At 43.2% G+C, this 72,089-nt stretch overlaps 2 protein-coding genes across 2 annotated transcripts; one reads left to right on the top strand and one right to left on the bottom strand.

Annotated features, from left to right (window-relative positions):
• Positions 1 to 32,795: 32,795 nt before the first annotated feature.
• On the bottom strand, positions 32,796 to 36,642 carry MED10 (mediator complex subunit 10). The gene is made up of 4 exons (XM_039549895.1): positions 36,419 to 36,642; positions 36,151 to 36,234; positions 34,688 to 34,790; positions 32,796 to 33,600 (listed from the first exon to the last, which is right to left on the bottom strand). Exons 1-4 carry the CDS (start codon positions 36,538 to 36,540, stop codon positions 33,505 to 33,507), a joined length of 405 nt encoding a protein of 134 aa, XP_039405829.1. The 5' UTR covers positions 36,541 to 36,642; the 3' UTR covers positions 32,796 to 33,504.
• Positions 36,643 to 53,302: 16,660 nt separating this feature from the next.
• On the top strand, positions 53,303 to 71,433 carry UBE2QL1 (ubiquitin conjugating enzyme E2 Q family like 1). The gene is made up of 2 exons (XM_039549056.1): positions 53,303 to 54,767; positions 70,102 to 71,433. Exons 1-2 carry the CDS (start codon positions 53,976 to 53,978, stop codon positions 70,231 to 70,233), a joined length of 924 nt encoding a protein of 307 aa, XP_039404990.1. The 5' UTR covers positions 53,303 to 53,975; the 3' UTR covers positions 70,234 to 71,433.
• The last annotated feature ends 656 nt before the right edge of the window (positions 71,434 to 72,089 follow it).

Below are 72,089 nucleotides of genomic sequence, written 5' to 3'. Positions count from 1 at the left end.
AAGAACTGGGTGTGCTTATGGTGTGGCATGCAGGAGAAATAAGTGACAGCATGGAGGCAGAATTCTACAGCCAAAGAGAAACCTGAACAGCTTTGGAGTCAGTTTGTGCTTTTCTTAATAGATCTGAGGGAGCCTGTGCTTGACTTGTATGCAGGGCATAGTCTGAGGTTTTCTTTCACATTTGGTATAAAAAAGGTCTGACTTTTCATGTGCATTTAAATATTTACTTTGCTGCTTGTCTCTATACATTAACCATTGAAAGACTCTTTGTCAAAAATGACAACTTCACTGAGGTAAATGTGCTACCCATTGTTCAAATACACTGTGTTAAATAGACTTGCTCTATCAGCAAAGTTATCAACCGCTTTCACGGTGTTTCAGGAATTTCTTTTGTCCCCGGACCCAAATCTCTGATCCAGTGTATGTTGAATCTTGACTCTAGATAATCCAAAATATTCTCTGGGAACATCTGTCCAATCAAGTGTCTCGGTTTTGAAAGACAGGTGTCTGCTAAGGAAGGCAGAGGCCCCCCTTGAAGTGGCAGATGTAACCCCTTTTCCCTCCAAGTTATTATATTTTGAAATCAAGAGCCTTTAGGCGAGGATGTGGGAAATAGGAATAACAGTTCTTTACTCTATATATATGTATGTATATAACCAGTCAAACAAAAAACAACAACAACTATGGCAGTAACAGCAATCACAAACCCAGTGCCAGCCTTCTCGGCTGTCAGGCCCTTTCCCCTCGGGTGCAGTTCCGCTCGCAGCCGGCAGGGGCGCTGGCGGCTCCCGGTGAGCAGGGCAGGTGCGATGGTTCCCCCGCGGCTGCAGGGGGCGCTCCGGAGCGAGCTCGGGAAACCCGCGGCTCTGGTGCTCTGGGATCCCGGGAAGGATGGAACAAAGGCTTCACAAACCGCTGGGCAGCTGATCCCGGGCTCTCAGGAACAGCAGGCTGGAACGGCAGGGACGGACGCAAATCCCGGATGGCAGGCGAGATGTATCCAGATGGGAGAACCCCACGGAGGCCCAGGCAGGCAGGGCGAGCAGGGCTACAGCGTAGCGAAAGCTCGAAGCAGCAGCAGGGCAGGGCAGCCACAGCCCGGTCTCCAGCAGGGCAGGGAAAACGGCTTTTGGGGGTCCCGGCGTTGTTTCCAGCAGGCAGAAAGAACGGCCAAAAAGAAAGAAGCAGCAGCTCCTTTCTCTGCAGCTTCTCTCTCCGGACGCTCCGAGCGAACTCACCCCACACCCAGGTGTAGACAAAAGAGTAGCCAGGCCCGCCCCACTCCCCTTTTTGTCTTTCTTAAGTACGGCTATTTGTCCCCTAGCAACATGCATATGGGAGAAAATTCCTTTAACAGGAAAAAAAAACTAAGACTAAACTAAAACCCCAACATCAAGTAACTTAGGGGTTTCCCCCATGCCAGTTCCCTGGTTGTTCAAAATACATACACACATGTAGGTTTATTTGTTTCCAAGCACTATCTCAGAGTAAGTCCAACTAGTCTTCTCTGAGAAAAATTCAAATGCAATTCCCATCACCACTTGAAACAGGAAATATGGGTAAGTGCAGGGCAGAACTGGCTCTTTCTGCCAAACTCAACCATCTTGACACAAGGATGTAGGGCACAGAGCACATGGGCACACATGATACCAATGTTACAGAAATACCCATTCTGGTGGGCTGTGACAGATTTCTTCATGGGGCCCCAAAGACTTTGAATGAAAAGCCCACAACACTTAATAGCTGTATCCTGGGGCCATGGGCTTGGCCTGAGTCTCCTTTGGTCTACAAAGGCTGTGTGGAGTTCATCCAACCAGTTCTTTTTGCTCTCAGCTGCATGGAGCCTTGCTCAGCCTTGCTCAGTTCCACTTACACAAGCCAGGTCAGGCAGGGAGGTGAAATGAATGGGCATTTGAAGGACACGTGAAGGACAATGTCATGGATGAAGGCAAAGCCATTTAATCAGTTCCAGCTACTGGGAGGCTGCTATAAGGACTCCCCAGAGCCTTCTCGTCTTCAGCATGAACAGCCCCAGCTCTCTCACCCTTCCCTCATGCTGAAGACGTTTCATCATCTCTGTGATCTCGTGCTGGACTTGCTCCAATAAGCCCACATCTTTTTTTATCCTCAGGAGCCTGGAGCTGAACACAGCAGTCCAGATATGTCTCACCAATGCCAAACAGAGACGAAGGTCATCTCTCTTGACTGCTGATGACGCTGCTCCTAAAGCAGCCCAAGATGCTTTTGGACTTAGCAGGCCCCAGCTCCTCGCTCCTCTCCCAGCTCCACCAGATTTGAACTCTCCTAAAGTGTGTGTGTTTATCAAGCTTTCACATTGTTTAATGCTTTGAAGGCAGAGATTTATCCATTCACAGCAATGCTCCTTCTGCCGCCTGCCTTAGTCATTGAAAATTCCTTACAAGTTTCAGTTAACATGAGGAAGAGTATTTTTTTTTAAAAGGGCTGTAAACTACATATAATGTGAATATTTTCACTGCAACACATCCCACCTCCCAAGACAGCATTTTAGCTGGCAGCTAAGTTTACTTTACATTTCTAGCTCCTAAAGGTAGCAGTTGTTAATCTGTATGTTATTAATTGTTATGGCATATAAAGCAGTCAACATACCAATTTGGTAAAAGCAGTCTCATAAAGTATGCAGAATACACATATCGTTTGTGGACTATTAATAAAGAGGTCCCCTGCTCGTGAACAAGATTTTTCTTAGTATCATTATTATTGTGATAATAACATTACCTTGATCAATGCTCTATTACTGGTGCATTTCTCTTGAGTGCTCCTAATAGTACAATCAGATGTGTGCAGGTCAACCGCTGAATTTTTTTACATAACATTTTTATATAACATTTCTTACGATGAGGAGTAGAATCATCATTTTGGAGATAAATTGTTATCCTCATTGGGAAAAAAAAAGAAAATGGAATGAATGCAAGAATTGACTGGTTTACACAGAGGCGTATCGACCTGCAAAAGTTTCTGTGTACATCCTGTTCCTGAGTCACAGAAACAAATTTAAGAGTGTACTAGTGCCCAAGAGGCAAAAGCAAAGTAAAGTGAAAACTGGGGAGAATCAAAAGATGCCAGAAGCAAACACTGCTTACTGATTATTTCCCTCTTTTCTTGCCCTTAGTGCTTCAGTCCATTTAAGCTGGTTAGAGCTTCACCTGAACAATGAGTACTTAAAAGTACTCAAATGGCTTTGTCCTTTTGGGTACATCTGCTCTACTGCCAAGAAATACTGACATATCCCTGTTAGCTGTAAACAAGACAAACTTGTCAGCTACAAACCAGAGTCAGATAGCTGGAGAAATTGGTACCAGAGAACTTCTGAAGCTTCTGCAGGGACCAGATTCAGGGACCTGCTGCAGGGGACCAGATTCATCATGTTTATATTTGCGCTTGTTCTGAATGTAGAGACGAACTGGGAGAAGGAGAGGCAGGTCTATATTAGGTTATAATATAAGATCATTTGGACATAGTAAACACAGTTCTGACTCAATGCATCCTCATAGAGAAAAAAAAGGTCATATTTTTTTGGTTTTTTCTGGGATCAAAAACCTGCATTGCATGCTGTTCAGAGAGACAAATATTTTCAGGATAGACAAACCCCTGTGCCATGCCTCCTCATGGGGCTCAGCTCTTCTGTTGGTGAGGTTTTTCTCTGTATTCTATCTACTGTTCCTTTGAAGCTTTCATGGTCATTATTTTATTTCTTCAGGTTGTCATAAGTTGTCTCTTAAGTTCTTTTTTTCAGGCTAAAGGATGGTGTGGATTCATTTTTACATTTGCCAGCATTGGTAAAGCCTTCAAGTTTCATTTTTACTTGATCACTAAATGGGAGCTTGATCTGACTGTCAGATCACTTTATGAGAATGGCTGTAGTAGATTGCAGTCCTTTCTGCTGTCAAGCTTAGTGAGACTCTTTCACAGAGGAAATGCCTTTGCAGCTGGTAAGATAAAAAAAATTGTACCTTTTTTTTTTTTTTTTAAATGTGCTGTGCTCCTGTGTAAATGTACTAGGATTCTTCTGTGAAAATAAACCAAGAAAAAAAATCCTGGAAAGCTATTTGAAGGTCTTACACAGTTTCAGCCGTATGTGAATTATTATAGGTATGCTATAAATCCCTGAAATCACACAGGTTATAATGAAGATGCTGGCTCATCCCCAAAAATACAGACAGAGTGTTATACTGTGTCCTTTTCTGATTTTGATCTAGTACACTGATGCACTTCATTTGATGCAGATTGATCAAAATCAATGTCTAGCTCACAGATTCTTCATTTCATTTGGTTGTTCCAGAATACCTGTCCTCAACTGAATCACTATGCAAGCTAATATATGAAAAAGAAATAAATGAACTGTGATCTAGATATTGCTTCAAGTGGCAAAATCTACGTTATTCCCTTTGTCTGAAGAAACTCACTGTGTATTGGGTGATTACCTCTTTCCTTCTGCTTTAGTCAGCTGCTTAATTGAGGTCCTGTTTTACAATACTGAATAATGCATATCGATTCATAGCTTTCACAAAAACTGCAAGAGTAAGATTGGCATCTGGTGGACTTGACAGATGCACGAGGCGCTCACAATGCTTTTCTGTCAGGCAATTCAGTCCCCAGAAAAGGAGACTGCATGACTAATGAGTTTTGCACCTCCTCTTCATGTGCTCATCTGCTTTCCCATTGATGTAATTTATGAGGCACTTCTGTGAGTCACGGTTAGCACACTGAAGTGGCAGCGCTTGGTGGCAGCCATTATAATAACCATAAAGCAAATAAAACAGGATTCAGGAAAGTGGGAAATGAAGTCTAGGCAGCAGAGAACACCTGTTTTCTGTTTATGCCTTCACTAAATATTTGCAATTCATTAAATAGTCACAATCAGAGTTTGATAACGTATTTACATTCACAACTGCTTTTACAAACCAGAATTCTTGCATAATTGCTGGACTTCTGGAGAGCAGGTTTAGTTCATCTCTACTAAATGAAAACTTTCATACCAGTTTGCTATGATGAAGTGAGTAGTTTATGTGCCATCACTTCAAGAAAACTTTTGACACTCATATGACCATCTGCTAAACAGAACAGAGCAGATATTTCTAAATTGTCACAGGGAGCCACTTCTGTGGCCCCTATAGACACATCTAGGCAAGTAGCAGATGGGGCTCGAAATAAATTTAATGTGTTTGAAATGCAGTTGTGTCACGAAGACACACTTGGAGCTGAGGACAGAAAGTCTTTGGTAACCATCAGAAAATTTCTGCTGTCTACAAGGGTCAGCAGGGAGCTGTTTAGTTGGTCCTTTGGAAGTGTATCAGTACAGGTACAGTACATCACAGTTTTTTTCTGCGTAGTCCACTGGTATTTGAGATGAACAGAAACACTCTGTTTCATGATAATAAAATAAAGTAGGGAAGACTGTGTTCAGTCAGGAACACAGATTTGAAGTAGACAAAGACAAATAGTGATGTTATTGTATATAGGATTTATTCTGACAGAATATAAAAGTAGGGTTGGCCAGGGTCTTTTAGGTAGAAGCCAATACGAAAAGTCATGAATTTCTATTAGCATCCCCAAAGCTGTATTGCTAGAAGTCCGGAAAGCTGAGCCATGCTTGTATGCATGTCATAAAAGAGGGCATAATAAAGTGTTCAGCAAGTCATTAGATATTTTTATGAAAGCAGACTTTTGCTGACTGTGACAAATGTCTAGCAATCCAACACTGAGCTAATCATTAGGGAGAACAAAGACATGAAGTTCAATAAGAAGTGCAAAATACTGAATCAGCATTGAAACTGACTGCATGAACAGCAGTCCTGCTGGAGAGAACCCAGAGAGAGCAGGGAATGCCAGGCTGAGTACAAGCTGACAGTGTGGTACTACTGTAAACAAGGCAGGTTATGGACTCTCCCATGTTAGGATCATGGTGAGCAAACTGAGGGAAGTTCTCAGCTTCCTTCTCTCAGTATTATTGATGAATCCCCATGGATGTGCAGATAGGGGTCCTTAAGTTAGATAGGGCCATGGATAAACTGGAGAGGGTCCAGCAGAGTGTCATAGGTTAGCAAGCATAGTCCCGGAAGTGATGTCCTTGCAAAGGGGTGCTTACAGCTTCTTCTGGGACCTCACAGAACCTATCAGTGGCCAGTTTGAATATGGACAATTCTTTAAGCCACTTAAAGTTGTGACCGCCTCTGTGATCCACACTTAAGAATAGAAACCCTGAGGCAGAGTTTCTCTCTCTCGTTTCCGGTGCTGGGACAGGTGGCTGCGGGCCCTGTGCGGGGGCCAGTGGGCCCGGCCCAGGCCCTGCTTGGGCCAGGCCAGGCCACACCTCGGCCATCCTGGAGCCGATGGGCCCTGTTCCATCCATGGAACCCCCCCACAGCCCTGCTGTGGGCAGCAGAGTTGCCCCTCCCCTCCACTTCAATAAGCAACATTCCAGCTGCAAGGCCAAGGTGAGATTAACCCTTTTAGTGCTGTGAAGAGCTGAAAACCTGAGGGAAGAGAAAGAGGAGATGCTTAAAGCTGAAATTCTCTTGTGAAGCTATGATATATCAGAGTATCCTGTTGTAATTTCATGAAGATGTTGGGGGTGGAGTGTTCAACTCGTAAGCAAAAGCACCTGTGCTGAGATAGGCAGATGCTGACGCAGCTGTAATTTCATGAGAAGTTTGAACAGGGAGAGATGGAAGCGATGAGGACTTTGGCTCCAAATGGGAAAGGAGAAACCTCAATTCCTAGAGATGCTCCCAGAGATAGTCCTAAAGATGAAGATGAGGAAGACCCTTTGCTCCCAGGGAAGGAGAAGGGCCTCTGTTCTTAGAGATGAAATGCTCCCAGAGATGGGTGAAGAGAACTTTTGTTTCTGAACGGCTCTACCTTAAAATTGTACCCCAAAAACCTTAAAGAGTGGACCCTCGAAAGCAGTTGTGGGAAAAGCTGGGGGAAGGGACTCACATGCGAGCAGAGAGACTCCTCTTCCTAAATGGACTGAACAAAGTTATTTGGAAGTGGGCGGCTGTCTCATTGTGATAATGTGTTCATGGCATGAGCAGAGATACTCCTCTTCCTAAATGGACTGAACAAGGTTATTATGGAAGTGGTAAACAGACTGAACATCTTGAGGGTTGTCTTTTTACATTGTCAGTGGGAGAAGGGAGGAAGGTGGGGGGAGGAGAAGAGTTCTGAAGGTGTGGTATGATTTTTTTCCCCCTCTTCTTTTAGGTTTGTTAATAAACTTCTTTCTATTCTTTCAAGTTTGGTGCCTGCTTTGCATTTCTCCTAATTCTTATCTCACAGAAGATAAACAGTAATGAGTATTTTGGACCAAACCACTACACTAAATTGGTGTTTCTGCCTGGTTACAAACCCAACCCGCTACACAGAGAAAAGCTAAGATGCTTTGGGACACAGAACATATGTGAGGAGCTGGACTGTGGTCTTGTGAAGAGATTATCAGAGGGGCCGGGCTTGCAGAGGGGTGATCAGCTCACACCTGTGCAAATGGCAGCTAAAAACTGATGGGTGTCACTCATCTTTGCAGAAGCTCGAGATGGACTTGAGTAGCAGCTTGGGAGGCTTAAGGTGGACGTTAGGAAAAGATACATTCCCCAGGAAGGTAGTGCAGCACTGAAACAGGTTATTCATGGGGCAGCCAGAATCTACGATTTTGGAAGTTTTCAAGGTTTCTTAAACATAAACATGACTGACCTAATTTGCTGAAGCTACAGCCCTGTTTCAACCAGAAGGTTGGAGTAGAGACCCCAAGAATTCCCTTCCAAACAACATTTTTTTACGGTTTTAGGATGGTCTCAGGATTTAAAACCAACTAGCAATAAAGTACCACACATCCACTTGCTCACTTCCCCACAGCGAGATCAGAGAGAGAATTGGAAGGGCAAAAGTGAGAAAACACGTAGGTTGAGATAGAGACAGTTTAAAAGGTAAAGCAAAAGTCACACACACAAGTAAAGCAAAACAAGTAATTCACTCACCCCTTCCGTGGTCAGAGAGGTGTTCAGCGATCCCCAGGAAAGCAGGGGACGCTTATACAGTGATTTGGGAAGACAAACACCATCACTCCAAATATATGTCCATTTTTTCTTCTTCCCACAGCTTTATGTACTGAGCATGATGTCATATGGTCTGCAATATCCCTTTCATCAGCTGCAGTCAGCTGTCCTGGCTGTGTCTCCTTCCACCTTCCCATGTATCCCCACCCCTCTCACCATCGTAGCAGTATAAAAAGCAGCAAAGACCTTGGCTCTGAGCAAGCCCTGCTCAGCAATAACAAAAACATCTCTATATTATCAACCCTGTGTTCAGCACAAATCCAAAACACAGCCCCATATCATCCACTGTGAAGAAAATTAACTCAACCCCAGCCCAAACCAGCACAGATGGTTTTCTTATCCAAGCTGCCCCACACAATCTAGTTGTAAGCAGTCTGAAAGCAGGTGGGAAGACTGAAGCCATGTCAGCAACACACAAGTTAAAAGGTTGCCTTAAAACTGAAGTCAAAGATTCACAGAGATTGCTTGCAAAGGCATCCAGAGAGAGAGAGTGGAAAACAAAACTCTGAGACAAGGCAATCTGAGATGAACAGAACTCAAGCAGAAGAGAAGTGTTGAGAGGTAAGAGTACTCTAAGCCCATTTTTTTAAGGTTAAGGAGGTGAGCTGGTATACTGCAGCATTGAAATAAAAAGTTACATTTCTAATACCATTTGCACAGAGGTGTCACTCCTTTATGAAAATAAACACTGGCACTCAAAGAAGAAACAAAGATTCTGCAGATGAGAAGTAGCTTTCTTCCTCTTCTGCACAGACCTATGAAGCCCCAAATCTTTCCCTGCCTGTGAAAGTCTGGAGAAGAAAGATGAGAAGAAAGATTCGATTTATTGGAGTGACCCACTTCAACAGACAGAAGCTCAACAGGCCAGAGCACCCTGATACCCTTACAGGCTGTGGTGAAGTACTTTCCACTTGCTGAAGGTAATGAATGAAAAGTAAAGGAATGGCACAGAGTTTAGCAATTTTCTAAAGGTAAGTCTAAAGCTGTTTAAAAAGTCAGTGATTCAAAAGTAGTTCTATTTGAAAGCTGTTCCAGTAGATTATGCCTAGGTTATGCGTGCAGAAACTAATCATTTCTTGAAGGTTAGTGCTAAACGTGCAGGGCCATGATGATAAGGACATGAAGAAGATTAGAGGGCTGGAGCGCTCTCCTAGGAGGGCAGGCTGAGAGAGATGGGGTTGTTCAGCCTGGAGAACAGAAGGCTCCAGCAAGAACTTAGAGCAGCTTTTCAGTACTTAAAGGGGGCCTATAAGAAAGATGGGGACAGACTTTATACAAGCACATGAAGCAATAGAACAAGGGTGAATGGCTTTAAACTAGTAGATTCAGACTAGCTGTAAGGGTGACATTTTTTGGGATGAGGATAGTGACACACAGGAACAGATTGCCCAGAGAGATGTAGATGTCCCATCCCTGAAAACAGCTAAGGCCAGTTGGATGGAGCTTTGAGAAATGTGTTGTAATGGAAGGCATCCCTGCTCATTGCAGAAGTGTTGAACTGGATGAGCTCAAAAGGTCCCTTCCAACCTAAACCATTCCGTGATGCTGCTCTGCGATTAAACTCTACACATACCATTATTTCAGAGGTGAGCCACACACGTTTGACACAGCACAACTGTTTACTGACATAAATCAAACAAGACCATGTGTCTAGGTACTGAAAGAAATCTATCTACAGTTACCCAAGACAAGTCTGCACACTGCAATCTCTGTGGTTCAGAGGTTGAGTTTGCTGCATTTGTATGGTGTTGGATTAACTGAAACTGCTGATTTATGGATTACATTTAAATTTTAACCTGAACTTGGTTATTGTGCTTACTAATGCCTTGCCAGTTTAGTAAAATCATAGTAACTCAGCTTAGTGTATTCTCAGTTAAGCAAATATTGATCTGTCCAATACAGGCAAGTTGTGTGGAATGAACATTGAGACCTTAAGTAACCTTAGACAAGAAATTTACGACTCAGCTGTCTCTCTGCAGGTTCATTTCCTCTCAGCAGCAATTCAAAAAAGAATTAATCCACTGCAGAATTAGCTTTCTCCAGAAATGCAAATCTGCTTCAGCAGAGCAGCATTATTTAAGCACTTTTATTGCTCAAGCAATTGGGGGTGACGTCTTCTTGGAAGAGCTGACAGAATTTGTAGAGTGTGAAAGTTACAGCAATGTGCAGCCTCAGTATGGAGACGGAGATAGACGCAAGAAGACAGGAACCTGAACTGTATGGAAAGAAGCCAATTTTATACTTCATTACGATTTTAGATATAACCTTCTCAGCCACTGCCTCTGTTCCACATCTGTTATTAAAAATTTGAAGCTGTTCATATTCTTTGTATTTACATTTTCTTCATACTTCTGAATCATTACATTCTCTTGAAACACAAGGTTAAAGATACAGGGTCTCACAGTCCAGTAACATGCCCTGTTTCAAACAATCTTATGGCATAATATTTTGAAACCTTCGTTTTAAAAAAAAAGTTTTCTTGCTTTCCAATGTAGAAGCAGATAACTTGTAAAAACAAGGACATTTCTAAAGGAGCAGCAGAACAGCTGCTTCCACAGCTACATATATATACCAGAAAACTACACAGACATTTGTAGATTTGATTCATTCACCTCCTTCAACACTGAAAAGCATTTGCAGTTACAAGCTGAATTATTTTGAATTATTTTGGGGGTGGGCAGGAGGAGGAGGCAATAGGGAAAGAGGAGATGGAAGAGAAATGACTACAGCAGCACAATACTATGTTTTTCTAGCTGTTAGACAAGAATTACTTGAGTTTTACAAGCCAAAGAGTGATTCTCTAGTCTGCTATTTAAAACACAACTGCAACATTTGTTCCTCACAGCCTTGAATATTTTCACACATTCCACCTTCCCAAAGAGACCACAAGTGACACCAGCCTGATTTCAGAACACAAAAGCATGGGTAAATTCCCCAAAGTAGTTGAGCAAGTCAAGTAAAACTATCTAACTTCCAACACAGAACTGAGAGGAGCATGTTTTGAGCTGTCTGAGCTCCCTATGGAGAACAAGAGGAGAGTTAAGTTGCATCCAAATGTGACTCTAAAGAGCCAGCTCAGACAGACAACCTGCTGTGAATATTTGCTTCCAGCTAACATGAACCCATCTCTCTGCTGGTTAGACATGGAGCCTGATGTGATTGGCTTGGATGTAAACATGTAAACATTTTCTTTTAGTCAGATGAAGGTTACCTGGAACGGCTACAGTCTGCCTAAAGTAAGCTGATAGAGAATATTCAGTACACGTATGACTCTTAAGTGTGACTCTTCTCTGGAGGCTTCCAGGGCAGATCTTCAGCCACTGAAAAGTGTTCCATCATTCTTCTGTAACAGTGGGTAGAAAACTCCCCTCATAATTCAGCACTCTGGCTCATTCTTTCTTCTGTCTTAGAGTGCAAGAATGGGGACTGTATCTTCTTGTCTCCTCAACACATTTCGCAGTCATCAGGCCACAGGCTGTTTGGGACATAGCAGCTGGGAGACAGGGACAAAGAGAAAAGGTTTGGATTAGAAGCGCCACATCCCCTCTTTACCTTTTGGCACCATTAGCTGTTTGAATGGGAAGCAGCCGGAAGGAAGAACACCGACATGTGCTCTCACTTGCTGTGGCTGCTGCCACAAGCACGCAGGGGCCCCTGTGACCCACGGCTGTTCCCCAGCTGCTGCACGCAGAACCCCACAAACACACATGGAACAGGGAGCCCCACAACCAGGAAAACAGAAATGGAATTTCAGGGGAAGACAGGATGGACTGTGCTGGTGAGGCACTGGTCATGGCTTTTCACAAAACCCTTGTTTGCTATCTCAGGTCTCTTAAAAAAAATAAGAAAAAGGAATTTTAATGCTAGCTGCTGCATCTGTAGGTTTTCAGGAGCAGAGCTGGATGTGGCTGCTGTGCACGGGGCATGACTGCACCAGCCCCACTCCCTCCATAAAAAAGACTGCCTGCTCCCGTGGGAGGAGACTGTTTGGGGTTTCATATGCTTCGTTTTCACCATCAGGCATTAGTTATGATTGAGGTCCATGAATCTGGTCTTGTGGTTTTAAAAATAGTAAAACACTCTGTATAATCTATGCAGCATGGGGTTGGGGTTTTTATTCATGTGTGTCTTGTTCATGTGAGTCATGTGAGACAAAGCGGAAAATGGCGATAGGGGATACACATCATAAAGTCACCCCAAGACATTGTGGTATTACGAAATGGGAAGATAAGACTTGTGTAACAAGCAAGGAAATTTCAAGAACAAATCTATTTGCTATAAAATTCTCTCTTGTTTTTCCAGTTTCAAAAGATTCTCTTGCAAGACTTATTTATGGCCAGTCCCACATCCTGGGATCCAAATTAAAATCTTCCCATCTTATTCATTTAGTGAAGAACATAAATGTATGAAAAGCCCCTAAAAGCAGGTATAACATGGAAAATGAATGCAATAATTCACAAATATCTCAATGTGGACAATATGGTGCAGTTAGCATATAGCAACTAAATTAGAACCAGGTAAACAACAAAAATAATCTCCAAACTTCACAAACTCATTTTAATGGAAAAGTACAGTAGCAAGAGCATCGAAATTTGAAACATGCTCTTCAGTATCTTTAGCGCTTTGGGTTTACTAAGCTTGCATTCTGACAAGTATTCAGAGCCTTCTTACTGCAGGAGAAAACAAACCATCAGGTTTAGACCCTGTATTATCTGGAATAATCTTCCTGCTCCACCATTCTAATGCTAGAGACAGCAAAACATTCAGGTATTCAAGGATTTGCATGCATTTCTGGAAAATGTAGACAGATTTCCATGTTATTATTTGACTGAAGAATCGAGACTGGCCACTAGTAGCAGTGAGGCATTAATGCATGAGTTAGTCTTTGTAATATGAAACATCGAAGGGAAAGATAATTAGGAAATAATTTTTACTGAATTAAATACAATTGATTTGCCTAAGCTGACTTCTGGCACATGGAAGGTGGCTCCTTCTCCACTTGCAGGACAGTTGCAGAACAGGTTTGGTGACCTGGTAGCAGGAGAGAAGCAGAATGTTGCACCTGAGGAAGCATCCGAGCTGTCCATGCATAAACCACATACAATTGACAGGAGGCAATGGCAGGGGACAGTAGTGGTAGGTTTCCATTTGTGGTGGACAGAAGCCCCCATCTGCCTCCTTGGCTTGCTATCTAGATTGATTCATGGCTTGCCAGGGGCTCAGATCCAAGATGTAGCAGAGGAACTACCAAGGATCTCAGCCTATCACTCCCTGCTGCTTATCCACATGGGCACCAATGACATTGCCAGAGGAGATCAGTGGGGTCAAGAGTGCCTGCAAGGACCAGGACCAGGAATTATAGGCTGGCCAGCCTGCAAAAATCCTGGACCAAGGCCCCTTGGACCACATTTCTGGGTCCATGCATGAGGAGGTGATTAGGAAGAATCAACATGGGTTTACCAAGGGTCAGTCACACCTGAACAATCTGATTGCTGTCTATGATAAAATGACTGGACTTGTGGACAAAGGGAGAATAGTGGATGACTTTGACCTTGCCTTTAGCACTTGTCAGCTCTTTTTCAAACACTCTTCCTCCTCTTGACTTAAAAAAATACAAATTACAACTGATAAATTTCTGTAGAATCTCTACCAGTTAACGCATGGGTTCGTAGCACCTTCTGACCACAGTGACTTGAAGTGGAAGAAGAACTCACACAAACAGTTATGTGAGTCTATTATGGCTTTGCCATGCTGCAGATATGGGGAAGATATGCTCATATTTATTTCCATGAAAAAAACAATACAGATTTCCATTCTATTTACAGATACAGAGAAGCAATGGTGCACACCCGGATCTCTTGGTGGAGGTCTGCATTCCAGCTGAGTGGATATGGGCTGGCACAGCACCTGGGGTAACACTGCAAATGAGGACAGGAAAACCAAATGAAGTGTCAACAACAGGACATGAAACTGAAGATATCAGAGCAATAGTTGTAGAATAAACTTTCTGAGCCTCTTTTCACCCTGAAAATAACTGGTCACATCTCTGGAATCACCAACAATATTGCATCTGCAGGTTTAAAGCATTTGTCTGGAGACTACAGACTGTCCTTGCTCTTCAGCCGAGAGCAGGTTCCTCTTCCCTTTGTCTTTCCTTTACCTTTCCCATCTGGGTAACTAAAGCCATTGCATGGAGATGTGCTGACATCTTGAGAACCTGCTCTGTCACATGCCATCAACACTCACCATTCTTCTTGGCCTTCACCACTGCTTTTAAGGTCTTCTCTTTCTAGGCAAACTCATCCGAAGTCTTCTGCTGCAGATCTCTATAGGTGACGCAACACGCTCATCCCAGAAGGGCACCAAAGCCACTCCACTCTGCCCTCAGGCACCCTCACACGGGCCTGAACAGACCATTCCTGTTTCTGTGAAGTAGTTTCTTCCAGAAACAGCCCCCAACTTCAGCGTGCTTTTTGACAGCAGTGAGATGCTGGATGTGGAAATAGGGCACAGGTACATGCTTTCTGAGTGGCAAGACCTACATGGTCATCAGCATATGGAAAATATTCCCTCATCTGGAGCAAAAGCTCCCCAGCTATCCAATTCCTGAAGAAAACAGCAAGAAATGCAACCACAGAACAGCCCTCTCCCCATGCTGGTAGACCATCACACCTTTGCCTTTCAACTCTATCACCTCTGCATGCTGATGCTGACCTATTTCTCTACCAGCTCTCTGCCATGATGTTCTCCATCACTACTTCCACCCATTTCTGAAGAAAAGTGTCCTTAGCAGCGCATCATAAGTCAATTTCTGCCCTTAGAAACACCCCCCACAAACCTAAGAAAAAGGATAAATTCTTCTCAGAGTCTAAGCACACCAGACAGTCATTTCCTACAAACAAGAGTGTCATTAAGCCAGGAACAAGAACGGCTGCAAAGGAGTAGAAGTGAAAGACCTGAGAAGGAGATGTCACTGGTAAGAAGGAAAACTACCACCCACTGGGCCTGGGTGCTGCAAAGCTGTTCTGATCGAACAAGGCACTGTTCCTGCCTGTGAGGTGGTCATCCTAAGCTCCTGAGTCATCTCTTGTGGAGAAGCCTTCTCCTTGTTGCTGTCTCACACTTCTTGCCCCTGTGGCACAAGGCCGTCCTCCTGCCACAGGTGTGAAGCTTCACAACTGTGATAAGAGTTCAGGTAGTGCCTTGCTGTTGCTTTTGCCTACTTGCTTTTTCCTTTGGGCACCATGCCAGTGTAACTGTAGCCCTGTGATGTGATGTTGTCATTGCTAGTAACATGCCACAAGCCTGGTATTGAGTCTGCAAGGGCTCAGAACTGAGGCTTGTCTGGTCTTGTGACCTGCCTGCAGCTTTGTTTTATGTGGTTTGGATGTGGCAGCAATTTTTTTAACTGATGTATCTACATGTTTCGTTTATCTTTGTGTGATAGAAGCGTTGTTTGCTATAGGTGACAGTAACAAGCAGTTGTTCCAGGCAGATTGAGAATTTTTACAACTTTAATAAAATGCTATTGAGTAGAGAAATACAGGTCTGCAATGACAACCACAAGATGTGGCAGACAGGATTACATCTATGGGATGAGAAGAGGTGGGGCACAGGATTGGCACTGAAGACCCCATGTTATAAAAAGATCAGTAATGATCAATTAACCTGCAGACCTGGAGCTGGACAAAACTGTGGTTAGGGCCAGGAAGAAGAGCAAAGAAGTAGTATATAATATACATAAATCTAAATTTAATATAAATGGTGCTGTGTAACCTGGAGATGCAGACCAAGGATGAAAGAGGAAGGTGTGCAGGCATGTTAGCAAACATACAATTTGTGTGTACACAGTATTATGTATATATCATACTGTCAAAATGAACATCATATTTCTCCTGGTAAAGGATTCCATATGTTGTCCACTTTACAGTTGTATTACTGCTATTACTGTGGCTTTTTATCTGTACATAAATATTCTACCTGCATTATTTTTCTTTTTTTTTTCTGTAATAATTAGATCTAGACCAATAATGATTTTGAATTAGATTTAAGATTTTACCTTTGCTAACAATAACTTCTTGGCCTTTGCACACAAAGTGTGCTTCCTCTTTGCACATAGACTTGAATGCAACATCACATGAGTGGATTTGAACCTGTCTGTATTGAGAGCCTCCACTGACACCTTTTGATCTGGGATCTTTACCCAGTTTCCATTAGAATCACTGATATTTTTCCATGTGTTGCTTTTTACATGTTTACTTTTTTCTTGTGCATTTGCTTGTCCATACATAATACTCCTTGCTTGGATTGTTTTACTGTTTCTGTACACATTTGATTACAAGGCTTATGATTATAATCCACATTTGGCTTCTATCACAAAGCAGACACATGCTCCCAGCAAATTATTATTTACAACAAAACTGGTGAGTGTCACAAAGGTGAGCTAGGGATTCATGAAATTATAAATATTTAGCAGTAGAATAAGTTACTGTGTTCCATTCAGTGATTTCTACAGCTACAGCCTCTGGTGCTCCCTTTGCATGCTTACTTACATAGGGAAAGTGTAATGAACAAGGTGACCACTGGAGCTAGAGCTGCTGTTTCAGACTCTTTGTGTTCAAGTAAAAGTAAGAATAAATTATTTCATTAGAAGGACGGAATCAAATAATTTCCACCTGTATTCTGATTTGCAGGGTTAGTAGCACTGCATTCACATTAAGCATGAACATATGTATCACCTTGGCTTCTCTTTGTTTCAAGAGTGGAACTGGTCTGGCAATAACCAGATGACCTTCCGAGAAGGTCAAAGTGCAGCAAGGAAGAAGTGGTGTTGACAATTCTAACAAGGCAAGATTTACAGGAGTTCTGCACTCAAGTGTTGTCTTGTTATCCCTCCTGGTTCGTAGATTCAAATTTTAGATTCTCAAAAGTTTCTTGCTGCCTAAGCCCTAAAAAAATTAGCTAGAAGTGTCAATGTTTATATGTTAGCAATTCCCATTCTGTAAAGTCCTGCAGAGGATGGTCTCACCTAGCACACAGACAGGAGCTAGTTCTCTTAGGAAAGAGAACATGGTGAGTAGAGAAAGCAGTGCTGTCATCTCTTTTCTAAAAGAACCCTGAGGTGGGCATCAGAGACAATGCCGCAGAGACGGTGTTTCTCTGCCCGGGGAGATCAGGATCTAAAGCTCTTTTTGAACACTCTCACCATGAAACTGTATTGCAGTTTCTCAAGTGGCACCTCACAGGCTAATTTGAACTGCAAGCAACCAACAAGTATCCTGCTGATAGCAGGAGACTTTCTCTGCACCAAACTCCACAGGATGAGGTAAATGTGTGTGAATGAGAGAAGCGCCAGAGATCACTTTTAGGCTTTTGCAGTAAGAGTAGAGTAAGTAGAACTGGAGTACCACTTCTCAATCCTTGCTCCCTCAATCCAACCCTTTGCATGTGCATATTCACCTTCCTTTAATTTGTCAGACCTTACCCCCACAAATAAAAGGGTGGAATATTCTTGATACCAGGAAGTCTTAGATGAAAAGCCCTCAACATCCCAAGCTGTCCTACTTTGTATGGAATAATTAATGATTATTGAGTCAGAAATTTATGGCAAGTATAGCTTAAATTTTAGAACACTTGCCTAGAAGCTGCTGAATACCCAATATGACAGTGATATATTCAAAAAACAAGGACTGGAATCCTTTCAAATTAAAGTAATGAAAATCAATATGAGACCCTATGAGAAGGGAAGGTGATATTAATTTTAAACAAAACCCATTCTCCACCCATCCTATCATTCTTTCCTCAGTTTTACTCATATAAGCATGTACACTGGTAGTATGAGATGGATCATTTCTGCATAACATGGAGAATGAGAGGTGCCAGATGCTGAATCCTTGCTATGTATTCTGAAATCTCCTTGCTGGTAGCTGCTTTGGGCCAGTTATTTAGTACCCCTCAGGAGTCCCCAGTTATTGAAGCATAATCTTTTGCCTCAGGAGTTGACTTACAACAGCCTCCAAAGATGTTAGGGAAGGTGGCTGACCATTTTCTGTTACTTCCTCATTTTGTGTGTCTTGTGGCTGCAGTCTGTCTTCCCATTGGAATTGCAGGATGAGAGTGGCACAACCCACGTGATACAGCTGTGCAGCCACTCTCTTGCTGTCAGAGTGCCAGTCGAGGCAGTTGTCCTGCTGCCTTGGTGCAAGCAGCACCTTCCTTAGTTGCTACTGATTTTATTTCTGTCACATACGTCAGGGGCCATTGATGCGGGCCATTCTTCCAACCTGTGCTCTAGTGCTTCTTGGGGTGCCTTCATGTAGATCCATTTCTCTTTGTTCTGTCATCTCAGTCTGTGTAGTTCTGTTCTTTGACTGTGGGTTAGATGTTTTCCTCCAGCCTGGGTGAAGGCATGACAGACTTCGAGAGCAATGCTTAAAGCTGGTGCCTTGCCTCAATCTTTCTTATGAGCTGGAGAGGCTCTCAAGGTGCTGGGCTTTCTTATCTGTAGGCATCTGAATGCATGGAGGGGACGAGTATATTCCCATCAAACCTTCCAGAGGCACTAACTTAAACAAGAACAGCAGTCTGTACATGTAGATATACTCCTCCCAGCTGTGGAACCAGACCAGTGATGTCAACTGCAGAAATCCTCCTTCTGGAAGAGTCCCCTATGGAAAGAGAAATCAAATATCAAATAAAATGTCAATAGTTTGCCACCATCTCCCCATTTTTGCTCAACTGATTAAGCCTTACTGAAATACAAGAAAAAAAAACACAGAACAAAGCTCATAGAGCTAAATAAATTACTGTAATAACTCACAGACAAAATTCCTGTTCTTCAAAACTCATTTCAAAACCTGACGCAGCTCGCAGGTGAAGGTGGTAGGAACTGTGCTGCGCCTTCCCCAAGCACCCCGTGTGAGGTCTGGCACTCCTGGAGCAGCCGATCTCCCGTTGGGAGCTCCCAGTGGGGACACAAAGCCAACACACAAGCACTCTAACCACCTGTGGGTGGAGGCACACACACCCACAAGCACCAAGGATCCAAAAGCGTCAGCCAAGGACAAAGGAGACAAGAGGGGTCTTCCACGTAGGTTTCCAAGGATTTATTGTGGGAAGCGCCCAGGGACAAAAGACAAGGGTACTGGAGGGTCCAGGGGCCTGACAGCGGGGAGGAGAGGCGGTACAGACTGACAACCCGCAAACCAATGGAGAAGGAGAGGGGAGGGAGGAGGGGATAGGGGACCAATGGGGCGTCAAACAGCGAAGAACATTCTAGAAAGCATACATATTAAAGAGGGAACATATATATTCAAAGAGAAAGGGGCAGAGGGCCAACGGGCCAACCAAAACCCAACAATCTACATAAGGCTGCACAGGCTTGTGGGTGCTGGCCGTGGGCTAAGAGGAGATGTTAAACCTCAGAGCTGGCCCACCAGGAGTCAGCAGCTGTTCTGGGGCCTCGCGGCTCCCCAGTCACTCTGGCGGCAGCTATCAACCACCGCAACAAAAACCTCAGATATGGAGAGACAGCCCTTAGTCTCAAGTCTTTGAGAGACCATGGAAAGACAATAGTTTGTAGGTATGAGGTTCAGAATTCCTAAATTCAATCTCTCCTGAAATACCTTATTTTTAAGGCTTGATAGACATACACAGAGCTATAGAATTGCATGTGCAGGAACAACAGTAGTTCCCGCTGGAACTATGCACTATGCTTATCTCCATGGCAGCCAAACAATTAAGAAAGGAATAAGCAAACATCTACTGCTGCATATTCCTATCCTCATCCCTCCTCCTGTTTTTTTGTAATTTGCCAGCAATATCTACTATGATATTTGGACCAGAAATGTCAAGGTTAAAAAAGTCATGTGACTGAACAGGGCAAAACATTTTATATCCAGCCCTTCAAAGTCTTGTCCTTGCTGAACATTGTCAGACTGATCCTGTCCCACCTGGAATGAGGAGGGACTATGGAGTGAGTGCTGTAATGACAGGGTATCACCTATCAGCTCTTCCCAGAAGCAGCTCTGCCAAGTCTTCCACTTCACATTGGCAACTTGTAGGCCCCAGCCCTAATCTCCTTTCCCTCATCACAGAGGGATGTCTACATCTTGTTCTGCCCTGTTGTTGGCAGTATGAACCCTTGTGACCCATGGCCCCTTCTCTGGTTGCTGACTCTTAGACTTCTCCACACAAGCACAGGCTGGAGACTGAGAATGCACAGGAAAAATAGTAGAGAATAGGATATAGGAAGAAGGTACGAGAGACTGCAGTTGATGCAGGACTTGATCAGACAGCCGTATCAACCAGCAGCTTGCTTACACATGACTGTCCTCATCTATCCACACTTTTCTCCATTTTCCCATGCTTATAATTCCCGCCCCGCACCTTGATCCATCTCTTTTCCCACCCTTGTCTCCTCCCAAATAAACCACTTTAGTTACTTTTTCCCCGTTGGTTCCAGTTTTGCTACATCCATAACCACATTTGGCATTTCTGATACCTTTAGCTATCACGTCTCAGCTTTACATGGTGTAGAATCATTAAGGTTGGAAAAGACCTCTAAGATCATCCAGTCCAACTGTTAACCCAGCAGTGCCAAGTTCACCACTAAACTGTGTCCCCAAGTGCCACATTTACACGTTTTTTAAAAACTTTTATGGATAGTGACTCTACCACTTCCCTGGGCAGCCTCAAGTTCCAGTGCTTGACAACCCTTTCTGTGAAGAAGTTTTACCAAACCTCTACAAGATTTATTGATATGGTAACCTGGACACTGTGGGGTTTTTTTCCAAGACTGTACTCCCCGAAAAGACTCCTGTATTGCCCTCCAGTTCTCTTACAGTTACCTGGAGAGCTTGTCCTTCTCTCACACAGTTCCCCATAACCAGCTGTGAAATCCAGCCACATCTCATGGTGTTACACTGTAATGTTTTCCAGCTGCTCACTCTGCTCTTTGTTATGTTTGGCAGTTTCTCTTGTTATGTTCCCTATTTTCTCATAGTCTGTTCCATTATCTAAGCCTCACCACGGGGCCTAGTCATCTTCATAATGTATTTTAGTGGGGAATGTAATCCGTAATGTGTCCTGGTGCAGAAATCACAGAAAAACACAAATAACTTGTCCCCTAAATGGAATCACAGAAAACATGATTGGAAAGGATTTCTGGAAGTCATCCAGGTGAGGCTTGCCAAGGAAGGAAATTTACTACTTCTTTGGTCAACCTGTTTCAGTGCTTAACTACTCTCACCATGGAAGAATTCCTTCCTTACATGTCACTGGCATTTCTCTTGCCGTGCCTTGTTGCTGGAAAATTTTCCTCTTGTCATTTCACTGTGCACGTCTGACCCAAGTCTGGTGCAAAGTTCTGTTTTACAGCATGACAGGGAAGTTTGCTTCTGTACACTATGAAGTCCACTTTTCCATTAATCCCAGTCACATCAGTAATGTACGTGGTTCAGGACAAAGAACAGGTTAAAAAAAATCAATTAAAATTAACCAAATTACTTAATGAAAACAAAAGTCAGCTGCATTTCCTCATAAATGGTTCAAAGGTCTTAGAGATGTATCAAATACATCACAGCTTCCAATTCTGTGGAATCACTTCACCTAAATCAAGGCTATCTCTTGTACAGAAAGAAAAGGAAGGGGAGAGCCTTGGGTTTAGAGAAAAAGAAGCAGGGAAGCTATTCCAAAGCTTTAAATGAAAGATACTGTCAGAAATTCAGAAAAGGAACTTGATACCTGGCTAAGGATGTTAGTATTGTCTGAGTTGCTAAGCAACTCCATAAGTTATTAATTTCAACATTAAGTAAATTCTGTTATTTCAAGAATGAATTACAGTCTACTTTGTATTATTTAGAAGAAAGCAAGATGTACTTTGTAGTGATAGAGTACTTCTCAGTCTTTCACTTTACAGCAGCCTGCCACTAACATATACATATAATATCCATACACTGGTTAAAAATATAAAATCCTTAATCCAAATGTGGATACCCAGATAGAATCAGCCTTCTTTCCTTGAGGTGTTTTAATGTCACCAAACCTGAAGTTGATCTCTACCACTCAAGTCCTTCTATTTCTTTGTATCTGCATCTCTGTCAGTTTATGACAGAAAGATGTATTATAGTAATCAGTGTTCTGCTGAAGGTACAGCATCTTTTCTGATGCTTATAAGATTTATGAGCTAAAATAAGCCCTGGTCAGCATAGATGTTAACTATTTCAAAAAATGCTGTTGAAATCATCCCAGAGTACTTTTTTTTTATTTTTTTAACTTTTTTTTTTTTTAAGTGTTGAAATAGGTGGCAAAGCATATTCAGACATTTTGGTTGTTACACCATCTCAAGGTAAAGAAAAAAATTCAGTGACATGAAAAAAGAGAAAACCACACAGGATAAGATGGGAAATCATTTAGAAGAAGATCAACAGCTTAATACATTTGCAGATGTAAGTGTTTACTTATGACCTCTTGTGATTTGTATCTGTCTTGGGGTGACTTTATGATGTGTATCCCATATCGTTGCCCTATGCTCAGAAATTAACTTTGTGCCTTTCTATGCCTTTAAACTGAGCCTGAGAGGAGGAACAAAAAACTGAGCAAAACTTTTTCAAAGCAGTTTGCAGCTTGTTCAAGGTCACACAGAGATAGCGACTTTTTTTTTCCCAGCCAGCTTTCAGCCAGTTTTTCAGTTTCTTTTTCTCCGGAGGGAGACTGAGAGTTTTTTCCTTCCCTGGAATTTCGGATTTTTTCCCTTTTTCTGCTGGACTGCTTCAATATCAGAGCACATTGGGAGGACTTTCCAGCGAGCACAGAGGGCCTGGCCCTGGCCCAAGCCCCAGCTCCGAGGAGACCAAAGGGAGGACTCTAACACTTGCCCAGGTTTTTTTCTTCACAGCAAAAGATTTTACTATTTAGCATTATTTTCCTTTTCCCCTGTGTTTGTTAAATAAATAGTTTTTATCTCCTTCACTTTCTTTCAAGGAAAATTTATTTTTCCCGAACCTGGTGGGGGGAGGGGTGGTTGTGCCTTCTCTCAGAGGATATATCTCTAAATTTGACCAAACCGGAACAGTATCCTGTAAGAAATTCATGCCACATACTTAGGAGGAATACATAGACCACTGCATAATTTATCATCAGTCAGAATGATTCTGCTTTCGACTGTACCATGAACACAGTGGGCTAAGTGATAACCGTCATCACGTGAAAACTGGGGAGGTTTTACAGATCTCAACACACCAATTTACACTGGTCAAGCACCTGATTCATCCTGCTTCGTACAGCAATCTCCTCACTTGGCACTTCCCTATTGCTACTTGGGGAAGGAAGGTGATTTCACATTTGCAGTCTATCTAGGAATTTGTTTATTTTTAAATAAAGTTTCTCCTGGGTGTTATTTGAGGGTGAACAATGCCTTAGAACTTAATTCAAAAAGCAGCTCTTAAGCACACAGTTGCATCATGAATATTTATCTGACCACATGCAAAAGCTCTGAATATCTTGGCTCTGCTGTTCTCCTTCTGCACGAGACCCCCCCCTTTGTTGGGAAAACGCTGCCATCGCAACCACGGGCAGCAGAAGGCGAGGGGGCTGGCAGGCAGGGAGAGAAAGCAGGTTGGGTTTTCAGGCTAATTACAAGGTTTTGTGTTCTGGGTCACCTTGTAAATGAGATATGATGCTCAGAAAGCTGCAGCCAAAGCTCCTCGGCAGAAAGTGGAGCAAACACACAAAGGTTCTGCTGGTGTTTAGCCTTTCTTGAAAACAACCTGCAATTTTCATGGTGAGAAATTACAATGGCTCTAGAAAATTGGTTCCTGGGGCATCTTGCTAAACAGATAAAAGTTGTTTTTATGAGCCAGGCTGTAAAACCGTTCTCTCTGGGTCTGGTGAGTGATCTGTATCAATAGACTTCTCCCCTCAGAATTCTTCTGACATACTTGCTAAAATGCATTAAAATTAATTTTAACACAGCTTGAACAAAACAGATTTGAGCAGCTTTGCAAACTAATGCTGCTTCAAAACATTTTGTCATATTGATCAGTTTAGCACTTCTTCAGTTTAAGGCTGGCATGCTTTCTGATTATCTGTACTGCACATATAAAACATTTCTAGGCTATCTGAGGAGCAGATCTGAAGGCAGCTGGAGTCTGGTTCCTACATCTCCTCTGCCTGTGGCTTGTGTTTATGTTTCTCATTCACCTTATAATTCTGCAACTTGAACCACACTTGCCACAGGAATATTCTGAAAATTAGTACTTGCACTGCTCTTTGGAGATGCCTCATCGTCACTCTTGTTATTTTCTGGATTACAGCGGCCTGGTGGTTTGTTTACATGGTAGGGTTCCATTTTGAAATGCTGCTTCACATAAATGAGCACCAAGGATGCTTTTACTCTTAAAAAACCATACAGGGTGTATATGTTTTAGACTCAGACCATAGCAGGGCTGATTCCTCATAGAGGGTATAGATGTTGTGGGGACATGAAACTGCAGACAGGACTGTAAGAGCATTTTGGGGGACCCTCAGGTAATTGCAGCCTAATGCACCTGCACACTGCACCTCGGCTTTACCTGTGCAGCTCTGCAAGGAGAGGACTTCACTGCTGAATATTTGCAGCCCTGGGGCTATTTAAAAGCTGTGTAGATGTGGCACTTAGGATATGGTTTAGTGCTGGACTTGGCAGTGATGGGTTAGTGGTTGGACTCAATGGTCTTAAAGGCCTTTTCCAATCTAAACAATTCTATGACAGTTTTCACCTGGAATGTTGACAAGGACCTCAGGATGGACCTCTGTCCCTCACTGTTCCCAGTCTGTCCCTCATAGACTATTCCAGCACACAATTAACAAGACTTACTCTCTTACGGTTTTGGCTTTGTTCCTGTCTGCCTTGAGAAACATGGATAAGTCACTTGCAGAGAGAAAAAAGAGGGATACAATGAGTCATCACTTTGATAGCTCAGATAAGGCACGTAACTGCTAGAGCTTGCTCATAACTTTGGGGGTCACAAAGTTTAGTTTAATCAGAGCCATCATGTCTAAGACCTACTTTTGGACTCTACCTGTTTTTTAGTGACATATTTTAGCCTAGCTCAACCATTATAACTAAGTCAAAGAATGCCTGAGCGAAACCTTATGTTCTCCAATATGAAGAATTTCTCAAAAATGTATTAGGGCTGGTAAGATGATCTTGTCTCTTCTAGCCTTATACATAAGCATTTTATTAAGCTTCTTTATCTTCTTTTGAATTCTCTGGCTTTAATATTTAGAGTCACTCTGGTTTTGCAATTATTTTTAATCTTAGTTGCAATAATACTAAAGGCAGCTGCTGTATAAGAGCTTCAGCTGTATAAAAAAATCCAGTCAATTTTGCATATTGTCTCTGCAACAATAGGGCAGCATTGTCCTTTAAAATACATCAGTCCTTTGAAATTAGCAAGCAATTTGTTGGTCAGTGCACCTAAACACTAAAGAGGAGGTAAATCGATCCCTGCCCTCAGGTCCCTGGATTCCACAGTTATTGCAAGAGCTGCAAAATTAAACAAGATTTTTATTCTAGTGAACAGAGTCAATTTAGACCAATGGAAGAATGGGAGAATATTGTCAATTCCTCAGGCAAATCTAAATCTTTCATCCTGCCCTTACTGGGGCTGCCTCAGGACTGTTGCAAAGACAACTACTATAAAAATGGATCAGAATAGCCTTTTGCCTCATCATCACATCTCCCCAAATACTGCTGCCTCTGCAATACTTTTTTCTGTTGCTATGCCCAGGAGATAAACCAGCTTCAATAATTTGCAGCAATTTCTAATTATTGATGAGTCTTCAGGTTGCCTTCTTTGAAGGGAATACACATCCCATTAGCCATGAATTTGATTATTAGGACCCACTTCAACCCCCTCTTATTCTACTGACAACTGGACAAAATTGTGTGGAAATTGTTCTGCAGTTGTCTAGCTCTGCAGTTTACCAGATCACTTAGAGAAAACAGACCAGCAAAATTGCTATAATTCCTTTCAATTTTTGATAGCTCTCTTGTGCTATGGCTTTAATCTGTATGAAATTGCTAAAGCACTGAGTAAATAAAGCAGCTGTTACAGCTCATGGAGCTACAATATGGCCACGGCTTCCTGGAGAATGTTCAATACTACTACACAAAGTACATATATTCACTTATAAAAATATAAGTTAGTAGAGAATATAGAATTATAGTTCCAAAAAAGGCTCCTGGATTCTTACATAAGAAAATGTCAGTACTGTATGATATGCACAGTGGGGTACAGAACCATTAGACCCTGAAAGATGCAGTTCCTGGTTGTGTCGAGCTGCATGACTGCATACCTGTACATTTAAATACCATTTTTAAATCAGCTTACATATAATTGCTAACATGCATCTGTGGCTGTATAAATGATTGTACAACCGCAGGCTATGGGAGTTGAACTTTTACATATTCATTTAAACGTGCCTGTGTTTACTTGACCAGCCTCAGAGCGCAGATAAGAAGGTAAGAAAAGGAAGTGCCAAAGCTGTGAGACAGAAATTCCTTTTTTCTGTACTTTTCAAAATACATTTGATCTAGTTCCAGATGACTTACAGGGGTGAGTTAACATGCTACAATATTAAAACTCTATTAATATTGAGCCTATTAAGTCTATTAAGCTGTTTTGAAAGTAAACTTAATGTTGTATGAGTGGCAAGAGGTCTTAGGCAAAGCAGTATGATTTTATTCTGGAGGATCTTAGTGCAAAGGCGGATGTCTCTGTAACTCCCAGTTTAATATTTACTCTCAAAACAGCACATGTACCTGATCCAGCAAATGCACATGTGGCTAAGGTCCTTGTCCTTTGCCATCATTTAGAAAAGAGGATTTCTAAACATTCTATCAATGTTGACAAATCCTCTGAAAAAATACTGGAGGGTTTTATATGTGAACCTAAATTAGCATATACTTTATGCAAATGTTTGCTTAAAAGCTGTGTACATTGTCTTTGCTTTAAATGCCATGGTTCTGGATAAATGCAGTGTGTGCAGGTATCTTTGTAGGTCAGGAATCTGACTTGCCAGCTACATTTGTAATCCTGAAATGATAAGAAAGAATGCTTTAATCATCGAGGAATAGCAAAAGCAAGATTATATATTAAGGAAAGTATGTATTAGAGAAAAGCTAACACAGCTTTTGGTGCAGGGAAGGCTTACATAGATACAGGGAGCGCTGTTGGAGCTCCCTAAAAGTGTGTATGAGTGTGGGACATCAAAGATGCACAGACAGAATCTGTTTGGATTCCTTATGGCCTTCAACAACATACCTTGTAAAGAATGTTAGAGCATCTCAGGTTTTAAAAAGACTGATGTAAATACTGGAAACAGTTCAGAGAAGAGTGGCAAATATGATCTGAAGTACGCTAAGTTCTGTATGAGGAACAGCTAAACAGAGTAGCCTGAAGCCTGGAAAAAATATGATTGGGATGGGAACATTGCAGTATTCTATACAACCACAAGTGAGGTGAAGAGAAGGAGATGCATTCTCCATACATCTTCTAATGCAAGCACTAAGAATTAAATTAGTGATTCAAAACAAATGGAAGCAGAGACTTCTTCCCATAATGCAAATATGAACCATGGAACTCCTCACTGTGAGATTTTGTAGATGTTGCAGCTTAAAGGGGTTCAGAGGGTAGCCCAAAAAATTCATGGAGGAAAAATATTGAGACTTATTAAGCTCAAAGGTAATACACATCAAGGTGATGATGTCACAGAATCATAGAATTGTTAAGGTTGGAAAAGATCCTCAAGATCATTGATCCCAACCATTAACACAGCACTGCCAAGTTCACCACTAAACCACATCCCCAAGTGCCACATCTACAAGTCCTAAATCAGCGGAGACTGAGGGAGCATAGCCAGTCAGTCAGCTGTGTACTGCTACATTGCTCTGAGGCACAATTTTCTCTGCATGCAAATCCTCTCTTCACATGCCTATGATGTTTCCTTAGGCTGTTTGTGTTCCTCCAATAATGATAAAAGGTAACAGCAACAGCAATATTTCCATGGCAAGTTTTGTAACTGATTCTATGACAAATTTTGGAGCCAAAAAGATGAGAGGAAAAAACAGGTTTACTAATGACTTCCTTTCTTTCACTTTCACCATGATCTCCATGAGTTCCAGCATGTACTCCTAAGGGTTCTTTCCCCTCCACTCAATCTAAGTAGAGCATCATTGCTGAGCAGCAAGTTAGATTTTTCTTGGAATCTTAATGCTCTGCAACCATGAGTATTAACCTCTAGAGATGACAGAGGTTATGTGTACACAGAGCAACTTTAGGAAGACCATTTATATAAGAGCAGAAAGTCTGTCCAAGGAAACAGTGCATCTGTGAAGTTACGTGTCTTCGGCAGTGTGCTGCATAAGACGAGAAATTCCCAGGCTGGGTAAAAAGCAATGTCACATAATTTATGCCTAAGGTCTCTGAAAGAAGAAATGTTGTTGGGTTCTTTTAACATACCTCTCTTAAATAGGATTTGCTGTATCACTGAATCCATCTTTTGTTTTATTGAGTAGCAGATGCCTATTCAATTATTCATTTAAGTACTGTAACCTAATATGTGATAACCGGAAATTATATTAAATAGTCTTAGAGCGAGTGACATCTGCTGTTTGATTAGAGATCTATTCAAAGCCATTTTTATCTGCTGGAACTTCTTGGGCCTTACGCTTTGACCAAATCAGAGAATGTCTCAAAAAAGTATAGGTAAAATGTAATAACATAGCAGATATTAGTCTATTATTGAAAAGGTAGTAATACTTTGAAACAAATAATAAGCTTGAAGATGGAATTTCTCATATATTTAAATGAAAATCTTTAGCAGTGTGTTTCTAAGGCAACTAGGGGTAAAATATTTTCTCTACAAAAATGGCACCTACCAGTGATTTCAGAGACAATTATAAGCTTCTGTTTGTTTACTGACAAGGACAGAAAATTTCCATGATGGTACAGAAGTGGCTTGGTATATATCATTACATTTGTATAGACACAGGAATTCTGAATCCTGAGTAACATTCCAAACAAAAGTTTATGAACGTTAACAATTAACATGAAGAGTAAATGCTATTTTTTTGCTCCAGAAATTATATAAGTATGACCCAAGTAACTTATTAAATAACATGACACTAATCTGAATTATCTTTTCCCATATTATATATAAAAGTAGCTTTGTCTTCCTTTGAGGAGTATTTGGATGAATTTGTTTAATGTAATGACATTGCAAACAGCAAGCGAAGTAGACTTAGTTCAGGTCTCCAGGAATGGAAATTTTAAGTGCCATTCCTTAGCATATGAAGGGACTTTTCCGCCAGGAGAGGAGAAGGAATTGTTTTGGAATTTTTCATAGTGTGCAGAAAGATGTTTCTTTTTTACTGTCTGCATTACATCTTGTTGAGACTAAATACAATCCAGTTGTCAGTATGATATATGTCACAATACAGAAAATACAGATTCCTGATTAAAGAGCATTACAAGAGCTGTTACAGAAGTATCTTGTAATGTGTGCTCCTCCATTACTTTAATTAAGAAAATATACAGAAGGATCTCAAGCATATGGAAGTAATTGAAATACATGCAGCAAGCACAGTTTTCTCAGAGCAGGGCAGATATTTGTGTCACCTTGGCTCTCTGCTCTGCAGAGCTGGAAGGACATCTGGCACCTGCCCAGAAACGCTGCAGCTATTAATCATAGTAGAGTAAGAAATGACTTTGTGTTGAAACATGAGTATCCAGAAATATTCTTGGCAGGGATATTTCTCTATTATGAACTTGCTGTTAAGCTGTTTGGAACACTTCTTAACGCATTTTTTAAGTCTTTGTTTATAGAATTCACCTTTTAAATTTATTTAGTGAGGTTTCAGTAAAACTACATGTTCAGTGAGTAGTTTCTAACTCATCTAGTTAAAATCTCGAAGATCACTTAGGGCAAAAAGAAGTGGATTGCAGGGTTTATCTGCTCTATTTCTTCGATCAGAGGAGAGTCAGAGATGAGATTAGAGAGTACCTGGGGTAACTACTAGAATCACACAATGAGCACTTTCAATCACTTGGGAACTGCATTCATCGAAGAAAGCAATTTATAAAAACATCACAATATGAAATATTTGGGCAATCATCAACCCATTCCCACCACTTAGCAGTTCATCCAACTGAATTAGAAAGGTCAGTCACTGAAAACCAAACTGCTCTGCCTAGGATGACTTTTTTTGCCATCAAGAGAGTCTCTTCTGAGTGGTATGAGAGAAACAGATTGTCTCAGGCGCACTGGTGATTTATCTTACGCTGAGAATTGGCTAACAATGACAGTGCCTTGATCTGCATGAAAAAACAACCAAACAAGAGCTATAGGTTGGATAAACCAACAGCTGAGCAGCAGCAGCATCCAACTCCTGCAGCAGCTATGTCTGTCCCTGTCAGACTGCACAGCTCTGCATTACCTGTTCTTCACAAGGAGGTTTAAGCAAAAAAGGTTTCAAGGACAGGAGAAGGCTGGGCACCCAACTGCTTCTCCTTCCAGTAAAAAATGGGACAGAGAGGATGCAGAACCTCAACAGGTTGCAGCAAAATCCTTAGCACCTTCTTGATGCATTTGTTTCTCTGCCTGAGCAAAAGAATTTTACACTAACTTTCTTTATCCTAAATGGAGTATAGGAGCACATAGTCCATCTTAAGGAACTGTGTACTGAGCAGCATTATCTAGCATCTTCTCATCTCACAATGTATGTAATAAAGATAATTGTTAAAAAAATAATTACCTGTAATTACATATTCCCTATCATTTCCAAAATCTTCCTAAATCTTATTAGTCTTACTAAAAATTCAAGGATACACTTGAAACCTGAATGGTTTCATACTTTCCTTTGAGATAATTACAGGGCAACACAAATCTATTTTAGCAGCTTTGCTACCTGGCTGATGTTGTTTTAATGTTATCTTTAAATAAAATTCCATCTCGCCTCCAACCTTGCAATCCAGGTAAAAGAGTGGGAAAGAGGAAAGATCTAACAGTCTCCTTTACCAAATGCCTTAAAGGTTATCATCAAACAAAGTACACATTGGGATAATTCAGACATGGGCTCCTTTTCAGAGAACCAATTAACAAATGAGAAAAACTAGGCTGGATTTTTCTGTTCCATATGCAATTGGAAATGGAAGACACTATTGTTTCTAGCAATTCTCATTCTACATTATAAACTCATGCACACTCATTCTGGCCACCCTTTCTTCTCTGAAACAAACATAATTTATAAGAGTTACCTCTCTTCAATATTATGCTAAATATTGAATATTTTGCATGGTCAGCCCAGAAACAGTAAGTGAAGCAAGCATAGAATAATAGCATGTGTCAAAAAGTTGAAACTGAAGCTGAGCAGAACAGGAAATCTGATGATTTAACAGAGAGTATTTTCTGGTTTGGTTTCTTTTAATCTATTTTTATTCCTGGTGTATATATCCCCCACCCAAAAAGATGTTTTCTTACACAGGCTCCTCACAAACACAGGCTGCTGAAATCTCATGATGATGTGACCTAATGTTATTCCCTAATCCTCCATCTCCACTAACTATCCCAGTTGCCCCATTTACCACAACCACCTAGATACCAAGCGAAAGCATGCAATCCATGCTTTGGCCGGAAATCACCTTTGAGCTGGGGAAGCCTGGAACCTTCTTCTCATCAGCAGGTGTGCGTGTCAGTGTTATGGGGGTAGCCATCTGCACTGTGGCCAGCTTTGGGTACTTAATTTATTAACTAATGACAAAAAATTAATATCCTTACAGAGCAGGCATTTCACACATTTTCAGGGCCTCTGGGCTGTGGAGCTGCTTGTCCCCCCACAGCTCTCTAACTCCAGACTAATCCCAGGACAAAGGGTGATGGCTTCAAACTGGAAGTGGGCAGGTTTAGATGAGGTATTAGAAAGAAATTCTTCACTATGAGGGTGGTGAGACACTGGAATGGGTTGTCCTGAGAAGCTGTGGATGCCCATGTCTGAAAGTGTTGAAGGCCAGGTTGGAGAGAGCTTTGAGCAACTCCCCCATGGCAGGGGAGTTCAAACTAGATCTTTAAGGTCCCTTCCAATGCAAACCATTTGGTGATTCTATGAATCTATGAGATAAAAATAAGACTTCTTGGAAGCACCAGTTTTATTTAAGAGCCCTACTCCACCAAATCTGACACACAACTTGGTGTCAGGGCTAGGAGCCAGAATATTCCAGTATCCAGACCAGTATCTATAGGCCTCTTGCCTCCTAAATGTTCTCTCAGCTACCATTTAAATAGTCACCTGCCTGCTGTCAACAATTTTGCACTTAAGCTCCTCTTCCTACCACATTGCACACACACGAAACATACTCTTTACCTTCTTTACTTGTGTCCTATATACAACCCACTTGACAGCCACAGGCCTTGCTCCAACAGCTCCTAGGGACCCTGGGGGAATCCAGGCCAAGCCAAACACAAACACGGAGAACCTTTTCCTTGTCACTCTTCTCTTGCAAGTTCGTACAGTAAAATTCTGAAGGTAAACGTGATTAGAGGTGGAAAAATTATAAGAAAAAGGAAGTGGGCAGGGCAGGGTAATATCAGGCAGCAATTAGATTAACTTAAGACTACCAGGTCACACTCCAAAGAGAAGCATACAAAAGAAAAACATCAGGATTTAGATTTTTTTCAAATTTTTATTCAACAATCTGCTTGCAGGAAATGCATAAACAAAAGCTTACATTAAATACTGTACAAAATATTAAAGTTGTTGACGAGCTAGTCCCCAGGTATGCTCACTTTTTATATCCTCAGCCATCTGCACTGCAGCTCCCAGAACAAGATCTGAAGGTTTTCCTGGCTGCAACTAATTATGACACATGAGAACTGCAGCCCTTGACAGGCTCCTGCTCGGTAGAATTTGACAAGACAAAAGCAGTCAATTGTTCGTACTGCAGTAAAAAAACCCTGAAGTTTACAAATGAAAAATAATCAAGTGTAATAAATGCATTTCTCTCAAAAACAGATGAGCCCACAGTCCTGAGGCACACTTATCAGAAGACAAAAAACCATGTTTTTCTGCTATGGAAATGCACTTTGTGGTGCTCTGTATTGATGACCTGTAGGCAATTACATCTCTCAAACCCTTTGGGAAAGAAAAGCAGATTACCATAGGAAGTTTCAATCACAATCACTGAGTAGAAGCCTTCAGAAAGATTCAGTAGCTTCAGACCAGAACCATGAACAACCATCAAGCTCCTTTACAGCCACCACTGCCATTTTTAGTACAGTTGTTAGGAGGGCCTGGATTCCCTCTCTCTCCAATCGATGTTTTTATAAGGTGGTGTCAGTTTATGAGACATTTTTAGAGCTATCAAAGGCCAACTTAAGGAGGAGGATCTTCTCCTCGAATAGCTTTGTACTTTGCCATATCTTCTGGGAACACCTTTGTCAGTTCTTGAATTAACAGGCTTTTAAATTTCTGGAAAGAAAACAAAAATGTATATATATCATCTGAACAATTTATTTAGATTTCATCAAGCAATGTTACCCAATGAACAGAAATGTTTGTACCCAACACACCTCTCAATGACCTAAGAGAATGGTACCCAAAAACCCCCCAAAGCCACACAAACACAGGAAGTTATGTTTACAAAATCCACTGAAAATGCCCAAATGAAATCCAATAGGAATGCACCAGGCAAACTAAAATGTCCTTGAATTCCCAGAAATTCCCTTGCATTTTCTCCTAAGAAATACAGATAAGTTGGACCTCTCTTGTAAACTCTGGTGCACCAATATCTGCCTGACCTTATTAAGGAAAGCTGATTAAGGACCTGTCCTCTTGATATGATATGGAATCCACTCCACCTTCAAAAAGCAACTCACACCTGCCTTAGAAGTGCATCATTTCACAAGCACAGAGAAAAGGAAGAGAAGCTTAGGGCTTATCTCCATATGTCTACATTGTGCAGTACAACTTGTCATCCTCCACACTAAGCCCAGCCAAAGAACATTCTCAAAACTCATTAAACTTCCTTTTCTGACTGTTTTTTCTGCAGTAGCTCCAGCAGCTAAACAGTATCACAGAATGCTTAGATTCATACTGAGTACAGGTTTAGAAAACCGTAAACACTGGCACGCATTCACTAGTTTTAGAAAGATTAACAGATGATTATAGAACACATTTGACATTTTAACCCCCTAATACCCATTCAAGACTGGAAAAATACCCCTTTCGTTTTGCTTATTTCTAAGTTTGCACACAGCAGAATTACACACCTGTAAAAAAACCAAATAAAATATCTCTACTGCTACATACAACTTTAACCAATACAAAATCACAGTGAAACCTGCATCCCCAACTGTGGGATGAACTACAGGTTTCCTTTCCTGAACAGGCTATATCAGCATCAATTAAGATACAGGGGAGCAGGGCAATTTCTAAGACAAATCACATAATAACAGAAATTAATAACTGCACAAGTGAAAAATGCCCCCATATTTACAGAAAAGTAAAAATTTATCAAATACATTATTGCATTATACTTCCATTAATTCTGGTTTACCTTCATAGTGTCAATTTTTCCTTTTACTTGCTCATTTTTAGCCAAAGCTCGCTCCAGACACTCTTTGGTGTAAAGCTGAGGGTTGCGGCCTTGATCTATGTATCTGAAAGTAGAAAAGACTCTACTAAACTATCATGTTCCTACTAGCATGCTCTCCAAGGTACAGAATTATTCACCTTGCTGTCTTTTTCTTTCTACTATTATCTGAAATGTGCATTTTAAAAACCACCACAGTTAAACTCAGCCATTTCCAAAAGACAGCTGAAGGACGAGGCCATGGCTAGCAAACCTCTGTTTCCAGAAAGACTGGAGAGCCTTGAAGGAAGTATTAAAAGCACACACACACACAAAAAAATATATCTACCAGCTCCTCAAAGGCAACAAGCACAGATGATCAAAGGAAGATGGTCATTTTCCAAGCAACTGAAAGGGCACTAACCAGGAAGTGGCCTAGTTAGGACATGGTGAGCATTAAGCACACAGGAATAGGGCACCCAGCAAATCAAGGATGAGGAGGAGCTGCACACATCACAGTAAAGAGTGAAAAGTAACACTACTGCATCAGCAAGCCTATGTGTATTTTTGCTTTGCAATACAAGTCCTGGCAAAGGGAAACTCCCTTGATGAATAAGGAAAAGAGAACATTTCAGACAATCACCATAAATTCGCAACTGGAGTAAAAGCCCAACTGGAAAAGGCCCTGTACAGCCAGTAACACGCTGGAGTACAGCAGACCAGTAACATGTGGACTTACAAGAAACACTAGTAAACTAAATTGTCAGCTATACCACAAAAGCTCTCTACTACAGCTCTTCCTCTATGTTCATTTTTCTTTTAATGGTCTAATTCTCTGCCAACAGACTGCCACTCCTGAAGCTAAATACCTGAGTACTGGCTTACTTTACTTTCACATCCTGATCCTAATCTGTGTGCAAGTTTACTTCCAAAATGAAAGCTTACTTACTAAATTAGTGTCCCTGCCCATGGCAGGGGTGTTAGAACCAGATATTGCTGAAGGTGTCTTCCAACCCAACCCATTCTGTGATGCTATAAAATGACTAAATTTGGCAGAATTCGTGTTACTGCCTATGTATTTAGAAGTAAAAAAAAAAAAAAAATCTGAAAGGCCAAGTTGGACTGAGCTCTGAGCAACTTATCTAGTAGGCAGCATCCCTGCCTACGGTGGGGGGTTGGAATCAGATGGATTTTAAGGTCCGTTCCAACTCAAACCATCCAGTGGTTCTATGAAAACAGGTGTATAATTTATCACTTCTCCCACCTTTCTGCCTTCTCACAGGCAGGAGGTACTTATGACCTCCTGCCTGCTCACGTTCTCATGAGACATTTAGAAGGACCAGGTTTAAGAGACAAACAGCCCTCAGCCAAAATACCCACGCTGCGAAGCCAGGCTACCTCGAGTCACCGACTGCAGCATCTCCCCTTCCAGGCACACAAGGACTTACTCAAAAACTTCCAAGGGCACGCTGATATCGTGAAGCTGCTGCCGGCATTTGTCGATATCCTGCAAGCCCGTCACCATGAAATTCCTGTTGGGAAGAAAAACGGGTCGGGTTTAGCCGATTCAGGAGTCGCTGCGCTGCCCCCGACGGCAGGTGCGAGGCCAGCGACACCCAGGGACAGGGAGAGAGAGACCTGAGGCACCACCCTGGGGCCTGCGGGGGGAAGGGAAAGGCCCCGCAGCCCGGCCCGCCCCCGACAACGGCCCCTCACAATTTCTGATTGAGCCCCGTCTGGCTGCTGGGCTGGAAGTCGCTAACGATGATGCCGAGCTGCCGGATGTTCTCCACGAACTTCTCCAGGTGCTCCTCCAGGGAGTCGAACTTCTCCGCCATCGCCGCCACCGCCTTCCCGGCCCCGCGCCACTTCCGGCTGCGGGCGCCTGCGCGGGAGGGCGCGGTGGCCACGCCCCCTCCGGGCCAAGCTGGGCAAAGCCGGGCCCCCTCCGGGCCAAGCCGCGCCCCCTCCGGGCCAAGCCGCGCCCCCTCCGGGCCAGCCGGGCCCCCCTCCGGGCCAAGCCGCGCCCCCTCCGGGCCAAGCCGGGCCCCCCTCCGGGCCAAGCCGGGCCCCCCTCCGGGCCAGCCGCGCCCCCTCCGGGCCAAGCCGCGCCCCCTCCGGGCCAAGCCGGGCCCCCTCCGGGCCAAGCCGCGCCCCCTCCGGGCCAAGCCGCGCCCCCTCCGGGCCAAGCCGGGCCCCTCTCCGGGCCAAGCCGCGCCCCCTCCGGGCCAGCGCGCCCCTCCGGGCCAAGCCGCGCCCCCTCCGGGCCAAGCCGGGCCCCCCTCCGGGCCAAGCCGGGCCCCCTCCTCCCGCCTCGGGCGGCGCTCTCCCGGATCCCGCCGCCGGCGCGTGAGGGGGAACCGGGACAGCCCCGGTTCTGGAACCACCCCCCCACACACACTGTGCGTCTGCCAACTCTGAGCGGTATTCGGGCCTATGCAAGAAACAGGTGCGGTGACGGGCAGAGGTTCTGCTTCATAGCCAAGCCCACATTGGAATCATCCAGTGGAATCGTGGGAGAATGGCAAAACGTAGAAACACAGAATTGCAGAGCGGTTTGGGATGGAAGGGATCACCTAGTTCCAACCCCCTGCCATAGGCAGAGAAACCTCCCACTAGACCAGGTGGCACGAAGTCCCATACAGCCCTGGCCTTGAACACTTCCAGAGATGGGACATCCACAGCTTCTCTGGGCAGCCTGTTCCGGTGCCTCACACTCTCACAGTGAAGAATTTCTTCCTAATACCCAATCTAAACCCACCCTCTCAGCTTGAACCCATTACTTCTTGTCCTATCATGAATTAGTCTATATTAAATAATCCAGCTATGATTCATCCCTGTGGAGAGGTTATCTGACATGCTTAAACCCCCATGACACATCACAATAACTTTTACAAATAGCTTTGTTTCCAGTATGTGTGTTTTGGGTTGAATCTCAGCAGATCAGTCCAGTAATGTCAGAAAATAACTCATCCAGCTCTGGGGTCCCCAGCACAGGAAGGACATCAACTTTTGGAGAGAGTTCAGAGGAGGCCACCAAGTGGATCAGAGGGATGGAGCACCGCTTCTGTGAGGAAAGGCTGAGAGAATTGGGATTGTTCAGCCCGGAAAAGAGAAGGGGTGACCTAATTACAGCCTTCCACTACTTGATGGGAGTTTACAAAAAAGATGGAGAGGGACTTTTTACAAGAGCATGTAGTGGCAGGACAAGGGGGAGTGGCTTCAAACTGAAAGAGAGTAGGGTTACATTAGATACTAGAAATAAATCCTTCACTGTGAGGGTGGTGAGACACTGGAACAGGTTTCCCAGAGAAGCTGTGGATGCCTCATCCCTGGAAGTGTTCAAGGCCAGGCTGGATGGGGCTCTGAGCAACCTGGTCCAGCAGAAGGTGTCCCTGCCCATGACAGGGGGTTGGAACTGGATGATACCTTCCAAAATCCCAAACTGGGATTTAATGTATTTTACGCATTTTGTAGCTATAACTTGTGGCGATTTCTGCTCCACCATGAGGACCATCAAAATCTGCAATTCTTAATTTCTTGGATGTATTGGGGGTTTCTTTCATTTTTGACAGCATGACAGCAACACCATCAGATGGTCAGTTTCTGTTCTGGGTTACCATGCTAGATCGATCAGTAGAAGAAAGTTGGGTCTTTGGAAAATATAAAGCACTATTTGGGAGCTCATAGGTTTAAGTATGCTAACCTAAAATTAAAAAGCATATGGCTGTAAAGAGCACAGAATATGAAGGAAAATATAGTACTGTGAAAATGTGAAATTAAAAACCAATCCTGGGATGCCGAAAACAATTTATCAGTTCTAGGCCTTGACAAGTATTGTCATCCTACAATAAAATAGTCCCACCGTCTACTGATCAGCAGTTGCTGAGTATCCTGTTTCTCTGTTTGGCAGAATGTTGTCTGGACAGCAGAAGTCCCAGGATTGTGGGATTTTAAGACAAGTACTTCGCACATGAGAGATCTTGGTCTGAGGAAAATAATAACTTTTTCTAATATCTGGAAGGAAGCATGTACAATAGGGTGCACTTACCAAGTTAGAGCTGAACATGAGGAACAGGGGGTCAAGTTTTGAAAGAACAGTGTAAATACAAATGATTGTGTCAGGCATGGCTCTGCAGGCACAAGAGGCTGGGATTCAAACAGGAGAGTTGCTTTACATCCCTCTTTGCACTTGGGCAAACACATCCAGTGGAAGTACGGAGCAGAACCACTTGCTTTCAGTTCAGGAACAAACAAGGGCTTTGAGGTGCTGTTAGAACTTCCTCTCCTTCCTCTTAGTGTGAAAGCCTTTGGTTCTTGGAACTGAGCAAATATGACTTCTAGCTTGCTTGGGATAAATCCTATAGATGCCCATTATCACATCTGACTCAGGGAACATATTCAACAGAAGAAAATAATGGAAGTTTAACATCAAATATAGAGATATCCAGCTCATTTTAAATCTATATTTTCTAGCCTGGTTAGGCTAGATTAATTAATTAATTTTGTTAGATAAATGTATACAGTGCTTTTAAGTTTAAAACTTGCTGTAAATATATTACCAGTTGTTAAATTTTTCTCATGATCACCAGCTTGGGCATCATTTTCATGTTCAGGGGTAAAAAGTAAAAATGAAAAACTTGTGTTCCAATGAAAGAGAAAGAAAGAGAGAGAAAGAGAAAGAAAGAAAGTCAGTCTGACAAATAACTGAATTGTTCAATAGGTACATAGATACAGAAAGATTTTAAAAGAAAATGTCATGGCTCATGACATAAGTAACCATATTGCACTCATACCCTCATTTTCATACAGGGAGTGAGCAATTACAGACTTGTAAGCTGGACATCTGCACTGGCAGTTAAATAGGGTTTGTAATAAAGGATAGAATGAGGAGCCATATGGATCAATATGACCCATTTGGGAAGAGTAGCACAGATTAAATGAAAGAAAATCCTGTTTTGCAACCCCCTAATGAGTTTTTCAGGGGGTCAGCAAGCATGTAGATAAAAGTGATCTAAATGATACAATCTACTCGATTTGCCATCAGCTCTTAGTGAAATCCTTAAACAAAATCTTTTAAGGAAGTAAAGCAATGGAATAAGGGGAGAAATCCTAAACTAAATAAAGAACTGAATTCCAGATAGGAAATGCAGGACAGGGGCAAGCATTTAATTCTTGCAAAGGGAGAATTGATCCCAGAAGAGTTCAACAGGGAACTAGGCTGAAAATTGTGCCATTTACTATGTTCATAGATGACCCAGAAAAGAGATCAGATGGCACAATGAGAAAATTTGCTTATGAGAAAGTTATTTGGCAGGCTAAAGATGAATGCAGTTTGTAGGAAACTGTAGAAGGACCTGAAAAGACCTTAAGATGGATCAGGTAAAGCAATGCACATCGCAAGTAAAAACCCCCTAGTTTCACATGAAGACTCGTGGCCTCTTGACCATTGCCATACAGGGGCAAGACCTGAGGATCAGAATAGAAAGTTCTTTGAAAACATCAGCTCAGCACTCAGCAGTGATCAGAAGTCGTGTGGAGAGTTAGGAATTGTCAGGAAAGGAATGTGAGAACAAAGCAGAAAATTTCATTGTGCTACTGCAGTAATCCATGGTTTGCCCCAGCCTTGAATACTGTGTGCAGTTCTCATTCCCTGGAGCAGACCTGGAAAGGAGTCAGAGCAGGGCTGCCAAAATGGCTGGTAGAGATGAAGTGGCTTCTGTAAGAGGAAAACATGAACAGACAGGGACTCTTCAGCTTGAGAGAGAGCCCATTAATGAACTTATGGCTAATACTTCACTGTATTTACAAAGCCATGAATGGTCTGGAGCCTAGATTGTCTTTCAGCACAAAAACTAGGGGCCATCAAAGCAAAGCCAAGAAGCGACAACTTCAAAACATGCAAAAAGCAGTGGTTTTTGTCATACAAAGTTCATAAGCCCTCCTGTGGGAGTATTTGCCAATGGATGTTATGGACAGGAAAAGCTTAGCTGTGTTCAAGGGAAAATGGAACGAATGCTTGGTAGACAGTCATGGAGACGTAGGTAAACCACACCTGGCTCAGGAAATCCCATGAACTGAAGGTAGCCTGAGGCCAGGAGGGTAGTCAGGAGAGGTCTCGTAGATTATTTTCTTGGTTTTGCTCTTCAGCATTTACTTCTGGCTAGTGCTGAGCACCAGATACCAACCCAGATGGAGCCTTCATCTGAATCTGGGGGATTACTGCTATAATGTCCTCCCTGGTTGGAATGTCAAATGATGACCTGTGCTGAGAAGGATGCAGACAGATTGCATAATGGTTTCTTACCAAGCAGAGCATAAAAAGATTGATTTGAGACTGTTCATACAGCCTTCAGGTCTGGAAAAAGCTCAGCTCGCTGTTTCCTTATTTAGTGGTACATATACTCCAGATAAATGACTTGTCCAATATAATATGACACAACGTGGTGTTTAAGATTCATTATTGAACGTGCTGTGACAGCTTCTCATGAATACAAAAAATAACAAATAATTTATCTGTTTGTCCATCTCCACAACTATGACTCTCCTCCTAGCTCCTGTTTTCTGCTACTGGCCAGTAAAGTGGAGGAAAATGAATAAAGAAAGTAAAACACATTCAGTGGCACATGTTTTCTCTCCTGTCTTTCTCGCTTTTCTTCTGCATGATTAAATCATTCCTTCCTCATTCTGCAGACCAAGAAATGGAGGTTGAAATTTCAGATCATTAACTGGGAGCATCACCTGCCTAAGAATTCCATTCTGCAAGTCATCTACCCTTCATTGTTTTAATTAAAACAGGTAATAAGCAGAAGAGAAGCAGGGGAGATAGATGTGAACAGCACAGAGGATACCATTCACCTGCTGATGGTAATTTTGTTTAGGATGTTTTTCAACTGACTCAGAAGCATGTGGTACTGTCACATTTTGCTGCATTAAAATAATGTGATACAATAAAATAAACAATTCTTAAATATCAATTATGCAGCTGAATAAGAGCTGTAATTATAATTTCCATACAGATTTTGTGTTTAGTAATGTGCTCATTAATGACTTGAAACAATACACGTCTTACCACAAATTAGCAGGATGATGCATTTATGCATCATGGCTGGATCTCAGTCTTACTGAGATCACCTAAATTTATTTATCTAAGAAGCAGCAGGATCAGGATTTTGTTCATAGGATAATTTTGTGGTCTTCCAAGGCCTGTAGATCTGGGAATGTTCTGGGACCTGATCCAAAGATAACTGAGACCCATGAGGTTCTTTCTATTGATGGTAAAGGACATTGGATGACAGTCTGTTCTCACAACACTGTCTCCAAGGAGGTCAGCCAAGACACAGCAAAGGACTGACATATATGTTTCAGGACAGAAATATTATTATCATAGTGTAGTGATAACTCATCTAGATCTGCAATACTGAAACCTTTTATTTCATAGTACCTTTAATATTCCATAAAGAATTAATTCTTAATTTTGTTTTTCAAAACTGTGCTGAGAAATCAGTGGAATTATCTGGGGTTTTCCCTTGGAATATTAAACTTATTCATCAGACTCAGTTTATGTTACATCCGTATTGCTGCCATATGTCATTTAAAGCAAAATTAAGGTCCTCTCTTCTGAAATGCAGAGTTGCTTTCAACAGTTACCAAGTAGCCTTTTTTTACCACAGGTGTGAGAAATACATATATATATGTATATATAATCATACTCCTAGAAAAATGCTCTTCTGATTATGCAATACTAACAAGTAAGGTTGATTTGCCTATTACTGCTTTTTATTTTCTCCCCTGTACCTCAGAATAAGCAGCACCCTGTATTTAAAACTGATACTTTTTTCATTACCAAAGATGCAGGAAAGAAGGTATAGGAATATCCTGGGCAGTGAGAATTTCTAAGACACCCAGACCACATGTGTGCTAGCAAATGAAAAAGACCTAGGACCATTTTCCAGTACTGAGTCCAGCTGGCATGGAGCAGCCCTTAGTTGTATTCCAAATCCTGAAATGTACCTGAAAGCAGTTCTGGGAGAATATGGGTGGTCCAGATGAAAAAGCTGTGTATGTACCTCTGTCACTGTTATACAGTGTGGGTGCCTGTGCTCCTGTGTTTGTGTCCTTCCTTGTCACTTCTCATTTTTCTAAGGTAGATCTGTTAGTCACAGTGTACAAGAAAAAGGAAGTAATGGCCACATGGGTTCAAACCAAGGGACAAATCAGAAAATCAGAAAAATTACTGAGCATTCAGGGTTATGCCCCTGAAAAGTTTGGATCAGCAAACTGAGCAGAGCCATGGTCACAGCTGGTATGGAGCTACTGGCAGCACCAACTTGGGGATGGAGTATCATAGAAGGATAGAATATAAAAGCATAGAATGGTTTGGAAGGGACCTTAAAGATCATCTAGTTCCGGCTTCCCTTCCATGGGCATGACACCTTTCAGCAGACCAGCTTTATCAAAGCCCCATCCAACCTGGCCTTGAACACTTCAGGGATGGGGCACCCACAGCTTCTCTGAGCAACCTGTTCCAGTGTCTCACCACCCTCACAGTGAAGAATTTCTTCCTAACATCTAATCTAAATCTCTCCTCTTTAGTTTAAAACCATTTCCCCTTGTACCTCTCACTATCTGTCTGGGTAAAAAAGTTGCTCTCCCTCTTTTTTATAGTCCTGGGCCTTATGGGGATGTCCTGTAGTAGAGGCTGGAATCAGTGAACACTACAGGGTTCAGCCTGATCAGTACAAAGTGTCTCATGTTCACAGAAGTGCCCACAAGCTGCCTCCAGTTCAAACTGGGACTACCAGTTCTTCCAAGCTATTTCTGAACTGCACAGGTTTAAACCACTAATGGTGTATGAATATGTGGGCAATGGTAGGCTCTGGGGGAATTCAGAACGTGGTGAGGGAAAAGGCTTGAATATATGGCTCCTCCAGTCCATCCTGTCACGTGGACTCTTTGGACACAGTCCTAGCCAGTTGGTTCTCCAGTATACTTTATCATGTCAGTAGGAGTTCCTTCCTGAAAGGCACTAGGAGACAGGCAGGCAGTGCACTAAAGTCTCTCTTTCTACTATTATTTGGGAGGGGCGTTCAAGTGACTCTTCAGTTTTAAACTCATTCTTCACACTCTTGCATGTTGATAGCCCACGGTCTCCACAATCTGCCTGCATCACTGTGAGAAATACTTCACTGTTCATGCCCAGCATCCAGTCTTCAAATAGGTTTTATTTACAGAAGTCACCTGAGGAAGACTAATTTATATCTATTGATTCTTTTCACACCTCTGTCTAACTGATGAAGAACTGCTTTATTGCCCAGTTAGTTTAGATACAGATAGTATACATGTCTATTCTGTGCTTTAATCAAATAATTGAATCATCTCTCAGACTTCTATGTGGTTAATTAAACACACTGAATTCTTTACACCTTTTTAATGAATTCCAGCTTTTTCAGTGTTTCTATTTTTTTCAGTATCAGCAGAAAAGGGAAGGTGACCTGCACATTGCAATCTAGCATTGGTCCCTGTTTTGTGCTTCTTCTGTATCCCTTCCTATTTATGCACTGCAGGGCTGCAAAATTCCTCTGTGCCACAAGATTCCTCTATGCCACCAGATTGTGATGATCTGGTACATAGTGACCCCTAATTTCCATTAATGTTTCCTTTTACAGGGAATATGGTCTGCAGTTACATAAACTTGCATGATTTGCTCCTAGTAAGATGACTTCACAATTTTTTTTTATTAAAACACATTTATTTCACAAACACAGCTATTCAATTCAGTCTGTCTCCACACTATTTATCACTTTGCTGGCCTTTCTTTTCGCTCTTCTTTTATTTGCAAGTTTTTATTTACCTCCAGATCATCAATACAACTATTAAATTATGGCAGTAGCAGTCCCCTGGCAATTCTGCTGGCAATATTGCCAAATAAAATCCCACTTGGAAACAGATCTCCTGGTCTCCCATATTGCTCCCAAAACTGAATTTGGAGTGATTAGACCAGCCTAATGTGAGGCAAATTCAGGTCAAGTCTGGCATAAGGGATTGCCCCAGGGTCCTCTTTTTACAAACTGTATGGATGAGTTTGTGTTAGATTTGCCTTGCTCAGGCCACTAGTCCAGTGCTATTCCAACAGGCATCATGTCCCTGCATATCTCCACAAGCCCTGGCGCGGGCTGTACCATGCACAGCCTTATCATCATATAATAAAAACACTATTTTCATGGTCCTTCAGTGCCCCTGACTTTCCAAAACGATTAGTAGCACACACTCTAAGACTGCTTTCTGTACTGTGAAGGATGAAAAGCTAGAGCAGGAAAAGCCCATTCTTGCAACGATCACCTCACAGACCCCATAGTTTGGCTCTTCTCCGTGCCTACTGCTTGTCTTCTGCCCCCCAGCACAGGTCTTCAGACACAACCTCAGAGCACCATTCCGGGGAATGCCAGTTTGCCCTCCTGCCCCAGTAGTTCTTCTGGGATGGGATTTCCCTAAGTTTAGGAAAAACACTTCTGGGACAAAATGGGACCTAGAGATGGAGGTCAGAAAATCCATATGAGGACAGTTCACCATGGTTTTGTGGCTGGGGCCCCATATATCTTCCCTGATTTTCACCTTTGCAGGCATCTACTGAAGAAACAGAAGACACTGTGTGTCCTAGGGGCCACGGCAGAGGGGACTGATCATGCATGGGTAGGGAACAGCCTACCCTGAAGCCAGAGAAAGGCTGATGGAAGAGGAAGAGACCATCTGTTCTCAGAACAGGAGGAAATAAGTAAGTTACACTGCTTCAGGAAGTGTTTGGTCCCCTGATGGCTCCAGGCCCTGGTGCTACTGGGTTGGCAGCAGCCCTTCCACTCTCTGTCTTCCCTTCACCAGAACCGGAACCACAATGTCAGACCTGGTTACAGCCTCCTTGGATGAGTACCAAAGGTAGAGGGATGAGTCCTTGGCCAAGCCTCATGAGACACTTCTGACAACAAACACACCCTACCTAGATGCCTGGATAGATTCTCCGTTTCTAGTTTTCACATATTTTTCTGCTTTTGCATTTCATATACAAATGCCACCACTGGCTCAGGGTTCAAGAATATGTATGAATCTTGTTGCCTGGGGTTCTACTGCAATAGCCAACTATGGCTGAGTGGCTGTGTTTAGCACTACCCATCAACACGGCTGTAGTTGTGGTTTAGGTCTACAACAGACCTAATTTAACTTGATATGAATGCATGTCTTAAACCCAAAAAGATTTTTTGTTTCTGTTTCCCATATTTCAGTCTAGAAACAAGGATGTCCAGGGTCATCCTCTGTCTCATAAATCCAGATATATCAGTATTCTTTAGAAACAAAAGAAGTTACTGATTTCTTCTAATTTAGTTAACTGCAACAAATTAGTTTTCACAGGAACAACAGGTATGAAACAGCCAGCTGAGGTTTGTTCTACAGTACAACCATCCCAGCCCTGACAAACCCCCTTTGAAGTGCACAGCAAGCCAGCAGCTAGGGTACCTCCCTGTGCTTCCAGGACTCAAGCACAGGTTTGCTCCTGTCATCCTCTTATAGATGATATTGCAGGAGGAAGTGCCTGTTGCTCCTAAATCTAACAGAGAAAAGACTCCGTCTTTTTGTCTCGCTAATGACAAACCCAGCAGCTGCTCTACAACTGTGTGCAGATTCTGATAATAAACCATCTCTCTGTGCCTCTTCATGTGTACAAAGGACCACTGACCTGCACTGATCCCACAGGTGTGGCAAAATCCCTTCTTTTACATCTATGATTGCAGCCACAGGGTGACAAACCATTTGTTCTTCACATGGTGTACAACTCAGCGCTCACTAGATTCTACCTCATATTGGTTCTGCAGAAGCAGCAGTGAATCATGCAAGGAACTATCACTTCTACTTCAAATGGAGCTGCCACCAAAAAATTTATTTCTTGAACCTAAGTGATGAAGCACATGATGTCATCTAATCATAGAAAGAACCAGTGTTGCATGTCTGATGCTCTGAATTCAGTAGGCTTGCTGTTGTAGCCATGCCCATGAATAACTGTTGACTGGGAATGTTATCATCAGTTGGCCCTGTTAATGTAGAACCATAGAATCATTTAGGTTGGAAAAAAACCTCTAAGATGATTGAGTTCAACCATTAACACAGCACTGTCAAGTCCACCATGAAACCATGTCTCTAAGTGCCACATCTACACATAATACAGCTCTTTTGTCATATTCCAAAATGTACTTTGGGCTGGTTCAATGCTTCTGTAGCTTTCTGTAAACGTGGCCTCCTTCAGGGCCCACCTGTCTCCCTGGGAATTCTTTGTGTAAACTAGGTATTCATCTCTCCAGCCAAGGACCAGGGAACTACCAGCTGGTGGCAGCAGCAGCTTCTCCAAGATCTGGATGTCAGGACTTGATCTCAGTTCCTGGCAACACTGTGTGAGAGTATGCAAATATACACTCCCCATTTTAAAGAAACTGAGCCGTTATCTGTAATCTTGCAGCTAATCTAGCTATTTTAAAAGAACTTAGCTTCTCTAATGCTTTGTCACCTTTTGAATTTTTTTGCATAGTAGTTCGGGATTTATAATTGGCACTGAGAAACAAGAAGCTAAAACATGTCTCTTACTGTTGTGATAACCAGGCTGATGTTAAGACCTTAGGAAAAGGAGGAAGAGTTCATTGCCCATAAAGGCATTGCAAGTGACCTTTCTTATGGCTGTGTGCTGTAAAGAGGAAAAAGAATATTTTGAGATTTGAGGGAGTATGAAGGTAAAGGATTTGACTGGGGTCAAAGAAAAAGTGTTTAGCTGGCATCAAAGAGAAGTGTGAGTTGTTCTGGGATCCAAATGTGATCTTATCATCATATTATACAAAGGTTCTAATACGTTCCCATCTTTACTCAAAATACCTCATTGAGGGCCATCTTCAGTCATGTCAACCTGTTCTTTTAAATCTGTATCACTCTGGCAGCACATCTTTTTAATCCCTTCTACCAACACATCCTTCTTTCTTTATCTCTTTCTTCTTTGTCTGCTTCTCCAGATTTATGTAAAAACTCTTTCATCATTGGCCCCTCAGCCCTTTGTACTTCGTACTCTTGAACTTTATCGTGTTCCTGTCACTTCAGAGGAGCAAGAGGTCTGTGATGCAGTTTAAAAACTTCAGGATCCAAAAATTATTTCATGGCGCCATAAGGTCTTTGAGACTAAGTTACTGAAATTCCAGCATTCTGCCTTTAAAGTTTAACTAAAGTTGGTCTCTCTGTGTTAATTTTGTGTGGTTTACACTGATATCCATCTGTTGCTTAGATGACCTACAGTGCTTTTGCCAAGCCAGGGGTTCATGTGGAGCTCTGAGCAGGCAACAAGAGACAAGCGTGTGTCCTTTTTGTGCTGTGAACCAGAGTACTGGAACACCTGGAGTGCTGCTTTCAGGCTCAGCTGCTGGGCACTGAGACAGGTCTGTGAGACAGGTCTGTGAGACAGGTCTGTGAGACAGGTCTGGCAGCAGCCCTCAGCTTCATGTGGAATAGACTCCAGCTGTGGGAGGAGACCACTCAGACGTTCCTTGGGGTAAAGAGCCATCCATGAACAGGATACTCTGCAAAAAAGGGGCTACCTAGGGCTCAGATTCATATTGTTTGCCCCCAGTTAAAAGCAGGATTGTTGCAAGGCCTCACCAATGGCCCTGGCTCTCTGGTTATATGCAGGAGCTTAGAAAAGTTCATGGTCTCAGACCTTTATAAATTCTAGTCAGAATTCCGAGTCACACAAACAAAACTTTTTGCATCTGGAGTTGAACCATCATATAGTTGCCATTCCTCCAACCATTCCATGGGATACAGCTTCCTCACTGAGCAGCTACCAAATTACTTCACAGATGAAACTGTAAGACAAAAATGTGGCCCAATATCAAGGCTGAGGGTGGAACAAGGTAAAGGATGCATTGTATCTTTATTTGGGGAGAAATTTGTGAGGGATTTCTGCTCTTTACAGTACTGGCCACATCTTGAATTTGTGTATGAGTGCCAGAATTTAAAAATACTTGTGTTCATATATGAGAAGGTCACCTCTGACACAGAGTTCCGTGATTCAGAATTGCCAGATGCAAATGTCTTTTAGTCAGTAAGTAGCAATACATGAGCATGAACACCATGAACATAAAAAGCTTCTCCTGAGCATTTCCAATGGTGTGCAGACTTAAAAATCAGCCAGCCAGCCATATTCTCCATGGATATTGTTTACATTTCTCGTTCTTAAAAGCTATCACTGTGATACAATGGCTATTCATTTACCCAGGTATCCTTTGCATTTACCTGGGCTTATCATATCTGTTGCGTGGAGGTCACCACAAGGATGTTGTGTATCTAAGTCAGTAAAAGAGATTAACACTGCCAGATGCACTTCCAACACCAAGAAAAAGGTAATTTCAGAGGATGTGTCAACAGGAATGTAGGAATCCCACATATACCTCTATAGGTTTTAACATTCCAGGAGTGAACATTTTTGTGTCTTTCTTCATTCTTGCTGTTTGTTGCTGAAAATGCCTTTCTTCTGAATATCCTTCTAAAAATAAATCATGTTGTCACTTTGGAGGATGAAAGGAGGCAAACAAAAAAATGAACAGTCAAAGGTGTCGAGTGAGATACTAGTAGGCACTGGGACAACTCAGACAGGCAAAAGAGGGAGAGATTAATAAATAGCTTGCTTGCTGAAAAAGTGTGTGTTTGCATGTTTGCAAAGAATTAGCTAAATATAACTCCATTTGATTGTAGGAAGGAGGCTATGTCCCATGCTATAAATTAAATCAATGGAGCCTACCAAGCTGACCTAGGTAAATAACTCCTTTGAAAGAGTTCCAGGCCTAGAGGCTGGCCTAATGCTGAGTATATCAGCAGGATACATGAACCCTAATATTTTAATGCCGCCTATAACAATCTATCTTCAGACCTGCAGAGGAAGGCAAAAAAAAAAGAGCAGTAGAGGACAAATCATGCATCAGGAAGAATAAAATAAAATCTTTCCCAACTCCAGTGGAAGCCCTGAGGCATGGAATTATTATAATGCAAATTGACAGTGATCTAATTTATTTTCTCACACACTTGGGGATACTGACACACCAGATGCCCAGGGACTCATAATATAAGCTTAATTTTCTCTCTTCAGGCATTTTCCTATTGTATTGTGTTGTACAATTATGCCCATAGACTTCTCAGGCTTCATGCTACCAGACTGCAGGCTATTCCTTCCAGTGCTCAGGAGAATATTCAAACGCTTCCTTCATCATATACCTGGAAGCCTTTAGATTTCCACTGCAGATGTATTCAGGATTACTCACTGTACTTCCATTTGATCATGTGATGAAGTCAATATCCCTCTCTGACATTTACTTCTCAAATATATTTATAAAGTGTTATTACGGCCCTATTCAGTCTTTGCTGAACTATGCTAAACAAGAAAAAATCTTTTCATTCTCCTATGAAGATATGACTTTTGTTCCCCTAATCATTCTAGAAATGCTTCTGTGCACTTGTTCCATTTAAGTAACATTTTCTATCACTTGACATTAAAATTCTGCTGCATTTAAATGGAAGTAAACAATACGCATACGAACTTATTGCTGAACCACAGGTAAGTCCTTTTTTGCAAACTCAGTAAAACAAGAAAATCACTGGTCAGTATTATCCTACTAGGAAAAAAATGACAAAAAACAACACCTTCCTGACAGACCCAAACAACATCAAATTGGTACTGTAATAGGAGTTCAGAGCCCTGAATCTCCAGCTAGTGGCAGATGCTTCTCTACCACAAGAAGATTCTAAGATGCCCTTCATCAACTGCTTGCTGCTCCACATGGAGCTGAGGGCTGCTGCCAGACCTGAGCTTTGAATGCTGTCCTGTGTCACTAATAAGTGGCCAAGCCTGAAAGCACATCTCCAGCTTAATATGTAGGAGTAATATCTGCCAAAGATCAGTCTATTTTTCATACCCACATGTCTCTCTGATTTGAAAGTCATTGCACCACTCTAGGATGTCATTCTGCACTGTAAGTGGATCAACCAGTCCTGCTACAAAACAAGGACAGGAGAGTCTTGTCGGGGAGATAGCAGGTGAGTTCAGTTTGACTCCTGCACTTGGCAAACTGCTGAGAAGGTATAATAATGAATGAAGTTAATAGATATGTTTCTACTATTTAAGGTACTAAGGAACAGAAATTTATTAAGAATGTGTAAAGAGAAATCATGGACCAAATTTGTTCATTTTTTTTGTCAGTCAGGGAATATGTGGATAAGGACAGGGGGAAGTCTCTCCTGCAAGCTGTTTAACTACCTGTTGTTTTCCCCCAAGACTTGACTTCAAGCCATCCAGAGTCCATACTGGACTAACCAAATAACTTGCTTGCTGAAGAAGCCTGGGTATGAAAAAGAAGAGTTCACTCCATCACTTCAGCTTTTTGACCCTGCAGACAGTAAGGACAGAGACTGTGATGAATTTCACTACTTTCAGCACCACCAGAGCAGCTCCCTGTGGCAGCAGAACCCTGTTTGGCCAGGCACACCTATTACAGCTTCCTCGTCGCAGAAACAGCTTTCTCATCGCTTCCTTCATTAATCTTGTACCATTTCACAGAGCAGTGGTGCAAGGCCACAGAAGGGCTGCTTGGCTCTGGCCTCCCTTTGCAGAGACTTTCCTCTTTTCTTTTGGCTTCACCACTGGGTAGATACCTCAGTTATGTGAGACAGGTAAGTAACTTCCATAATGTTAAATTAATGATCACAGCTCCTGCTGCCATCTGCCACAGGAACACCATGCAGAGACCTTTCAGTTTAAAACATTAATGTAGCCAACACAAAGGCTCAAGGTGCTGGCTGGCACTATGGTTCAGTTCAGCATCTGTGCCACACCAACCTGCCTTACCCTAGGTATTCATCCGGGGTGACCACTGAGTGCCTTGTTCCACCTGACTGCCTGTGGGGACTGAAGCTGCAGGTAAAGATTCTGTGACTTCCAGCTTTTGCACCAGAGCAGGAATAGTCTTCCAACCTGTCCCGTCAGGTTTCTCAGTGCCCTGTTCCATATGCTAATAAGAATTTTCCATGTTTGCCTTAGCTTCTCCCCCTGCAAGTCCTGCTGGAGTAATTTTCCCAATGAAGCACAGATTACCTGTTTCCTGGAAGCGTCACACACCACGAGATGTCTGGGTGCAGTTTGCACTCCAGAAATTTCCCAGCTCCATGGATGGGCCATCAGTAGTTCAGGGGAGTGGCATGTCTGCCACACCAGAAGGCTGCTGAGGGGAGTTTTGGACACACTTTCCAATACCCTATAAGCTGGAGGTGCCTCAACTGCTCAGGCAAATGTAGGAGGTAGGAGATTAATATGGAATGAACAGAACAATCTTTGACACTTCAGCCTCCACCCACTTCACATTCCCCAGGATATCTGACCTCCAAGGGAAACACTCTGTCAACAGTACTTCACAATACAGATCTGTTCAGGGGTAGGGAATTTAGCGAGCACCTCTCCTCCTGCACAGACCCGGCTGCGTATCTGCACACTGGAATGGATCAGAGCAACTTCAAGGGTTATCACACTGTTGGATTAGCAAGGTCAACAAGACGGAGGGAAGGAGCAAACAAGGACAGCGTTGTGGCACCTGGGCCTCCCAGGCCATCACTGACAGTTTGCTTGCAGCTCTTCACCTTCTCCCTGTTCAATGCAGGCCGATGGAGAGGCACTGGGTGTCACACATGGGTCAACTCTGCCAGTTATCTCCTGACATTGCCCTGTGGAGTCTTCAGGGAGGAAGAGGAGATCTACCTCCAGATCCTCCACTGGGAAATGTGTTACGGAATGTAATGCTGCTGTGTGCACACACTGCCTATGGCTTTACATCCTCTGCACAACAGACGTAAACACACTTCGGGCCCTGCCTTCACTATTCTCCAATTCAAAGCATTTATTGTATTTTTTTTTTCTTTTCCAGTCTTTGAAGGTAAAGAATGTGGTGAGAATCAGGTGTTCCTTCCTGTATACAAAGTCCCAGGAGGTCAGACCTACTTGGTCCGGAGGGGAGCAGGTGTGAGAGGGATGGGATATGTATATCTGCTGTACTGAAGAAAGCAGGATTGTCACATCATTCCCAACATAACAAATACCGAAATGCACACACACACACACACAAACGTATACACGTTATGTACTTAGAACTATTTTCCAACCATGTTTATATATCGATTTTTACAGGCCTTATATATGTGATTATATGTATTTAGGCAGGTAGGTGTATATACATATACGAACTGCACTTAAATGCCATCGTGTCCTCACACATGACCACAGAGCTGTTCTGTCTCTGCGTTAGGTGCGGGCTCTGTCCGTGCACACACACGTGCACGGAGCTGCCGCGGTGTCACTTCCCGGCCCTGTGGGCGCCGACACGCGCGCACACACACGTACGTGTGCAACACCTGCCCACGCACCCGCGGGTCTGTCCCGGCGCCCCTCCCCGCCGTCACCGCCCCCGGCCCGCCCGGCCGGCGGGGCCGCTGCCGCAGCGCGGGGCGGAGCGGAACGGGACGGTCCCGCCGGCCGCCGCCCCGCCGAGCCCCGCAGCGGCGGTGCCGCCAGGCACGCAGGCGGCGCGGGGGGCGCGGCGGGGCTGCGGCGGCGCTGCCCGGGCGGGCGGCCCCTCTCCCGAACAAAGGGCCGAGCGCGGGCACAGGGGGGCTGCGCGGGCGGGCTCTGATCCCCCTGCCCGCCCCGGGGGGAGGCGCCCGGAGCGGCGCGGGGCCCGGCCCGCCGGGAGCCGCTGGGGATTGGCTCGGCCGGGCGCGATCCGAAGGTGCCGAGGAAGCCATCTGCAGCGCAGGCGGTTTCGCCGCTGCTGTGCGGGGGGAGGGAGGGGGCTCTCCCGTGCGGGCGACTGGGGGATTTTTTTTTTTTTTTTTTTTTTTTTCGTCCTACCTTTCCCACTCCCCCTCCCCCCCCCCCCTTCCTTTTCACGGGATCATGGCCACGGTGGCGGGGCCGTGATGTCCGCGGGAGCAGCCCCGTTGCGGCAATGCTCCCCGACGCAGCTCTAGGCAGGGGAGGCGTTTGAGCGGCGGCCGCACATCCTCCGGCACCGCGGCGGCGGTGGACCGGCGGAGAGGGGCTTCGCCGCCCGCCCGCCGACAGCAAGCCCGCCGAGCCGGGCTTTAAATTGATAATAACCACACTAGAGCCCCACCGGTGCTCAGAGGAGGGAGGGATCGCAGAGCGGCGCTCAACATGGCCACTCTCCTGCGGAAAATCGGGCTGATCCGGCTGCACAGCCGGGACACGGAGGACCCCAAGCACCACCACCACCACCGCAGCAGCAGCCAGCAGGGCTCCTCACTCCGCGGCAGGGGCAACCAGAAGAACAGCAGCAACAAGCCGCAGCCGCAGGGCCCCCCCGGGGGCGGCTGCAGCAGCAGCAGCAGCGAGGGCAGCCCCGGGGGCCACCAGAACAAGAAGGCGCCGGAGCCGGCCAAGCAGCTCCCGCAGCAGGCGCGCTCGGGAGTCGGCCGGGAGAAGCCGCGGGAGGTGGGCAGGGAGCCCGGCGCCGGCAAGGAGGCGGCGCAGCGGCCCGGCCCCGGCTCCGGCCCCGGGTGCGGGTCGGGGCCGGCGGCGCTGGTGCCCGCGGGCCGGCAGCAGCACTGCACGCAGGTGCGGACCCGGCGGCTGATGAAGGAGCTGCAGGACATCGCGCGGCTCAGCGACCGCTTCATCTCGGTGGAGCTGGTGGACGAGAGCCTCTTCGACTGGAACGTGAAGCTGCACCAGGTGGACAAGGACTCGGTGCTGTGGCAGGACATGAAGGAGACCAACACGGAGTACATCCTGCTCAACCTCACCTTCCCCGACAACTTCCCCTTCTCGCCGCCCTTCATGAGGGTGCTCAGCCCCCGCCTGGAGAACGGCTACGTCCTGGACGGCGGGGCCATCTGCATGGAGCTGCTCACGCCCCGCGGCTGGTCCAGCGCCTACACCGTGGAGGCCGTCATGAGGCAGTTCGCCGCCAGCCTGGTCAAGGGGCAGGTAGGGCTCCCTGCTCGGGGAGGAGCACACGCATCCATGGCTCGGGGTGCGGGTCCGAGCGGTGTTCGGGTGGGAACCCCAAAGGCGACCAGCCCTCGGCTGACCGCGGCCAGGCCCGGTCTCCCCGAGGACCTGGTGTCACCGGTGGGGCGAAGGCAGGGACACACGTGTTTGGCTCCGGGGTCCCTTCTCGGGCAGGTGCGGGAGAGGTGCGGGGCAGCTTGGAGGGACGAGGAGCACATGCATCCATCGTGTCCTCCCGTCAGGCTTTTGTCCCTATGCTTGGCTCTGCCGCCTGTGGCACACCAAGATACCGTGCCCATTACCCCTGATGGGCACATCCTTCGCCCCACAGCAAAAGGCGGCTCTCCGGGCTCCAGTGGGGTTTGGGACTGGAGTCTCCTGCCCTTCACCAACCAGTCGGCCATACTCGCTGGTCTCTTGCGTGCAGTGCTGCCGCTGGCGGAGGGCGCGACGCTGGAGCTGCTGCCCCCAGGTCTTTGTCTGTGCTGTCCCACATAGCATCCCTCCGGGGACAAGGGGCGACCCCGGCTTTGGGGCTTGGCACACCACCGCGCTGAGGTGTGTCGCGGGGTCACACCGGGAATCGCTGCCCGAGCAGCACAAGCTGCTGGCAAACTTGTGCAGGTTTCAAATCGTCCGGCCCGGAAAGAACAAGTAATTTGGGCTAGGTACTGCAGCTGCAGCAGCCAGACGGTTCCTGCCAACTCTTCTCTTCGAAGGAGGTGATCGGTTCCCCCGGCAGAGGATCTTGTCTGACCTGAATCGGTGCATTTTATGCTGCTTTTTTTTTTTTTTTCCCCTTTTTCTTCTGCAGAATATCTGTAGAAGAGAAGTATTTCATAAGCCGTTTTTAATAAATGAGCAAATAGTCCTGATAGGCAGTACCTCTTTATGGTTATTATAGTGGCCAATACACACATGGCTCTGACGGGGTGGTTTTCCTGTTCGTGAATGCCCTTGAACTCGGGGGACATGCACAGCTCCGTGTCTGTCAGTAAATGATACTAAGCAACTTCTTAAATTTGTATCTTGGCAAGGAGATGGGGAAAGAGTAAATAATAACATACTTGTTATTTGCTTACAAATGAGGTTACTCCTGTTTGCATCTATGGAACTGCTTGCCTGAGCAGAAGTAAAGGCTTGTTTTTTCTTAAGACTGAAAATTAATTTTGATTTTTCAACAGGCTCTTTTGTAAGTGGCTTTTCCTCCTTTTAACATTTGGGTCTACTGCTCCTTTTTAAAGTCAGATAGTATTTTTCTCTGCACTTCATTTCAAGAGGTCAAGTTTCCTAGGTCACCTTGGAATATAAAAAAACATCTACCAGGGAAAAAAAAAAAATTAATTAACAGGGAGCCTGGGGTACGTTGAAGTTCTGTAACTGCCCTTGCTGCATCTCACTCTTTGTTAACATGTCTCTTTTTAGAGAGGTCATAGTTCTTGTTATTTGTTAGAAGGACAATCCTAAATTCTCTCATTTTGTAACAATTCAGCCTCTTTCTGCAGTGTTGAATTTTAAAGGAGTTAAATGAATACTTACTGGGATCATAAAATGGCTCAGTGAAGAGAATCACTGAATTGTTTTATTAGTAATAAATTCTCAGCTATATAATCTGACAATTTTCTTCCCTAAACCACTTAAGAGATTTCGAGAAAGTAGTAGCAATTTTTGATTACCAGACGATGTTTATGTGTGCATCGTTAATAAACACATTTAAAAAGCAACAGTTTCAATAACATTCTTCCAGAAGTTTGCAAAGTCAATTGCAACAGAAAGAGAACTGGGATTAAAAAAAAGGCAGAAATAAACTGCTGACAGTAACTTAGTAGTTAAATAGATATAACATGGCACGTTTCAATCTCTCAGATTGTTCATTCCAAGTGGAAAGGTTATTAGGCAGTATGGTCAATAAATTTGTTTTCTGGGTTAGAGAGATGTTGCCTGTGATGGGTTTGCCAGCCTGTCACTGTAGCTGGGCTCTGTGTCATGGGAGCCACGTTTCTGTAATTGCACTCCTCTCGTTATGTAATCCCCACTCCATTGCATAATAGGGCTCAAAATACGACTGGCACTCCCCTATCCCCGTTTCATTTTACAGGTGATCTACTTTTGACCATTTGGTTTTTAAAACTAAAAACGGAGCTGACGGAGCTTCGAGGGCTGAGGTGCTGCATTCCCCAACGCTGCGTGGCCAGGTTTGGGTGACTCCTGCCATGCCATGGGCAGTCTTGGTGCCTGCAAGGAGCCATCCCGAACAAAGAGCCATGGCTGTCGGCAGGTTAATTGTGTAATTTCTGTAAGCAGCCTGCAACCTGCAATAGCATGAAATATTCAAGATGCTGTTCATCAGCAAGGCTGGAAGGGTGAGGGTCATTCTCCATCACCTCAGAATGAACCTGCCTGAGCAAATGGCAGCAGCCATCAGGCTGAGGGGGAGATGGGGCACTGCCGCCACCAGTGAGTCAAAGGGACCTTCCAGAGAAATGTCACTGGTTCCCAGCACCATGATGTAGCATGAAATCACCGCGAATACTCCAGCCTGTGACGCATCCAAGAGTGCGCCTGGCTGGCACAGGCGCCAGTGTGAGTGGGCAGGGCTGAATGTTCTGCTGGCACACCTTCCTCCTTGGGGCAATTCAAGGGATAGAACGAAGGTGGCTCATTCCATGAGATATTTTTCGTCAGTCCCATTTTGCTGAGCCAACTGTGGCACTGTCATTCTCTGCTGGTTCTTCAGAGAGAAGCAGCACTTCTTGGTCTGCTGGTAGAGCTGATAGTAACTGTGAGTGTGTGTGACCTTCTGGTTTTTGACAAAGTGATCCAAGAGCAGATAAAATTAACATGGAAAATATATTTTCAGGCAGTTAAGATTCTTGACAAACTCAGATTTTTTTTCATAGATTTCACAGACATTTTAGCAGAGTAGAAGAGAAATGGAGATAAGTCATTCTGACATCTCATGGGATGTCACTCAGGAGTTGAGTCTGTACGGAGACTTAAACGTGCAACTGAGAAATTAAGAGTTAGCACTTCCCTGTTACTTTTCAGCATTGCCATTGTATGTGGGGAAACCTGTGTCCAAGTTCCCAAACCTGAGCATGTCTCCCAGGGCTTGGATTTTAAAGCAGGGGGGCTGTTTCTCTAGATTTCACCAAGCAGGAACCATACACTTCAGGTGACCTTGCTTGAGAGGTGCCCTACCTTACAGGATGCCCACCCTAGCTTCCTATTGTGAATCTAGCGTTGTATTTTTAGATATTTTTTGTCTGTAAATAAAAGTGTTTAAAATGGAAGAGCGATGACTTTTGTTTGAATATAACAATTCAGCAGTCCCAAATTTAAGGGTTTTTTTCCCTCAGTTTTCAAGGAAAAAATGTTAATTACCAAACAAGTTGGGGTTTGTTTGGTTGGTTGCTTCAGCTATTCAGCTGAGAAAATCAATTATTCACACAGCTCTAGTCAGTATCTTGAGGGGAATTCTCAGTACATCAAAGGCCGAAGACTGTTTATCTGTCTGGGATCCAGAATCCTATTTTAAAAAACTTGGTGTTGTCCTTAACTCAACTGTAGCCTTGCTTCTAAAGGGATGACTTTGTACTTGCTTCCTGCACAGTCAGCTGCTTGCTAGCTCCTGGCATCACAGGCAAGAGCTTGGCCCTGCTGAACTGGCGACAGAGTTGCCGTGAGCCGCTGCAGAGCCAGGGTGCCAGCCAAGGAGGTGGGGTCATGCTAATGAAGTAATTTAAATACCGGTTGTTTATCATCCTGGAGGCAACTGTTTGACATGTCTGTCTAGGCAGAGCTTCCCTTTTCTGTCTCTCTGTGTCTGTCCAGGCCGTGGGAGTGGCCCTTGGAGTGTTACTCCTTCTTAGCCCTTTAAAATGACTTATTGATAATTTCAGAGAGAGGTTTAAACATTAGTTGCTCTCCACTCCCAGATAATGGTGTCATTGTCACAATTATATCAATAATTGGAGAAAGGAAGGAAGGGGGAATGGCACCAGTTGAAGGAGAGGGATGTCATGACGGAAGGTTCATCATGGCTCTCCTTGTGTGACAACGCACATGGATGACACCAGTGCCCATGTTTCAAGGAGCAGTTGTCTCTCTCATTTGAAAATGTAGTAGATGATGTGATCCCAAAGGAAAAGGAGCTGACTTTGTCCAAAAATAGGAGAGGTTTTTGTGTTGTCCAATATATGTATTGTTTCTCACTGGACAGAATGATTTGCTGGTGGTTTGATGGACATTTAAAAGAGGACAAAGCTATATATACCAGCATCCAAATAATGCATCAGGATTTTTTTTTCTTTTTTTGAGAGCAACAAACAGAGCTGCACCTGATGCCTTGGGGACTTTGGACATAAGCTTGCAGTAGTGCTGACCAGTAGATGCCTTGTCCTCTTTTTTACAAGTCCTGTGTTCTCTCCATGGACGCTGGGGACAGCCGGCCAAAGGCAGCTGTCAGGTAGCTGTCAGCTCTGCAGATTGTCATGAAAAAAAGGTCTTTGTTTTGAGGGAAATACTCCCTTATTCTTCCAGTGAATAGGAGGAGCATAAAAATTTTTCCAGGATTCCTGCAGGGAATAGAAGAAACATAAAAATTTTGCCAGGACATATTGCAGTAGGAACAGGGAACCCCTAATTTTGAGTATTGCTGTTGTGGGCTTCTATATAATGATGTAAATAAAAATCAAAATATAGTTTGTAGTTAAGCTTTGATTTTGTCTCGGAAAAGTTCCTGAATTCAAATAAAAGTTGTTGGTGTCTGGTACTTTGATCCCTCACATTGTAACATTATAAATACCTCAGTGGAACCCTGTTCGTTTGCTTCAAATGCTGTGTGCCTTGTATGACTATTGAATGGATTTATCTTTCCATTTTAGAGATTCAAATATCCTAGCTGACTTTTACCAGATTGAAACAGCAGAAATGGGCTTGTTCTATGAAAAACAGCTACAGAAGGTAGCTGTTAATCATAGTCTAAATTACTCCCTCTTCATCCTTTCAAACAAAAGTGTGGGCGAGCAGAAAGCAGATGGGACTTGCACGGTGTCCAGGAGGTCAGCAGACTCCAGGTCTTTCAAATATGTATAGCAGAAATTGATTGCAAATCCATGGGTTTTCATACTCCAGATGCTGGGTTTGAGGAGTGTAGCCATGAATAAATCAGCTAATCTCAAAGGCTGCAGAAATGTACAGAGGACACAGTGGTCTCTGAATTATTTGGAGTCATTGTATCCTATTAGGGCCTTAAAAAATAGAACCACTTTGCTTTTTGCTTTTGATTGCCTGAGCAAGTGATGATGGTTATTCTCAAGGGAGGAAATGTTGCTTTAGGTCCATGGGTGAAAAACACATCGACTCATATACAAAGATGACAGAGGAGAGAAAGGCTGTGTTAGGGGACTTGTTTCCCATGAAAAGGTATCTTTTATGACCCATGGATGGGCCAAAGAGGCAACAGAATATTGTTTGCCTACAGAGGAAAATCAGATCTTTTTTGCCTTCTAAGATGTCTCTTTTATTTCATTTGAGAAACCTAGGATTGTCAAGCTGAAGTTTAAGTGAGATCATGTGTATTGAGATGCTGGGCCTGATGAACGGGCTGGAAAAAATAATTGTTCATGTGTACTCTGATATATTGCTGTTCTGACCATCCACTATTATTATGCAAATGTATTCTACTGAGAGGAATGAAGACACAGGGATTCCAACTCATTGAAATAGGAGGTTGGTTTAATTCTTTTAAAAAGCAGAGGGAACATAATCTCCATTTTTCTTCTTCAAAGCATAAAAATGAAAATTTTAAAATACTTTCAACTGTCCTCCTTACTGTTAAAATAGTCATCAAATAAACTAAATCCCTAAATTGAACTAAATTACTAATTTTAAAACATGCTTTTATGGAGGGAGAAGTAATTAGCTGATCTCCTAAATACGAATTTGAAAGAATTGTGGCTTTGGATTTTGTGAGAAAATTGAATTTGCTGAAAAGAGCAAGATTCTTCTTCCCTGAATCATATAAGTGTTCATTTTCTTTAGTGTAAGTGTTCAGGCAGAGGGAACCATGAAGCATTGGGGTGCTTTGTCAGATACTTTATTGAAAATTGTATTTTTTCAAATGCAGAAAGCCTAGTCACAAAGGGTGATGTCCTGAAGGAGTAACCTCAATAACCCACTTTCTATTGTGAGGAGGATTTACTCTTCCTTTTACAGGCTAGCCTTGAAAATATGCAGCTTTTCTAGCATCCACACAATGCCCAGGGATTTCCATGCATGGCCAGATACTTCCAGATTGAAGATTTGTAACTCCACAGTAGTTCAGCTCCTCGTATCTCAGGAGTCTGATTGCCAGGCATGATCTGAGGCATGTCCCCCTGTGGGCATCTGCTCTCACCAAGTGGGACAGTGGTTAGGTAACATAATATTTGCTGCGTTTCTTTTTCCCCTCTAAGCTCCTTTGGACTGGCGGCAGTCAGTGAAGGGCTCTTCTTTTCCTTGACGTATTCAGTCCTTCACATGCAGTTTCCAGTTTTCTCCTGTAAATGCCAAGAAAGGTAATGCTGACGTTCATTGCAAAGGGAGATGGGCAGTGGGAGGATTGCTGGGTGCAATTCCTCTGCAGTTAAACAGAGAGAAGATGCTGTGGTAGTTATGCTGGCTGAATGGCTCAGAATGTTTCTTAGTTGTTAGGTGCACAGGATCCAGTTGTCATACTTGTAAGTGGAATAGCAGGTTTCTCTTGGACATCACTCTATTTTTTGGAAGTGCAGGGTCTGGTCTGAGTTGTACTCCATAGGTCATTTCTGGAGGGTGCTGAGCGCTCTATAGTGTTTAACTCCATCTGGAAACAGCAGTAACAGAGTAGATCCTGGAAGTCTCAGGACAAGCCTTACAGGAAGGACGTGATACTGTTACCTAACCTGGCTTGCAGTGAAATGAGCACTGCCCTGGGAATTGAAAGAGCCTGAGCTAGGAAGAAGCGTAGGTGTGCTTTGATGAGAATGAATCTGTAGTCCAGTCTGCACGGAACAGGTAAGTGGGCACTGCACTTCAGATGTTCAGGTGATTGCTCTTCTGAAACAGGATCAAGGTGCCAGTCTGATTCGCCCCATTCTCATTAAAAGTCACACTGAGGAAGGACACATCAGCTGTACCTGTCCCCAGCCATATGTGGCAGATGTGTGCCTGCCTCATGCACGTGCAGAGTCTGTCCTTGGAAAATGTCTTTTTATCTGCTTCACGATATTGTGCGTTTTCCTTGTTAAAATTGATGATCCTCATTGATTTAATCCTTTTGCTGCGCAGGCTCTCCAAAACCCATGGAACTTCTGCAGTGACTCCTTGATAGAGTTACAAGTCAGTTATAATCCCAAACCTGCATTCAAAGACGAGTGAAAATAAACCCGAGGAAGGAAGACATAAGCCTGCGTTATGAAATGGCCTGGAGCTCAGATGCTTGTCATAGTCAGGCTTTATAAGCTGTGGAATGATGAGGTATTTCTCCCATTTCTAGGCTTGTGTTACAAATGGTAGCAAGCCCCCAGCTGCAGTATATAGGGCTCGTTCCCATAGTACATGCCCATGAAAAAACCAAAAGCATTGTGAAACAAAAAAAATTGATCTTATTAGTTTTTAAAATTTTCTGTGAATTTCTATAATTATTACATTTTCTGTAAATTTGACAGTATTATTTCCATTAAAATATACCTGGCATTGAAGTGTTCTATAATTATTTACGGGAGGAGGTTGTTTCACAGTTTGAGCACTTAGCCTGAGAAGAGCTGATCCAAGTTTAGCTTCCAGGTTTTGCCACTGACTTCAGGTGCAGTCATGGGCTAGTCATATAACTTCACTGTATTCCTCTTTCCCACATGTAAAGTACAGACAACTGTCTTCCCAAAGGTCATTTGAGGACATGTGCTTAAAGCACTCAGAAGTGAGGGCTCTCTGAGTAGATGTCCATGTGCATCAGTATGAAACATACTGCAGTCAAGAGATTGGCACGTTCATATAAATAGCAGTGGGATAGCACATCCACTTGTGACTCTGATCTTACTAAATTTGGGTTTAACTCGACTAGATGTTCCCAGAGGCAGCCTGCTTTTTACTACTGTTTTGTTCCTGTTTTTGTTTTAGCATTGTAAAACTTAGGGAAATGTGAAGATAGACATTGTTGTGGTGCCTTTGTCTTTACAGCCTGTCACAAAGGATGGTTGGCTTTGCTTTGGTTGGGTTCACACCCGTGACTGTGTTTGACTTGGGTAGCTTCAGGTTCCTGATGTGGAGGACCTGTGGGCTTATGCAAAGAGTTGTTGTCATGTTCCCAGTCTTTCACATGGAGTGGTCCTCAGGAACTCTGCCAGTGCCTGATTCCACAGAGAGGTAGTCCAGGGAGCTCAGCAAAAGACTGAGAATACATTGCAAAGAAAACATCCCTCTGTCACCTAGACTAACCGCTACCCTTCTGGTGGCAGGGGACAGGGATTGTCTCTTTTGACAGAAGCCCACCGTGTTGTCATACCTGGAAATGCTTGAGACACCAGAAATGTGGCCAGTGAGAGTAAGAAATTTTCTTATTCTTTTGCCAGCACAGAGTTTGTCCCACCCGTAAAATGCAGGGAGGGAGTTTCTTAACCCACATCTGTGCTGAGATTGTGCTGCCAGCTCAGTGCTGACTTAGGGAAAGGTGAGGAAGAGCAGCACAGTGCTCTGTAGCTGTCAGACAGAGACTGGGGCTGTAAGCGTTTGTATCGATTAAGAGCTACTGGCACCAGGCTGCACACAGACAAATGAGCATAAATAATTACTCAGCTGGAACTCAGATTTCTTTTTCCTGGACAAAGAACAGTTACGCTCCCAGAAGGCACAATTTATAGGATGCTTTAATGCTGGAACTTGCTAAGTTTTCACTTCTTTTATGGATTATTCTTAAAAAGGAGACAAAAAAAGGCATGGAAGTACTGCTTTGGAAATCACACATTTGCAGGAAAACCTCACGGTTTTAATTCACTTTTGCTGCAACATTTTGAGTATTTGTCTGTATCACGTTCTATACCACTTTGTTTTAGCTATAGCTAATAATCATATACAATACAACATAAGTTGTGTGCAGTTTTTGAGACATGATTAACTGTGCCTCATCAGTGCACGAAGGAAAAAATTATAAACCATGTAATTGGGGGGAGAGACTGTGTATATTGCGCTCTAAGAGCGATGTTGTGACACATTGCAATCAGTGCACTGAGAGCATGACAGTAGCTCACTTTAGCATCGCTCTGCTTTTGAAAGCCTCTCTAAAGCCAGTGGAAATATTTTCCTCTGAAAGCTTGTTTAAATATTCTAGGATAAGGCTGGTTCAGGCTTAAGCACTGAGTACCTCTGTTCCTTATCGGAAAATATTTGTTTGCATAGAACAGTTGGGGCCCAAAGCCATTAGTCACTGGCACATTATGGAACGTGCTACGTACCAGAAACTCATAGCATACTTCAATATTTAGGAAATCCATAGATTTTGTGTCATCCATGGAGAGGCCTGGGACAACAGACTTGGAAAATGGGCATATCCCTGTGGATCATTCCTGTCCATGGGCGGATCGCCACAGATACCGTGTCTGGCACAGTGACTTCCTGTAGTCTTTTGTGTGCTTCTCTCTCTTTGCTTGTTTTCTGTCTCTTGACATTTACCTAGGGATGGGTGAGCAGAGCCTGCTACAGCGATCTGTTAAGAGATGGAGGCAGAAAAGGAAACTGTAGCCATCCGTGTATCCTTATGCTGGCTTACAGGATGGGCCAAGTTTAGCCCCATGTGCAGAAGGCCTATATGATTTGCCCTTGGGAGACCAACCCAGAGTTATTTGCATTGCCAGGACTAATGAAAGTACACAGGGCTGAGGAAATTGTGTTAAGAGCTGTGCTAACAACGTGATGGTTTGCCTGCTTCTGAGTCTCTTAGCTGTGCACTACTGGAAATGTACACAGCTTTTTGTTAGCTGGTCCAGGTAAAAAAGTCTGGATGTGACTGAAGGGTTTGCTGTGACATCTCAGAGATCCATACCACAGGGGCTTACATTGTTTCCACAGCAACATCAGTCCTGTAAGGGCTGATGGCTGAGTACAATAAATCTCTGAAAATTTGAACCTAATATAGCAGGAAGTGGCATCAGGAGAGGACTGACTACAACCTTGAAGGGTTCAGGAGCTGGCTGTGCAGTGCCACAGCTGACCTGTGTTGGCAGTTCAGCTCCAAGTGTCTAAGCTGGACTTGGAGACCACCACAGGTCCCTTCCAGCCAATACTTTTGGTGATTGTATGATCCTGTGGAAAGCTGACCTCCGTTACATAGTGCTGTCCTTCTAGGGAGTGCCAACAGGACACACATGGAAGCACACCTGGAACTGTGCTAAAATTGTTGGGTTTGGATCTGGGAACTACTATCATTGATTTGACAAGAGAGGGAACTCACGTTGTCCAGAGAAATCCTCTTCAGGCCGTCCTGACTGGAAAGACCAGAAGAAATATCAAGACTGCTTTTCATGACACCATAGGCCAGGTGTTGGCAGATCCATGGTCATAGTGGTCTCAAGAGTTTCAGGCTTCATATTTGGATTCTGTACAGGACTTAACTCTTTCTTTGAACTTTGATCTGGCGATGCTGGGGAAGAATCGACATGGCACATTGCTGATAGCGGTACTGACGCATTTTGAAGAGCTAATAGTTGTTGAGTATTTTTGAGGGTGCACTTCAGTGTCACAGCATTATGAAGGGGAGATGTGTTCACAGAGACTACTGTGGCATCACTTGGAAGTAGAAAAGCTCCCAGATTTGCCCACAGAGGTCCATAGATGTGAATGTGTCATGGTCTAACCTCAGCTGCCAACCAAATTCTACACAGTCACTCTCTCACCTCATCCTCTGGCTGGCTGGGGAGGAGAATCAGAAAAAAAAGTAAAAACTTGTGGGTTGACATAAGAAGTTTGATAATTGAAACTAAGTAAAATACAATACTAATAATTATAATAATAACAACAAAAACCCCAACTGTAATTACAAAGAGAGAGAGAGACAAAAAAGCACAAGAAGACCAAGTGCTGCACAATAACATTACTCACCACCCACTGACAGATGCCCAGCCCTGTCCCCAAGCAGTGACTAGCCCCTCCCAGCCAACTGTCCCCTGTTAATATACTGGGCATGATGTTCTGTGGTGTGGAACATCCCTTTGGCCAGTTCAGCTCGCTATTCTGGCCATATTCCCTCTTGGCTTCTTGTGCACCTGCTCACTGGTAGAGCACAAGGCACTGTGAAAAATCCTTGGCTTAGTGTGAGCATTGCTCAGCATCAGCTAAAACATCAGGGTGTTATCAACATTATTCTCATGCTAAATCCAAACCAAAGAAAATGATCTCTATTGCAACTGACACCAAGAAAGGGGGACAAATCATACATGAGATTCACCTTGGGTATTTTGCTGAACGTGGCAGGAGGGAGTGGTTGGTCCCTCGGTTCAGCCAGGATCCTGAGAAGGATGCCCACAGCAGCTCGTGTTCCAGGAGGTCTTTCTGCCCGCCATCATCAGGGTTAGAGACTGGATGCTTATCAGCTGTTTGTGCAAGCTCATTAGTTCGGGCAAAGCCTGGATGAGCGGCAGGGGATTGCTCGCTGTGCCGCGCTGGCTGGGCGCAGCAGGAGCACGAGCGAGGGAGGAGGCTGAGTGCAGCACACGTCCCCCTGCGCTTCAACACGGCTGCAAAAACCAGTTGGGTGCTGTGGCATTGCTTTCACCTTTCATATGTTTCTAGCTTGTTAAAATTATATCTTGATAAGTACATGAAGTCACAGCAGATGGCAAAATCTGAAACGTTCTCTCCAACTCTTTAATTAGGTTTTCAGTTATCCCTTTATGAAAGACACTCCGTGAGTGTCTGAAAGTATTGCAAGTATTTAAATAAGCTCCTGGTGTGACTTCTCAGAGCTGAAGTCAACACTGATATCTTTATGAAAGGCTTTCTTGGGCTTTCTCTGTTGTTTTTAACCTCTTGTGGAATGTTTTGATCTTGTTCAGATATCAGTTTGATATCTTTCCTTGATGTGGTGCTGGACACATCAAAACATCGGCAATGCTAATGATCTGTATTCCTTACCCTGGCAGTAGTGACGCATGTAGTTTGGGGATTGGTCAAAATGCAGTTGTGTGCAGCAGAGCTGTGGACAGCACATATTTACATACTGTATTTACCATCACTATCATGTTTACAGAATGCAGCAGCTCACAGGCTCCTGTCCAGAGTTAAAATGACTGCATGTTTAAGTAGCAGGCTGAAAATAAACTGTAGTCAGGGCTGGTAGTGGTGCCTGGTAACATGTTTGACACTTTCTTCTGTAATTGTGTCCAAAATTACATTTTTTTCTTAAACTTGGGAAGAGTTTTCTGGGAATGGCAAAAAGCTAAAACTCAGTAAGACAGTAGATACCACCTAAGTATAGGCTTGAAAGCATCTGAACTCTGTCAGCTGAAATTCCAGCCTTCTTTCTTTTTACCCCAGGTTTACTTGAGGCACCAAATAGGGAAACTTGCAATCCAGGAGGTTAAATTTTATCCAAATTATATACAGCTGACAGGATATTGGTTAATAAGAGACAGTGCTGACCATACCACCCATAGTTTCTGTATAAGCGTAGAAATACATGGACTACAGCGGGCTAGAATTAGCTGGTCTTTGATGATGCAGTTCACAGTACAACCTGCATATGGTACCAGAGTGGAAGTGGATTTAATGATCCGTTGCATTAATAACAGAAAGCTTTCAGAATAAACTCATGAAATGATGCTCCTTTCATCTGATATGGCTCCAGTAACATTTTACGTGATGTGATGATATTTACCACATCATTACAGCACCAGAGGATTCTTACTTTTCTGCTTTGAAAGCCGTACATAGTCAGCACCAAACATGAGCTGTTCGCAATGCAAAGATCCTATTTCTAGGTACAGCTTAGTATTAATACTTTGTTAAAGCTGGGGAAGATGTGAATCATACTGTCCTAGGTACTATGCATATAATTCCGAAAGGTATCAAAGCCTTAAAATATAAAAAATAATGTGCAAAACACAGGAGATGGCAAATGGATCTAATCCAGAAATTAAGTAGCAGAGTAAGTTTATATTTCCTTTTGAAAGTATTTCATCGGTGAGATTTTGAGGACAGCATTTTCTGTGCTGATTTAATCTACTGTTGCACCTTGTTTTATCTTTCTCTGTGTTTCTCTAAGTGTGATTCCAACAAAACCTCAGATTAGGAAGAAAATACAAAATGTTTTGTAACAACAAAAATACTCCTGCAGAATAATTATGATTGATAATTATATATGATATAATTATGTATGATAATTATTCAATACAAGTTTAAAAATATGTTACCCAGCTTTATTTAATTATTCCATCTGTCACAGCTAAAAATGAGCATTTTCTAAGAAAATTTATGATTGGGGCTCAATTGAAATCCATTCTGATCATCCTTATTTGGGACATATTAATTGCTAAATCTGTGAGATGTAGAAGGTGTCTTGCTGTTTGCTCTATCAAGGGGTATTTAAACAGGAAATACATTTCTAGCCTGTAAATGGCAGCCAGGGAGAAAGGCAACGAAAAACATCGACAGGTAAAATAGCTGTTTTGAGGAAAACCAAATGGGTATAAACTGACTGTGAATAAGTTGAGGTGGGAATTGGAGGGTGTTCATAATCTCTGGTTAAAGTATGCTCTGAGAGAGAACTCAAACTGCACCAAAAAATGATTTGTTAAAGCAGGAGTAGGAAACTGCTTTTTTCTTTCATGTGTGCATAGTTTTGCTATAACAGGAGCAGTGCTGAACACAAAAGAGCCTCTGCAATATAGTGACAGCTTTCTAGTAAGAAATTGTTTGTCCATGCTGCAGACTAATCGCACTCTTTTTAGTCTATAAAAGTAAATGTGATATTCTGAGGGCAGATTTTGTTTTCTTTTTTCCCATTTTCACCCTTTTTTTTCCCTCCATATAGCTGACTATTTTCTCAGTATTTGTTGCATGCTATTGCCAATGCCAGTTTTTGGGTTGAATTCAAAATTGACACTAAAATCAGGGAAGCAAAAGATGATTTTTGAGCTAAAGAGCAGAAAAGAATGACAACATACTGACTTGAACAGAAAAGAATGAGAACATACTAACTTTGTTCTTAATAATTGTAATACTGTAATATGGTATCTGCTCATCAAATACCATTTATTAAAAAGGCTTTCATGCTATCTATCAAACAATTACTAAAATTACTAGATTAGTGACTTCAATAAACTTCTATTTTGTAACAAATCCAGTAGGCATAAATACTTTATAAAGATATGTATTTTATTTTATTCATTTTTTAAAGGTATTAATTGTTGCAGAGTGGTATTAATCTGTAGCTGTATTTCTTTCTTCTGTCTCTGTTGGTTGGTAATTGACACAGACCAATGTGAAAAATAAGGTAAGCTATTGTTAACTCAGTAAAAGTCTCTCTACCGCCAAACAAGGATTTGAATTTTATACGACTGTGCAGTTAGAGGTAATATCTAATTGCAGAGTAATAAAAATGCAGTATATGCAAGTGGGTATATTTTCATTTGTTATCAAACTTGGCATGAAGGTGTAATAAACAAATTAGAACTTTTGATTTAAGATGGAAGCAAGTTGGTTTAAGGCACTCGTTTTAAAAAAGGCGGAGCTGTTCATTTCTCACGGGTCAGGTCGGAGGAAGAGGAGCGGAGTATGTTCCGCGGGATGGATGTGATTCCGTGGGATGGATGTGATTCCGCGGTGGCAGCGGGGGTGAGGCAGGGGCAGCGCTGAGAGCAGCCGTGCCCGGGCAGTCTGTCCGCCAGGGCTGCCCCCGGCTGGGCAGGAGGGGTGGCAGGGGTGGGCATGAGGGTCCTCCCGCCAAGCACGGAATGCTGGAGGTCCCGGTGCAGCCGAGAGGGAGGCGAGCCCCAAGGCACGGCCGCAGCGGCGGCCGCGGGTTGCTGTAAGCAGGGCAGCGTGCCAGCGCAGGGGCTCGCCGGGAGGAAACAGCCCGGCAGATGCCTTTTTTTTTTTTTTCCTTCTTTTTACCCCTTCACTGAATATCATTTTAAATCATCTCTAATAATCCATTTGTCTGCTCAAGTTGGGGAACTGTGCTTGCTGGTACCCGTAAGTGAATGTCTCTCGGGCTGATGCATTGAAAAGTTAAGCTGTGGTTTCCAGATGCGCGTTCACATCTCTAATGAAGGTTTTCTCTTTGTGTTTGGCGCAGGGCCGTATCTGCAGAAAAGCTGGCAAATCAAAAAAGTCATTCAGTCGAAAGGAAGCTGAAGCAACATTTAAGAGTTTGGTGAAGACCCATGAAAAATATGGGTGGGTCACCCCACCCGTCTCTGATGGCTGATGTTAGCAACCTGCACTTGACAAAAATGCTGAACAAAAGTACTGTGACATCTCCTCAGTGCTGTACACCGCCCATCCTTTTCTACTTCAGCTTCAGTTACATACCATGAATGTCAAGGAGACATCTAAGTTATTTATGAACAGATGTGTTTACAGAGGGAGAGAAAAAAAATGCTGTGTAGGATTATATTTCAAGACTGGAGAATGGTCATCATTGAAGTCACTTGAGCGGATGCTGAGATTGCGTCATTTGCCCCCATACAGCCCACATTGTCTTCAGCTTCTTTCCATGACAGCAGCACCAAACAGCAGTACTGGAAAGTCTATCCATTACTGCTCAGTTCATTTAAATGTAAATGAAACAGTTAATATTTAATAGGGAAGCAGTGCATTGCAGGTACATGTTTGCTGTGCTGTTTATCTTTGTCTCCTAGCAGGTCAACATAACTTGAAGATTTGTCTTTATGTGGAACTGTGGTCTGCTGTGACTAAATTTAGACCTCATTTGTGCTCTATATATGACCTTTAATTCATAAATGAAATCAGAATTTAAATGCTGAAAGGTCCTAGTGTTGAAAAATTATTAAGTGGAATCACCCAACCGGTTACAATGTGCTCTCTGTGCTGATATTGTGATGTGCTGTTCAGAAATAAACCAGTGCAGTTAGCTGAAGGTTAGGTGGTTTTTGAAAACACATCCATGCCAGGGCTCAGAGGGGTTGGTCGGTGGTAGCAGAACAATGATTACCCTGCCGGTACCTTCTGCAGTAGCATGTGGCCTGTCAGTTCTTCAAAACAGCAAAACAAATGAGTGGAAATGGACAAAGCAACCTTAAAATTTTATTTGTTTAGTTTTGAAATTATATGCCAGTAACAGAGTAAAAATTTTCAAGTCAAATGGATAACGGTTTGTAAGATGATTTGCATGACTGGAATTTTTCTTTTTTATTTTCACTCAATAGACATTGTATGTACTTAGAGCCCAGTATCTGAGAAAACCCACTGATGTATATAAATGTCCTATTATTTAATCATTGAAATTTAAGTTTTCTGGTAAACAAATTGAAAAAAACAACTTTCTAAGGGACTCCATAAAAGCTGAAGGTAATGTTAAGAATGGTATAGAAAAGCATTAAAAAATGTGGATTCCGAATGGAAAATCATATTGGACATGTGCTGAATAAAATCACCAGTATCGTTCTGTTGCCTCAGGAATTCAATCATTTTGGCCAGCTTCTGTATTCAAAGTAATAGATTTTCTGTTGTGGCAATCTAAGCGCCATATAGATGTATCTGTTGTGGTGGTATTTTAATTGAAAGTAGGACAGTATCGATTGTAAGACTGATTAGGAGGGGGGAAGCAGTGTGTATTTGGAAGCACTTTCCATTATATGGCTAACACAAGAGCAAATCGAAATGGTTGACCAGTTTCTGTTTGTATTACAGCAACACTGGAGACTATACAGAGAGCTTGGGGTTCTGGAGTTTGATTTAAAACTACAAGCAGCATAGAAGAATAAAAGGAGGACAATGGAGTTCAAGCACAAGAGAAGAAGCAGCAGAGCAGATATTCTTGCTGTACTGGTGCAAAAACACTGCTCAGTTAGGCTGTCGAGCTTTGTCAGCTAGATCCAGAGAGAAATAATCAAAGCCTTCACCAAAAGGAATATGCAGGTCAGAGCCACTCAGTTTTGTGGGCATACTTGGTTTCTTGCACTTCTGATCTCCATCAGTAGTCACTTCTCTTTCTCCTCTGATCATTTGTGGTGTGCCTTAACTCAGTTACAAAGAGAAATGTTTCATACCACAAATCTGCCCAGATCTTGCTGTCATTTATCTCACTCTGCTTTATACTTG

This window comes from Corvus cornix, chromosome 2, assembly GCF_000738735.6.
Source record: "Corvus cornix cornix isolate S_Up_H32 chromosome 2, ASM73873v5, whole genome shotgun sequence".
NCBI lineage: Eukaryota > Metazoa > Chordata > Aves > Passeriformes > Corvidae > Corvus > Corvus cornix.
The sequence above is the reverse complement of the archived record's forward strand: the minus strand, read 5'-3'. Positions and strand labels throughout refer to the sequence as shown.

What these genes read in the sequence shown, in the direction of transcription:
- MED10 (XM_039549895.1), bottom strand. Translation starts at nt 36,540, where the DNA reads ATGGCGGAGAAGTTCGACTCCCTGGAGGAGCACCTGGAGAAGTTCGTG. An exon ending in GTGCCCTTGGAAGTTTTTGA is followed by an intron (nt 34,791 to 36,150) that starts GTAAGTCCTTGT and finishes TTCTACTTTCAG; the next exon opens with ATACATAGATCAAGGCCGCA. An exon ending in GAAAAATTGACACTATGAAG is followed by an intron (nt 33,601 to 34,687) that starts GTAAACCAGAAT and finishes TTTTCTTTCCAG; the next exon opens with AAATTTAAAAGCCTGTTAAT.
- UBE2QL1 (XM_039549056.1), top strand. Translation starts at nt 53,976, where the DNA reads ATGGCCACTCTCCTGCGGAAAATCGGGCTGATCCGGCTGCACAGCCGG. An exon ending in CCAGCCTGGTCAAGGGGCAG is followed by an intron (nt 54,768 to 70,101) that starts GTAGGGCTCCCT and finishes TGTTTGGCGCAG; the next exon opens with GGCCGTATCTGCAGAAAAGC.